Source organism: Lycium barbarum, chromosome 12 (assembly GCF_019175385.1).
Source record: "Lycium barbarum isolate Lr01 chromosome 12, ASM1917538v2, whole genome shotgun sequence".
NCBI lineage: Eukaryota > Viridiplantae > Streptophyta > Magnoliopsida > Solanales > Solanaceae > Lycium > Lycium barbarum.
This window is the reverse complement of record NC_083348.1, coordinates 80,595,027-80,667,115: the sequence shown is the minus strand read 5'-3', so window position 1 is coordinate 80,667,115 and position 72,089 is coordinate 80,595,027. Positions and strand designations below refer to the sequence as shown.

General features: G+C 34.4%; 3 protein-coding genes and 1 long non-coding RNA gene across 4 annotated transcripts in view; 2 read left to right on the top strand and 2 right to left on the bottom strand.

The window, feature by feature from the left end:
- LOC132623678 (uncharacterized) overlaps nt 1-390 on the bottom strand; it is a 1,586-nt gene extending 1,196 nt beyond the window's left edge. Inside the window, exons 1-2 of the long non-coding RNA XR_009576323.1 lie at nt 164-390; nt 1-52 (exon numbers count right to left, since the gene is read on the bottom strand). The exon at nt 1-52 is cut by the window's left edge and continues 90 nt beyond it. This is a non-coding gene — a long non-coding RNA (uncharacterized LOC132623678). The remainder of the gene's footprint in view (nt 53-163) is intronic.
- Nucleotides 391-24,241: 23,851 nt separating this feature from the next.
- On the top strand, nt 24,242-42,396 carry LOC132624503 (uncharacterized). The gene is made up of 9 exons (XM_060339270.1): nt 24,242-24,706; nt 24,846-25,215; nt 39,312-39,487; nt 39,560-39,640; nt 39,999-40,477; nt 41,056-41,428; nt 41,526-41,597; nt 41,695-41,835; nt 42,293-42,396. Exons 1-9 carry the CDS (start codon nt 24,242-24,244, stop codon nt 42,356-42,358), a joined length of 2,223 nt encoding a protein of 740 aa, XP_060195253.1. The 3' UTR covers nt 42,359-42,396.
- A 1,904-nt stretch (nt 42,397-44,300) lies between these two features.
- LOC132625071 (uncharacterized) lies at nt 44,301-45,157 on the top strand. Its single transcript, XM_060339849.1, has 2 exons — nt 44,301-44,709; nt 44,800-45,157. The coding sequence occupies exons 1-2, from the start codon at nt 44,441-44,443 to the stop codon at nt 45,023-45,025; spliced, it is 495 nt and encodes a 164-aa protein (XP_060195832.1). The 5' UTR covers nt 44,301-44,440; the 3' UTR covers nt 45,026-45,157.
- Nucleotides 45,158-45,822: 665 nt separating this feature from the next.
- On the bottom strand, nt 45,823-49,883 carry LOC132624502 (uncharacterized). Its single transcript, XM_060339269.1, has 4 exons — nt 49,225-49,883; nt 48,711-49,021; nt 46,299-46,876; nt 45,823-46,173 (listed from the first exon to the last, which is right to left on the bottom strand). Exons 1-4 carry the CDS (start codon nt 49,806-49,808, stop codon nt 45,823-45,825), a joined length of 1,824 nt encoding a protein of 607 aa, XP_060195252.1. The 5' UTR covers nt 49,809-49,883.
- Nucleotides 49,884-72,089: the final 22,206 nt, after the last annotated feature.

The following is a 72,089-nucleotide window of genomic DNA, read 5'->3' as shown; positions in this document are numbered from 1 at the left end:
GACAAATAGAGAAAACATCAGATGTTGGAGTAACCCAATTTCGTTTGATAATCTAAGAACAAGAAAAGTGAGAAATTTTAAATTAAGATTAAAATTTGCAATAATAAAAAAAAGTAAAGGTTGAAATTGGAGATTGAGACGGAGGAGAAGAAGAAGATGGAACCTTTCTTCTGGGGATATTAGGTTGATTCACATGAGTAATTAATGAGAAATTTTCCTTCTCTATAAATGATTGATTTTGAAAGCTTTAGGCTTGTAGGGTTTCTGATTTTCTAATCTTACTGTTCAATCTAATAGATGAAGAGGGCTATAATTTAGGCACAAAAATTTAGACCCAAATAATTAGGAGGGAATTCCTTTTTTTTCCAAGTCTTGAATTTGTGAATTCATGTTTCCCCCCTAATAATTATAACAATAGAAAGAAGTTTTGGTAAGAAATTTCATAATAAAATACGTTGCTATACATTCCATATATAGTAATTAGATTTTTTCCATTTTATTTTATAACTTATTAATCAACATTACTTAATTTGATATAAATTACGGTATATAGATACCCTTCTATATTAACTATACCAAATTATTAATCCTTAGTTCAACTACTTATAATTTTACGCCAATCATTAAGTAATTGAATTAGTAGTAGGCCATAAAGTTAATTAGATATAGTCATCTATTTATTTAAATTATATTTGAATCTTACGAGTAAGACCCTGCAAAATTGAGTCGAGTCAAATGATGAACACCGCTAGTTACACTAGATTGATAAATATTTTTCTGATAGATTATGTCTGAGTCAAATAACATGAATTCTCGAAACACTTGATCGGGATGAAGTTTGAGTGAGACTTAGTGGAATTTTATTTAAATACGATATATTTAGTTAATCAAAAGTAATTAGATATAATCACCTTTCTATTTAAATTATATTTGAACCTTACAAGTAAGATCATGTAAAATTGAATTGAGTCGAATGATGAACACATCTAATTAAACTAGATCGATAAGGGTATTTTTCCAATAAATCATGTCCGAGTCAAATAATAATTCTCAAAACACTTGATCAGGGTGAAGCTTGAGTTAGACTTATTGCAATTTTGTTTGAATTTGATATGATTAGTTAATCGAAGCTAATATAATCACTTATTTATTTAAGTAATATTGAAACTTACAAGCTATAAAATTGAATTGAATCGAATGATTAACACCTCTAATTACACTAGATCGATAAATGTATTATTCTAGTCGAACAAGTCTAAGTCGGTTACCAATTTTGGAAGCTCTTCATCAAGATGAAGCTTCAGTGGGACTTAGTTAAGTTTTATTTAAGTTCGACATAATTAGTTAATCAAAATTAATTAGATATAATCACCTATTTAGTGAAATCATTTTTAAAACTTACTGTAAAATTAAATCGGGTCGAATGATGAACACCTCTAATTACACTAGATTAATAAATGCACTGTTCTGATAGATCATGTCCGAGTCGAATAACATGAATTCTCGGAACACTTGATCAAGATGAAGCTTGAGTAGACTTAGTGAAATTTTGTTCAAATTCGATATAATTAATTAATCAAAAGTAATTAGATATAGTCACCTCCTTATTGAAATTTTATCTGAAACTTACAAGTAAGATCTTGCATAATTAAATCGAGTCGATTGATGAACACATCTAATTACAGTAGATCGATAAAGGTATTATTCTAATGTCCGAGTTAAATAACACTTTTCGAAACGCTTGATCAGGATGAAGCTTGAGTGAGACTTATTGAAGTTTTGTTAAATTTGATATAGTTAGTTAATTGAAGTTAATATAATAAGTTAATTGAAACTTACAACCTATAAAATTATTGACGCCTCTAATTGCACTAGATCAAAGATATTATTCCGAAAGAAAATATTTGAGTCAAATAACAATTCTGAAAACACTTGATCAAGATGAAGCTCCAGTGACACTTAGTGAAATTTTGTTTAACTTTGATATAATTAGTTAATCGAACTTAAATATATATAATCACCTACTTATTTCAATTATATTTTAAACTTACAAATAACGCCCATTAAAATTGAATCGAATAGGATAATTAGTACTATTTTTATAGTAACTTCAAGTATAAGAAAAAATTTATTTAATGTGGCAAAAACATTAGTATTGCTACACCAAATTTTAAATTGTGGTAAAAAATAATTATTAGCAACGAAAATCTATCAAAATAATAAATTTGCGGCAATATCATTTTGCCATATATAGCTATTAAGCTAACTATTGCCACGACATTTTAGTACTTGATGCAGCAATATTATTTGGTATAACATTTTATTTTAAATAATTTTTTGTCACTAAAATGTTACTATTGCTACAACAAGTTTCAACTCATGACAAATATTAATAATTAGTTACGAAATTTTATTATAGCTAAAAATTTGTGGCTGTATCATTGAACTTTTGCCACAATTTTTATAACTTGAAGCAAAAACATTTATTTAGCTACAATATTTTGCTTCAAATAATTTATCGTGGCCATAAGGTTACTATTGCTGCAGTACGTTTTAACTCGTGGCAAAAATTAATAATTAGCTAAGGAATTTTATTGTAGCAAAAGATCCTTGGCTATATCATTTAACTATTGCCACATTTTTTTATAGTTTGAAGCAAAAATATTTATTTAGCTACAATGTTTTGTTTCAAATAAATTATTGTGGCTAAAAGGTTACTATTGCTACAGTAACTTTATCGCGTGGCAAGAACTTAGGATTAGCTATAAAATTTTATCCTAGCAATAAAGTTGTCGCTATTTATGTAACTATTGCCACAATATTTAGCAATTATAGCAAAAATGAGGAATTAGCTTTGTAAATTTGATTTTCGTGGCTAAGTAATTTAATGAACTTGTAGACAGCTACGAAATTTGTCTTTTTGTGGCTATTACTAAGTAATAGCTACGATTTTTAAATTCATAGCTTAGATTTCGTAGTTATAGATACATTGTGTTGTAGTGCGGGTTAAAGTTGGAGTACAACATATTGGAGATTACTATTTTTTGTTTTGTTTTAAGGAGTCGCCACCTAATTGATTTTAAGGTGAATTAGGGCACCTAATTATTAACTAAGGTAAAGCTAACTAAACCTCCGTTAATGGTCTGCTTAATCAATGTGATTCTAGGTAAGGGTTCTAATTATCCTAAAGGGAAGGGGTTAGGCATCCTCTAGGATCCGTTAACTACGGTTATCCGGCCAAACTTAGGTTAATTAATTAAGAGTAAATAATGCTTAAATTTTAAAATGGTTCACCAATATTGCTAAAGTTTTAAAAGGAAGATAAGGTTAGTGAAAATAAGATTTATAGAAAGCATAATATAAAAGAAAACTTCAAATATCAACTTAAAATAGGACTTATAAATGTTACTAAGACTTTAAATGAAAGTAACAATGATGCTATCCAAAATAATACTTGTAGAAAATATGATGATTTGCATAAAAAAAGATTTTTAATGCTATTTAAAATAAAACTTGAACGTGTTGCTAAAGCCTTGAATGAAAATGTGGTGATGTTATTGAATAAGGACTTGCGAAAATATAACAGCTCGCCTATAAATGATAGCCTTTTAGCAAAATGCGAACTTTAAACAAAATTTATATTATCAATATGGTGATGTAAAAATACTTAGACTCATTTTAAAATGTGATGGAAAGGGTATGAGTTTTCTTCCTTTTATACTAACTATACTTAGCTATATTTGGCTTAATATGGATAATCGGATCAATCTAAAATATTTATAAATATAACTTGGATTAATACTTATATATTAGGGACGTTTGAAAGTTTCAAGATATAAAGTCTAAATCATGATTCCTTTTTAGCTTAAATATATAATTATACTATTTTATAAATCAATTATTCTAAGAAAGATAAATATTATAGGTATTATAATAATTTTAACGTAGAATAAAAAAAGAATGAAATTTGGAGAATTAATTGTTAGTCTTCCTAACTACCCATCACTAAACCTACTAATTTGCTAAGGTTCATTTTATCTAAGGAAACAAATAAACAAATTGAAGTATTAATTGTGCAATACAAAATTAAGGCATAAACAAATAAAATAGAGGGGCGGATGCTGTCAAATGGGCTCAGCCCATTTTCGGACTGGTAGCCATACTGCTGCTGGAATGGTTCAACCCATTTTTTAAAAGGCTGTTGCAAATCTGTTGCTGTTTGTATGGGCCACAGCCCAATATTTGGTTTTCTTTGCTGCGGATATAACTTGGACAGAAAGGGGAAAATGAGGTTTCGTTGGTCCTTGGCCCAGCATTGAATGCGGAAGACGAGTCCCTCGGACTCGTGTGCGAAGGCCATGCATAAAATAAAAGAAAAGAATTAGTATAGGACAAAAACCTATACTTCGAATGAAAGAAAAGAAAAGCAACGGCCGAAACAAAATAAAAGCATCCCGTAAATAATAAATAAAAACAGAACCTTGACAATGCCAAATTAAACTTCTCATTACTTAAATGAAATATTAATGACAACAGAAATTTGCGGGAAAACGAGGCATATGCTCACACAAACTCGAAATAAATTCTATCTTAAATATACTTAGGCCAAACAACACCAACATATTTTCATGCTTAAGGCTACCGTAACTTGTTTTTTTTTTAATAAAAGAAAGGAAGAAAAGGAACTCAAGTAAAAGAAGATAACCCAAACTAAGTTCTAGGAAAGATGAAATGACAGGCTTGAAAGTCACTCGAGGGTGGGGCTCACCTCGGATGGTTCATGCATCAAACGTAGAGGAAGAGTAGAATTAATAAAAGGAACGTATCACAGAGTTTTTAACACTACACTTAGTATTAATCTAGATATAAAAATATTTTGGTTAACACATATTCAATGGCTTGACAAATTTAAAAATGCTTCAGCCTACTCAACAGAAACAAGATGCAACAGACTTTGAGTATATGCAAGTCATCAACAAGCCTAAAAGATTTGACTACAAATTTAAATTAAGGGAACATCTAGTGAAGCAAAGTAAGAATTCGGCAGAGCTAAACACACCAAGATGTCAACAAAAAGGGATCAAACATATATTTCTCATCTTCATAGAAAGCTAAAGCTACAGAACAAACAAAACACGAGAGCCGAACTTTGAAGGCATCATTTATAAGCTGAATCTCAAACAAACAAGCAACTTTTTTTTTTTAATTTGTTAAGGAAGAGAAAGAGTTTCAAGACGAAGCTTTAAGTAAAATCCAATGGTGATAGCTAACTAATCCTAAGCAGCTAAATACTACTTCCAACTTCAAATCAAACAGAACACTATCAAAGTTACTTCATGAATTAAACTAACTCCTCCTGAGAACTTCTATCCAACTGAATACATACAAAGCACATCATATGCTAAACTTGTTCACGTTTATACTATTGAAGTCTAGTACATGACTAATTTATTTATACACACCTAATATGAGTAACACCATCATTAATCAATTCACATAATCAAGTTTATATCCATAAAAGCATCTTAGACCGAATATAACCTCATCATACCCAAAAACAGGACATATACCGAACATATATAAACTAAACAGCGTGATTCCGAGATAAACATATAGACACTGTTAACTACTGAGCACGATTAAGACATAGGCATTTTATTTAATCTATCAGCATACTTCACAAACCAACAACTGAATTAACATAATAGTTGCTAAATCATGAAGACAATAACTAATGCTAACACATAACAACTAAGAAGCTAAAATGCAAAAGATGAAAAATAAACCGAAGGGGATTAACGCACCTTCTTCGGGTGCAGCGAAGTGGGTACGAGGCCTTCGATTCACGCTCGAACACTCTCAAATCCGAGCTTGCGGTGCTCGGATCCAAAGCAGTACCAAGGCAAACGAAACAAAAATTGATTTAGTAATCTTTGACTCGATATTGAAACAATGTTACCGACTGCTAAAGGACTGATCTTTTAGGGAATTTAGGCGACTACAGAACTCGTATTCTATAAAGAAATTTCGGGGCGGTTCCAAAGGCTTGTATTTTTCGGGGTGTTTCTTGCGGCTAAAAAACTTGTCTTTCAATGACTCCCTAACGATTATTTATAGGGATGAATTAGGGTTTCTCTAGGGTTTGAAAACTGGAAAAAACAATTGGGCGGGATCTTTCAAGGTCAACTCTCCGTTCAAAATACCAAAAAACGTGAGAGTACTTTCTGTTGCTGATCAGAGAGCCAGAAGATAGAGACAAAGTTTATTTAAAATATGTGCTCGAAAATCAACGAAACAGACGAAGGAGATGATTTTTAATTCACAAATGGCCAAAACTCATTAAATCGATTTCAGATCCAAAAGAGACAACGGAGGAAGACGACGACTCTTACCTACGGTTGAACACTGATGAAAATTAATTCTTTTCCCCAAATGGCCATGCATGGACTGTAGAATCGAAAGAAGCTCTGCGATTTGCTATATGTGTTGAACGGAAAATGACGGGTCTGTTAGAGTTCGCAAATAGACGAGTTTTACACAGGAAGGGGAAGGGACAATCTTTGTCCATGGCTAAAGGGATGGTGGATTTTAGCCGGAAATGGAAGGAAGGGGAAAGAGAGAGAGGGAGAGAGAGCGGAGGAGAGAGAAGAGGCGAGGGAGGCGGATGAAGGGGATAGAAACCCTAGTGGTTTCTATTCTGTTTTGAGCGAAACGGGTCGGGGCGGGTTGCGGGTATGGATTAGGTATTAAACGTTGGGCTGGGTATTAAAAGTTGGGCTGGGTATTAAAATGGGGCTGATGAATAAAATGTAGGCTGAGTAGTGAATTGAAATGTGGGCTGGTTTCCCGAATTAGGCCTTAGCCTAGATAGTTTTATGATTTAATTATGGACTGAATTAATATGGGCTAAAATATTACCTAATATAAAATATGCAATTATTAGTGCTTAGATAATAAAGTTATATGACATTGTAATGGTCGTGCGAAATATTTTAAAATTCAACAGTAAATAAAGCTATTATTTAATTGTGCGAAAATAAATGCGATGCCTGCGCATAAGATGGCAAGAATGCTGAAATGATAAAAATACGAATTATAATAATACTGGTAACAAAATAATAATAATAATAATAATAATAATAATAATAATAATAACATTAAATATAATAATAAGAATAACATCTAGTAACTGCAATAGAATAGTGAAACACTGGTATTAATAAGAAGCTAATAATTATAGTAGAAATAATTATTTTAAAGTTGCCAAAATATCAGAAGGGTAAATAAATATTTTGGGGGAAAATGGGACAAAATTGGGTGTCAACAACTTGTCCCTCTTTGCCCGGTGATATGATGAAAGAATTTTCGGGCAAAGACGTTGACTCAGTAGCCTATTTTGTCCCGGCTAAGGATTTTGGAGGATTTAAGGGTAAAGAAAATTACGAGGATTATGGCCGAACTCCTGTCTCCGAGTTGCCTACATATCTCGGGCTGCACGAGAATCAGGCCGTGTGTAGTTCTGGAATAACTACGACACCTATGAATAACGAATCCAATTGACACGAATCTTTGCAAAATTGTCCCAGTGTCGAATTATGATGACACTGGGTATTATGACAGAACTCGAGAATTCTGAAAATCGAATGCGCTGGAATGCAAGCGGGATATTTGGAGTTGGAGGCGAGTGTTCGCGGTAGATCTTTGACCCTCGTCGAGAAGTCTGATTATCCTTCCCAACAAATTGCCCCAGTTCGCTGCCGAAGAAAAAGTTCCACGTTGCGTTAGAGCTCCTGCGAAACTTAAACTAGATAAAATAGTCAGTGAAAAATAAAATGTGGAAAGTAAAGCAATGTAAAATAAAACCATAAAAGTTGCGATGATTTAAATAAATGATAGCCTTTGCGGGGCTAATGCAAATGAGGTTCTAGGCCGATGATTCATGAGAATGATGCCTTTCGGCGATGATTAATGTGGCCTTAAACCAGATATGAAATGGGCTATTTAAGCCGAATGATTTATGAGAAATGAGGCTTTCCAAGCCGGTATAATGAGGTTTTCTTCCGAAACTCAATGATTTATGAAAATGAGGTTTTCTTTAAGCCAACATGATTAGTGGTGCAGAGCGTTTGTGCGGTGAATTTAAAGCATTTGTGCGGTGCATGTGCGTTTGTAAGCATTTGTGCGACGCAGATGAAAGCATTTGTGCGATACGTGTGCAGTGCAAAGCCTTTTGAAAGCAGTTATGCAAGGTATATGCAGTGCCTTTGAGAGCATTGATGCAGTGTATGTGCGGTGCGTTTGAAAGCAGTAGTGCATGTGCAGTGCGGGGCATTTGAAAGTAATAATGCAATGCATGCGCGGTGCGTTTGCGAGCATTGATGCAGTGCATGTGCGGTGCGTTTGAAAGCAGTAGTGCATGTGCAGCGCGGGGCATTTGAAAGTAATAATGCAATGCATGCGCGGTGCGTTTGAGAGCATTGATGCAGTGCATGTGCGGTGCGTTTGAAAGCAGTAGTGCATGTGCGGTGCTGGGGCATTTGAAAGCAATAGTGCGTGCGCAGTGTATTTAAAAACATTTATGCGAGGCGTTTGAAAGCAATAGTGCATGTGCAGTGTATTTGAGAGCATTTATGCGAGGTATTTGAAAGCAATAGTGAATATTTATGTATCGACACGTTTGAAAATCATTTGCAGGACTCAAGCAGTAATTTGTTGCGAATTTCGAAAATTATTGACGCTCGAGAGGCATAATTGTTATAAGAAAACTCAAACCGTTCGACGTGCAATCCTTGCAGGGCTGCAAACATTATATATTTGGCTTCCGCAACTTGAAAATCTGCATCCAAAGAAAAATTGTAAGTTTTGGGGGAGGTTGATTCGCGTCGACTTTGAAGATCTGGCTCTTCACGCTTCATGCTCCCAACTTTGTCTGGACTTGTAACCTTTGCCTATTTCTAAGTCTTGGCCAACTAATAAAATCAGCTAATTAAGAAAAAATCATATTACTTTGAAAGAGAATATGAATCGTGAAATAAGTATATAGTGATAAACAATTTCTGCCGAACTTGGAACTGTGACACATTGTGAAACAAAACGAGCGACCTTTCTCCAAAGTCTTCCTTTTGCCTGCTGACTCTGTTGGACGTATACTTTCCATGTCTCTCAATATCTCTTGCGATGACGCCCTTAAAATAATTGTCCCAGTTTCTAGCACAGGAGGACACTTCTTTGCGATGATGCCCTTTAAAATTTGTCCAGTTTCTGGCATGGGAGGATGATGAGCTTTTACAAATGGCACCCTTAAAAATTTGTCCCAGTTTCTGGCATGGGAGGATGCTGAGCTTTTACAAATGATGAGACCGAGCCTGCCATAGGCTGCCTACGTATCCCACTAAGGGAATCAGGTCAAGCGTAGTTCAAATTACAAAGCAAAATAAGATGGAAATTTTCTAATAATGTGACCGAGGCCTGTGTAGGCCGCCTACGTATCCCACCGCGGGAATCAGGTCAGGCGTTGTTCAAATTATAAGCGAAACAAAATTGAGATTTTCTAATAATGTGACCGAGGCCCGTGTAGGCCGCCTACGTATCCCACCGTGGGAATCAGGTCAGGCGTAGTTCATGTTACAAAGCAAATGGAATTTTGGAAATTTTTATCTCAAAAGACTAAACCTGATATAGGTTTCTTACGTATCCCGCCGAGGGAACGTAGCTTCATTACATAGAAAGGCATTACAAAACATTACATACACAATAAATGAAAGCTCTTAGACGTAGTATCTCTTGACGGCGTCTGCGTTGATAGCTTTCGGCCAAATTTCGCCATCCATTTCTGCTAGGATTAACGCTCCACCAGTCAGTACTCGATGAACCATGTAAGGTCCTTGCCAATTAGGTGCAAATTTTCCTTTAGCTTCATCTTGGCATGGGAATATGCACTTTAATACCAATTGCCCCGGTTTGAACTGCCTTGGTCTTACCTTCTTGTTGAAAGCTTTGGCCATTCAGTTCTGATAAAGCTGCCCATGACAAACCGCATTAATCCTCTTTTCATCGATGAGCATTAATTGTTCATATCGGTTCTGTATCCACTTAGCATCACGCAACTCAGCTTCTTGGATAATTCTCAAAGATGGTATTTCTACCTCCGCAGGTAACACAACCTCTGTCCCGTAGACCAAAAGATAAGGCGTTGCCCCAGTTGAAGTCCTTACGGTGGTGCGATAACTAAGAAGGGCCAATGGCAATTTTTCGTGCCAATGCCTGTAATTATCAATCATTTTCCGCAATATTCTGTTGATATTTTTGTTTGCTGCTTCAACTGCTCCATTCATTTGAGGTCGATAAGGAGTGGAATTGCGGTGAGTAATCTTAAATGTTTCGCAAATCTCCCGCATCAGATCACTGTTAAGATTAGCTCCATTATCTGTTATAATCGACTCTGGAACTCCGAATCGACAAATGATGTTGTTGCGAACAAAATCTGCCACAACTTTCTTTGTCACTGACTTGTACGAAGATTCTTCTACCCACTTTGTGAAGTAGTCGATGGTTACCAAAATGAACCTATGCCCATTTTATGCGGCTGGCTCGATAGGGCCAATGACGTCCATGCCCCAAGCTGCGAATGGCCACGGAGAACTCGTCACATTTAATTCATTCGGCGGGACTCGAATCAAATCGCCATGAATCTGACATCGATGACACTTTTGCACAAAACGAATGCAATCTGATTCCATTGTCATCCAAAAATAGCCAGCTCGTAGAATTTTCTTAGCCATATTAAAACCATTCATATGAGGCCCACATGTACCGCCATGCACTTCTTCGATCAACTTGGCCACTTCTTTGGCATCAACACACCTTAGCAGTCCTAAATCTGGAGTCTTCTTATACAGGATTTCTCCACTTAGGAAAAAATGGTTTGCTAATCTCCGAAGTGTTTTCTTCTGAACGCTGGTTATGCCTTTTGGATAGTCTCCTGCCTTAAGATACTTCTTAACGTCATAGTACCAAGGTTCTCCATCAGGTTCTTCATCCACATAGAAACAATAAGCTTGCTGATCATGCATATTCACCTTAATAGGATCTATGTAATTCTTGTCCGGGTGCTGAATCATGGAGGACAGGGTCGCCAAAGCATCAGCGAACTCATTTTGAGTCCTTGGAACATGTTTGAATTCCACCTTGATAAATCTTTTACACAAATCTTGCACGCAATGCAGGTATGGAAGTATCTTCACATTCTTAGTGGTCCACTCGCCTTGCACTTAATGAACCAATAAGTTAGAATCACCTATAACCAAAAGTTCTTGTATGTTCATATCAACGGCCATTCTGAGTCCAAGAATACAAGCTTCATATTCTGCCATATTGTTGGTGCACGGAAACCTGAGCTTTGCTGAAATTGGATAATGTTGGCCTGACTCTGAAATTAAGACTGCTCCAACGCCGACTCCTTTGGAGTTTGCTGCCCCATCGAAGAACATTCTCCATCCTGGATACTCTTCTACAATATCTTCCCCGACAAATATCACTTCCTCATCAGGGAAATAAGTTTTAAGGGGCATGTATTCCTCATCCACAGGATTTTCAGCAAGATGATCGGCTATCGCCTGCCCTTTGACAACCTTTTGAGTAACATATATAATATCAAACTCGCTTAGCAAAATCTGCCATTTGGCCAGTTTCCCGGTAGGCATAGGCTTCTGGAAGATATACTTGAGGGGATCCATCCTCGAAATGAGATAAGTAGTATATGCAGACAGATAATGTCTCAACTTTTGTGCAACCCAAGTCAAGGCACAACAGGTGCGCTCCAATAAAGTATATCGCGCCTCGTAAGGCGTGAACTTCTTGCTCAAATAGTATGTTGCTTGTTCTTTCCTTCCCGTTTCATCATGTTGTCCCAACACGCATCCAAACGCATTTGCTGACATGGACAAATACAATAACAAAGGTCTCCCAGCTTCTGGAGGCACCAAAACAGGTGGATTAGATAAATACTCTTTGATTCTGTCGAAAGTTTTTTGGAAATCTTCTGTCCATTTGGTAGCAGCATCTTTCCTCAACAGCTTGATTATTGGCTCACATATCACCGTCGATTGTGCTATGAATCGGCTAATGTAGTTGAGACGACCAAGGAAACTCATCACATCCTTTCGACTCTTTGGGACAGGCAATTCTTGAATGGCCTTTATCTTCGAAGGGTCCAACTCTATACCCCTCCTGCTCACGATAAAACCCAACAACTTCCCTGTAGGAACACCAAATGCACATTTTGCGGGGTTTAACTTCAGATTGTATCGCCTCAACCTGTCGAAGAACTTCTTCAAATCCGTCAGGTGATCTGAACTCTTCCGTGACTTGATGATGATATCATCCACATAGACTTCAATCTTCTTGTGGATCATGTCATGAAAAATAGTAGTCATGGCCTTCATGTAGGTAGCACCTGCGTTCTTGAGCCCAAAAGGCATCACCCGATAATAGTATACTCCCCAAGGTGTGATGAATGCTGTTTTCTCAGCATCTTCTTCATCCATCAGAATCTGGTGATATCCAGTGTAGCAATCAACGAACGACTGCAACTCATGCTTTGCACAATTATCAATAAGCATGTGAATATTCGGGAGGGGAAAGTCATCTTTCGGACTAGCCTTATTGAGATCTCGATAATCTACGCACACTCTGACTTTGCCATCCTTCTTTGGTACTGGCACGACATTGGCTAGCCAAGTGGGGTACCTTGTGGCTCGAATGATCTTTGCATCAAATTGCTTGGAGATCTCTTCCTTGATTTTTAAACTCAAATCCGATTTAAAATTTCTCCTCTTTTGTTTTACCGGAGGACAAGATGGATCGATAGGCAACTTATGCGAAACAATATCAGTACTTAAACCCGGCATATCATCGTAAGACCAAGCGAACACATCTATATATTCTTTCAAAAGGTTGATCAATTCTTCCCTTTGTGACGGAGTCAAATGGACGTTGATTCTTATTTCCAACACGATTTTTGCATTTCCCAAATTTATAGTTTTTGTTTCATCCAAATTTAGGTTTGTCTTATTCTCAAAATATTCAAAATCCTTAGTTAACTTTTCGGGTTGCGTATCCTCTTCATATTCTTCAGAGTCTTGCTCGGCATTTACTATGGGCTCGCTTGTTTCATTACGTGTCACATTCACATATCGACAGGTTTATTAATTTGATTGCTGAAAAATAAAAGAAAAAATTAATTAAATAAAGACGGAATAATAGATAAAAGCATAGCTTGAATTTTTGCATTTAAGCTTTCAAAAGTTTGGAGGCAAAATAACAAAAGCATAAACATGACTCAGTTTTGAATCGTGTTGTTTCATCAGATATTTAATACAAATTGTCTACCAAGACTCCCGGAGAACCGGGGGCGGGGTACAAGTCCAATTGTTCAAAGTATATCCAGGCTCAGCATCCCAGATAGTTGGGTCTTCGGAGCGTTCGTCCGAAACCATGTTGCATTCAGCTTCCCTCTCGGCAATGAATAAATTCTTAAAACTTTCCACGAGGCTGTCTTCAGGTTCTTCCTCTGATGCTTGGGTGGCGGATGCTTTGAGAAATGACTGACTCAGGAGAGGAACAGGCTTTGGCAAGGGAATGTCACTACTTCTTTTGAGACTAGCTAGTGCAATCTCTTCAGGAGTGGGCTCGTATCTAAGACCGAACGTATCCTTCTGCCCGGGTAACTGAATCGGTTCCACGATGCCATCCAAGTTTAAACCAAGGCCTCGACCAGGTTGGAAACCATTCTTCAACATCTCCCATGCCACCATCATAAGCACCTATGGTAATTTTACCCTTCCTGCTTGGGCTACACACATAGTTTCCTTGACATGGAAGACACACCCATCCAACCTTTCTACAGTTTCAATAACAGGGACTGAGCTTTCAGGATAGATTGAATTGCTTCCTTCTCCGTGGATCACAACTTCTTGATGGTTCCAGACAAACTTCAAACTTTGATGCAAGGTAGAGGGAACCGCACCAGCCATGTGGATCCATGGCCTTCCTATCAGCAGATTGTAGCTAGCAGATATATCCATTACTTGGAATTCCACCAGGAACTCCACAGGTCTGATTTCCAAAGCTAAGTCAATCTCTCCCACGACACATCTCTGGGCTCCATCAAAGCCTTTGACTCTCACATGGCTGTCGCGAAGCTTCCCAATATCAATGCCTAAAGCTCGGAGAGTGGTGACGGGACATATATTCACAGCTGAACCCCCATCAACCAACACTTTAGAAATGAACTTGTCTCTGCATTTGACTGTGGTGTTCAGTGCCTTGTTGTGCCCCAAACCCTCAGGTGGCAATTCGTCATTATAAAAAGAAACTCTGTGGGCTTCAAGGATTTCTCCAACCATGGCTGAAAACTTCTCGCTGGAAGTCTCACGCGGAACATAGGCTTCATTCAAGATCTTTGCTAAAGCGTTCCTATGAGCTTCAGAACTCATCAACAGTGCCAATAAAGAAATCTGGGCTGGTGTTTTCTTTAGTTGTTCGACAACAGAATATTCTTTGGTTGGCATCTTCTTCCAAAATTCTTCAACCTCAGCCTCAGTCACAACTTTCTTTTGACCATTTTATTTGCTCGGCGCTCCTCGTGCTACCTCCTCGGGGGCATAACACAGCCCAGATCTAGTCATTCCGGCCGCAACAGTTTCCACAACCAATCTTCCCTTTGCTTTATCCTTTTCATCGGACTGATAATTCCAGGGAACTGCTTAGGTGTTGCAAAAAGGTGCTTGAGCAACTAAGGCCGTGATTCTAGGCCTTGGAGTGAGCACTTCCACTTCCAATGGGGCCCTCATTTGGACCGTGATCACTGGAGCAACAAAGGCTGATGATTCAACCTTCTCCTCTTTCTTAATCGGCACGATAGTCCCTTCCAAATTACAATCTTCGTCAATGGTAATCATGTGCACATTCGCATCGCCATGATTGGGTAACGGATTGTTGTTTATGTTCAGGGGAGCTCCTTTGAGCTGGATGACCCCTTCTTTGATCAATGCTTCAATCTTGTCCTTGAGAGTAAGGCAATTCTCGGTATCATGTCCAGCAACTCCTGAGTGATATGCACAACTTTTAGTCCCGTCATACCATCTAGGAAGGGGATTAGGGACTCTTCCCTGAATTGGCTGGAGTATCCTCGCGGTTCTCAATCTTTCGTACAACTGGGCTAAGGGTTCGGCTAATGGTGTGTAGGTTTTGGTTGGCTTTCTTTCGAAGTTTGGGCGAGGTCCAGGTGCATTTTGTAGGCGGTTTGGTATTTGGTGTTGGGGTTGAGATGAGTAGGTTGGCTGGTATTGTGGTAGGTTTTGATGGGCGGGTGCTCGAGGTGAGTGATATGCTGGTTGGGTATGGTAAACAGGAAGAGGAGTGGGTGGGGGTTGGTAATAAGGCTGAGGGGCTTGGGAGTATTGGCTGTAGTATGAAGGCTGAGATGGAGGGTATTGGTAGGTTAACATTTGATTTGGTCTTCGTTCTTGAATGGTCATAACCGCGGACACTCCGTCCCTCTTCCTCTTAGCTGCATCTGATTGAATTGCCTTATTTGTTGCTTGCAAGGCCGCAAGATTTGTGACTCTTCCTGTTTTAATGCCTTCTTCTATGAAGTCTCCCATTATGATGACCTCAGAGAACTTTTGTCCGATGACACCTAACAATCTCTCATAGTATGTGGCATCTTTTAATGACTGTATAAAAAGTGTAGTCATCTCACTCTCCGCCATTGGGGGCTGGACTTTCGCAGCCTCTGCTCTCCAGCGCATGTCATACTCTCGGAAATTTTCCGTCGACTTCCTCTCTAGCTTCATCAAGTAAAATCTATCTGGGACAGTCTCAGTGTTAAACCTGAATCTGTCCATGAATTCTTGGGCCATTTCTCCCCAACTGTGCCATTTTTGCGGGTCTTGGCTTGTATACCAATCGAGCGCTTCTCCCATCAAACTCTTTATGAACAATTTCATCCTTATAGCTTGATCTTTTCCCACTCCGACAAGCTTATCGCAGTATGACCTCAAGTGAGCCCGAGGATTTCCCTTCCCATCAAACATATTAAATTTTAGGATTTTATATCCGGCGGGCAACTCGATATCAGGATGGATGCACAGATCCTCATACTCAAGTCCTTCACATCATCTGTTGTTTTGGATATTTCTAACGGCTTCTCTCAGACTACGAAGCTCTTTTTCTACATTCTCGTCCGCTCTTGCCCTGGCTGCCCTTTCTATCTCTTCATAAGGGTCAAGCTATGGATGTTGCACAGCCTGCAACTGGGTAGTGAATGGTTGAGCTTCTGCTACATATACCGGCGGCACATACTGCGTGTTATGGCTAGCGGAGTGTGCCAATGGTACGTGTTGAGTTGCTTGGTAGTTTTGGGTAGGTGGGGTAGTTTGGGTAATTTCAGGTTGAGGAATGTAGGGAGTGGTGAAGGGTGGCAGATTGGTTTGTTGGAAGTTAATTTGTTGGGGGTTGGCTTGTTGCGGGTCATTTGGTTGCGGGATGGTTTGTTGTATGTTGGTTTGTTGCGGGGCGGTTTGTGGCAGTGTGGTTTGTTGCGGGTGGATTGGTGGTGGAAAGGCTTGTTGCAGATTTGATTGTTGTGAGATGGTTTGTTGCTGGCTAGTTTGTTGTGAATCGGTAGTATTTGTATGGCCTGAGTAAAGCGGAGGGTTTGCGGGAGAGGGTTGAGGAGCGGGCGAGTCTACTGGTGAAAAGGATGGTGGAATTGTCGCATTTGTTCTTTGCTCGTGGTGAGGAGTATTGAGGGTGATGGATAGATTGGTAAGATTTCGCAGTCGCTCGATTTCAGTTTGCATATTGGCTATTTGCTGCACCAGTTGAGCGATGAGTTCGTCATTCCCTCCTCCCGAAGCTTCAGGTTCGTCTCTTGGAAGGGTGACAAGTCCCAAGCCAGTCTGTTCGGATGCCCCTGAATCATTCATATCGCTGGATGCTCGTGTTTTTGATCTTGTAAAGTACGGGTGGTCTGCCAGCTTTCAGTCAACACGAATCAACCGTTGGGGAAAATAATCAGAATAAAAAGAAAAACCATCAAAAATGAACAAAACTGTGTTAGTATAGTGAGAATGATTGCTGCTTGAAATAATGCGAACATTGAGCAAACAACGTTGAAAGAAATAAATATTGCATAGTAAACCAAAACACATATTGCATGGCAAACAAAAGGGAGATATAGCAAACACAGAGAGACCTATTATGCAATGGACCTCTTTTGTGCCAGAGGTAAGCCAAACGCCAAACATTCGGGATTATGATAGAGTGATCCAAGCCATTTAATTGCGACATTTGAGTTTGAAAATAAAGAGGCCAAATTCCATTGAACGAAAGCAAAAGCAAGTATGTCAAATGAAGCAAAATACATCAAAGATAATATAAAGACAATCCTAAACTTGGCCTAAAATTTGCATTTGATGATGCTGGCGGCTGAGCTGAAGACGATGCTCCATCATTGCTAGGCCCTGCTCCGGTATTTCCCAAATATTGCATTATGTACGCCATTTGATCCCACATCTCTGGAGTGACAACCATGGCCCCCAAGCGAGCATGTTTTATCCAAATTGCCTTCACTTTGTCTTCAAAACCTGATTCACCTGCTGGGCTAGGCTCTATGTCACCATAATCTTCTTGCAGCCATGCGTGATATTCTGGAGTGCCGCCCGCCGGTCCGGCCCTAATGTTTATTGGATCGATGTTGAACCATTCATCGAGAATTACGCCAGCTCTAGGAACTCTGAAGCCCGGCCCAAAAAGGATTTCAGAACCGCTCATGTCAGTTTGGAGAGGGATCACTTGATCTATACCGAACTACCGAAGTACGCGTTCCGAGGCATATGGCTGGAGGCCCTTTAGCCCAATAAGCTCAATGTAGTAAAGCTTCCTTCCTCTTATATAAGCCATGGTACGTGGTAGCAACGGATACTTCCATTGGACTTGATCGCCAGTTCGGGAAGCCAAAAACTCATACCAATCGTGGGTACCGACTGGAGATATGAACGGTTTCGTCCTTTCATAAAAACTACCGATTTTGTTTGACTCACTAAAGCATATATCTGCCATATTCGGGCGTTGATAGAAATGCTCCATTTCCCACATCTGGAGGAGAAGATTGCAACCTTCAAAGAAACTTGTTTCTCCTCGTTTACATTTTCCTAAAGCCCGGAGTATTTCCGCCAAAATCATCGGAACCAATGTGAGTTGTGAGCCATCAACCCCTTCAAAAAGTGCTCGAGCCACAGAACATATGCATGTGCTGATCTTGCCGTACTCACGTGGGAATACTAAAATCCCAAGTAAGGCGACAGCGAATACGATGGGTCGTCTGGCTTGCCAATGAGCGGGCGTGCACGAAAATTCCTTCTTGAACAATTTGTACCCATCTTGACGCCCGTACCTCTCATATAAATAGTCCAAAGATACCCAATTATTTTTGAAGCACCGAAGTTCCTTCGTATTTTTCAAACCTAAATAGCGGAGAAATTTCTTTCCCGATTGACTGTGCGGGATAATCTGACCCCTCCCTTGATATTTCAAATTCGTGAAATAGCTGATTTCCTCCAACGTGGGTGCGAGCTCAAAGTCCTTAAATTTGAAAACCACTCGATCGGGGTCCCAAAATTGAAGTAAAGCTCTAACTATGTGCTTGTCCGGGGTGATTTGAAACAACGAAGGGAGGAACTTCAACATCCTGGTGACTGCCAGCCTACTACCCAGGTCTAGATCTTCCCACCATACCCTCAATTTGCTTGGAACGCCACTGACCATCTTAGTTTTAGGAATCTGCGGGACGAAATCCATCCTACAAAAAAAAAAAGTGATTTTCCAAACTCGACGTGTCATGATTAGGCTTGGATCCTTCTATCACTATCACGTTACACATAATATGCTTGCTGGTCGTTGGGTCATGAAAACCCGTCGACAATTTGGTAGGCTTCCTAATTGTGGAGTCGATACCTAGGACCGACCCACCTAAAGTTTATGTGTGCATGACTTAATAAAAATTGGTGGCAAAGATCTAATCTTAAGGTTTTCTAAGATTTGGCTCACTAGACACAAGGTTCCCGAGTGGACTACCCGAGTGAGAAGGCTACGCGGTCACCGGAATTCGGACCCCCCGCGCATACTCCAACTCTCCTAACATTTGGATTTTTTGAAGAAATTTGCGGGTGCGCAAAACACACCTTGCGTGTTCGTGTGATAGTGTGAGTTTCCAGAAGTGGAGAAATATGAACGGAATGCCAGTTTAAGGAAACACAAACATATATATTACATAGCAAAGGCAAATAAGGCATAAAACAATAACAAATACAATTAAAAGCATATAAAGCAAAATAAAGAAAACAAACAAACAAAATACCCAACAAAATATTAATTAACCTAAGTTGTTATGGTTAGAACCTAAATCCCCAGCGGAGTCGCCAAGCTGTTATACCCCATTTAAACCGGGTTAAAGTTGGAGTACAACATATTGGAGATTCCTATTTTTTGCTTTGTTTTAAGGAGTCGCCACCTAATTGATTTTAAGGTGAATTAGGGCACCTAATTATTAACTAAGGTAAAGCTAACTAAACCTCCGTTAATGGTCTGCTTAATCAATGTGATTCTAGGTAAGGGTTCTAATTATCCTAAAGGGAAGGGGTTAGGCATCCTCTAGGATCCGTTAACTACGGTTATGCGGCCAAACTTAGATTAATTAATTAAGAGTAAATATAATACTTAAATTTTAAAATGGTTCACCAATATTGCTAAAGTTTTAAAAGGAAGATAAGGTTAGTGAAAATAAGATTTATAGAAAGCATAATATAAAAGAAAACTTCAAATATCAACTTAAAATAGGACTTATAAATGTTACTAAGACTTTAAATGAAAGTAACAACGATGCTATTCAAAATAATACTTGTAGAAAATATGATGATTTGCATAAAAGAAGATTTTTAATGCTATTTAAAATAAAACTTGAACGTGTTGCTAAAACCTTGAATGAAAATGTGGTGATGTTATTGAAATAAGGACTTGCGAAAATATAACAGCTCGCCTATAAATGATCGCCTTTTAGCAAAATGCGAACTTTAAACAAAATTTATATTATCAATATGGTGATGTAAAAATACTTAGACTCATTTTAAAATGTGATGGAAAGGGTATGAGTTTTCTTCCTTTTATACTAACTATACTTAGCTATATTTGGCTTAATGTGGATAATCGGATCAATCTAAAATATTTATAAATATAACTTGGATTAATACTTATATATTAGGGACGTTTGAAAGTTTCAAGATATAAAGTCTAAATCATGATTCCTTTTTAGCTTAAATATATAATTATACTATTTTATAAATCAATTATTCTAAGAAAGATAAATATTATAGGTATTATAATAATTTTAACGTAGAATAAAAAAAGAATGAAATTTGGAGAATTAATTGTTAGTCTTCCTAACTACCCATCACTAAACCTACTAATTTGCTAAGGTTCATTTTATCTAAGGAAACAAATAAACAAATTGAAGTATTAATTGTGCAATACAAAATTAAGGCATAAACAAATAAAATAGAGGGGCGGATGCTGTCAAATGGGCTCAGCCCATTTTCGGACAGGTAGCCATACTGCTGCTGGAATGGTTCAACCCATTTTTTAAAAGGCTGTTGCAAATCTGTTGCAGTTTGTATGGGCCACAACCCAATATTTGGTTTTCTTTGCTGCGGATATAACTTGGACAGAAAGGGGAAAATGAGGTTTCGTTGGGCCTTGGCCCAACATCGAATGCGGAAGACGAGTCCCTCGGACTCGTGTGCGAAGGCCATGCATAAAATAAAAGAAAAGAATTAGTATACGACAAAAACCTATACTTCGAATGAAAGAAAAGAAAAGCAACGACCGAAACAAAATAAAAGCATCCCGTAAATAATAAATAAAAACAGAACATTGACAATGCCAAATTAAACTTCTCATTACTTAAATGAAATATTAATGACAACAGAAATTTGCGGGAAAACGAGGCATATGCTCACACAAACTCGAAATAAATTCTATCTTAAATATACTTAGGCCAAACAACACCAACATATTTGCATGCTTAAGGCTACCGTAACTTGTTTTTTTTTTTTAATAAAAGAAAGGAAGAAAAGGAACTCAAGTAAAAGAAGATAACCCAAACTAAGTTCTAGGAAAGATGAAATGACAGGCTTGAAAGTCACTCGAGGGTGGGGCTCACCTCGGATGGTTCATGCATCAAACGTAAAGGAAGAGTAGAATTAATAAAAGGAACGTATCACAGAGTTTTTAACACTACACTTAGTATTAATCTAGATATAAAAATATTTTGGTTAACACATATTCAATGGCTTGACAAATTTAAAAATGCTTCAGCCTACTCAACAGAAACAAGATGCAACAGACTTTGAGTATATGCAAGTCATCAACAAGCCTAAAAGATTTGACTACAAATTTAAATTAAGGGAACATCTAGTGAAGCAAAGTAAGAATTCGGCAGAGCTAAACACACCAAGATGTCAACAAAAAGGGATCAAACCTATATTTCTCATCTTCATAGAAAGCTAAAGCTACAGAACAAACAAAACACGAGAGCCGAACTTTGAAGGCATCATTTATAAGCTGAATCTCAAACAAACAAGCAACTTTTTTTTTTTAATTTGTTAAGGAAGAGAAAGAGTTTCAAGACGAAGCTTTAAGTAAAATCCAATGGTGATAGCTAACTAATCCTAAGCAGCTAAATACTACTTCCAACTTCAAATCAAACAGAACACTATCAAAATTACTTCATGAATTAAACTAACTCCTCCTGAGAACTTCTATCCAACTGAATACATACAGAGCACATCATATGCTAAACTTGTTCACGTTTATACTATTGAAGTCTAGTACATGACTAATTTATTTATACACACCTAATATGAGTAACACCATCATTAATCAAGTTTATATCCATAAAAGCATCTTAGACCGAATATAACCTCATCATACCCAAAAACAGGACATATACCGAACATATATAAACTAAACAGCGTGATTCCGAGATAAACATATAGACACTGTTAACTACTGAGCACGATTAAGACAGGCATTTTATTTAATCTATCAGCATACTTCACAAACCAACAACTGAATTAACATAATAGTTGCTAAATCATGAAGACAATAACTAATGCTAACACATAACAACTAAGAAGCTAAAATGCAAAAGATGAAAAATAAACCGAAGGGGATTAACGCACCTTCTTCGGGTGCAGCGAAGTGGGTACGAGGCCTTCGATTCACGCTCGAACACTCTCAAATCCGAGCTTGCGGTGCTCGGATCCAAAGCAGTACCAAGGCAAACGAAACAAAAATTGATTTAGTAATCTTTGACTCGATATTGAAACAATGTTACCGAATGCTAAAGGACTGATCTTTTAGGGAATTTAGGCGACTACAGAACTCGTATTCTATAAGGAAATTTCGGGGCGGTTCCAAAGGCTTGTATTTTTCGGGGTGTTTCTTGCGGCTCAAAAACTTGTCTTTCAATGACTCCCTAACGATTATTTATAGGGATGAATTAGGGTTTCTCTAGGGTTTGAAAACTGGAAAAAACAATTGGGCGGGATCTTTCAAGGTCAACTCTCCGTTCAAAATACCAAAAAACGTGAGAGTACTTTTTGTTGCTGATCAGAGAGCCAGAAGAAAGAGACAGTTTATTTAAAATCTGTACTCGAAAATCAACGAAACAGACGAAGGAGATGATTTTTAATTCACAAATGGCCAAAACTCATTAAATCGATTTCAGATCCAAAAGAGACAACGGAGGAAGACGACGACTCTTACCTACGGTTGAACACTGATGAAAATTAATTCTTTTCCCCAAATGGCCATGCATGGACTGTAGAATCGAAAGAAGCTCTGCGATTTGCTATATGTGTTGAACGGAAAATGACGGGTCTGTTAGAGTTCGCAAATAGACGAGTTTTACACGGGAAGGGGAAGGGACAATATTTGTCCATGGCTAAAGGGATGGTGGATTTTAGCCGGAAATGGAAGGAAGGGGAAAGAGAGAGGGAGAGAGAGCGGAGGAGAGAGAGGAGGCGAGGGAGGCAGATGAAGGGGATAGAAACCCTAGTGGTTTCTATTCTGTTTTGAGCGAAACGGGTCGGGGCGGGTTGCGGGTATGGATTAGGTATTAAACGTTGGGCTGGGTATTAAAAGTTGGGCTGGGTATTAAAATGGGGCTGATGAATAAAATGTAGGCTGAGTAGTGAATTGAAATGTGGGCTGGTTTTCCGAATTAGGCCTTAGCCTAGATAGTTTTATGATTTAATTATGGACTGAATTAATATGGACTAAAATATTACCTAATATAAAATATGCAATTATTAGTGCTCAGATAATAAAGTTATATGACATTGTAATGGTCGTGCGAAATATTTTAAAATTCAACAGTAAATAAAGCTATTATTTAATTGTGCGAAAATAAATGCGATGCCTGCGCATAAGATGGCAAGAATGCTGAAATGATAAAAATACGAATTATAATAATACTCGTAACAAAATAATAATAATAATAATAATAATAATAATAATAATAATAATAATAATAATAATAATAACTAGTAACTGCAATAGAATAGTGAAACACTGGTATTAATAAGAAGCTAATAATTATAGTAGAAATAATTATTTTAAAGTTGCCAAAATATCAGAAGCGTAAATAAATATTTTGGGGGAAAACGGGACAAAATTGGGTGTCAACAAGTATCTTAGCCCCATTACTAGCCAACTACAAATCATAAATTCATATTTCATTATGGTCTACTTGACTGATTTTCATATTATTACACCCCCACAATTGATAAACACATAATTACTATTTAAAGGCTATTAATGGAAGGATCTAGATTTTATGGAAAGCAGCTGATATTCAAGTTACTGTTGAGGAAACTCATGATCAATTTATATTGTGTCATGTACAGGATAGGAGGACTGATTTCCAAAGTCATATTGCAGTGGTATATGGAAAGAATACTATTGAAGAAAGGAAGAGTCTATGGGCAGAATTGGACAGAATAGGCAGTCTGATTACCACTCCTTGGTGTATTTATGGTGATTTTAACACTCCCCTTTCAATTGAAGATAGAGTGGGGGTCAGCAAGTGACACAATATGAGACCAATGACTTTCAGCAAATGGTTGATACATTGAACTTGACTGACATGAAGGCCACAGGCAGAATGTTGACATGGACAAACGGTCATGTGTGGAGTAAAATTGATAGAGCCTTGTGTAATACAGCCTGGAACTTGACGTATGGAAGGATCACAACTGACTTCAAGGAAAATAATTTCTCTGACCATTCTCCCATTCTCTTGGCATTCTCATTAGATGAAGCTAGAAAGAGGAGACCATTCAGATTCCTGAATGTATTAACTGCTGATGAGAGATTCTTAGGTATAATTGATGAAGTATGGAAACAACCCACACAAGGATCATTCATGTTTCAAGTGTGGCAGAAGCTGACTAAGTGTAAAGAACCTCTCAAGGTACTTATGCAAGCTGAGATGGGGAATCTTGAACATAAAATCCAGGAGGCCCGGGATAGGGTACAAGCAATACAAATCCAATTGACAAACCACATTGATGAAACATTATTGGTACGAGAAAAAGATGCTATGTAGGATTTGAAGAAATGGCAAGACATCCAGGAAAAAGTATTTAAGCAAAAGTCAAAAGCTCACTGGATTAATGTCGGGGATGGCAATAGCAAGTATTTTTTTTTTTGCTTGTATAAAGGCTAGAGCAAATGCAAACAATATATCCACTTTGAGGAATGTTCAGGGGAGAACACTGTTGAAACATAGTGACATTGAGGAGGAAATCCTTACTTTTTATAAAGGACTGTTAGGTACTGCTGCACCTACCCACCTTTGTGTTGATATCACCATCATGAGACACAGACCTTGCTTGAATGTGCAACAACAAAAGGAAATGATTGCTGCTATATCTCAAACAGAAATTCAAGAGGCTTTATTTGCCATTGATGACAACAAAGCCCCATGCATAGATGGATTTAATGCTCACTTCTTTAAAAAAACATGGGGAATTATTAAAGGAGATGTCACTTTAGCTATCCGAGTTCTTTTTAGAGAGTACAGTGCTGAAGGTAATTAACAACACAGTGGTAACACGTATACCAAAATCTTCCCATCCTGGAACCATTAGGGACTTTAGACCTATAGCATGTTGTTCCGCATTGTATAAGATCATCTCCAAAGTTATCTCAACTAGAATCAAGGGAGTGATAGATGGCCTAGTAGGAAGTTTCCAGTCTGCATTTATCCCAGGGAGGGTAATCTCAGACAATATTTTGTTAAGTCATGAGTTGGTTAAAGATTACACAAGAAAACAGCTCGCACCTAGATGTATGATAAAAGTGGATCTTTAAAAAGCCTACGATTCTGTAGAATGGAGTTTTATTCAAAAAGTATTACAAGAGCTTGGTCTTCCCAATAAGATGATAGTATGGATTATATGTTGCATCTCAACAGTGAGCTACACCTTTCTAGTTAATGGAGGATTAACACACACTATGCAAGCAAGGAAGGGACTTAGATAAGGGGACCCCATGTCTCCTTATATCTTTATGCTGATTATGGAATACTTGAATAGGTGCCTAGGGACTCTGCAGTAAATACCTAATTTTAATTTCCATCCAAGGTGTGAAAGGCTGAGAATCACTCATTTATGCTTTGCTGATGATCTCCTCTTGTAACAAGAGGAGATACTGGGTCTGTCATGCTCTTAAAGGAGAAATTTGACCTCTTCTTAGCAGCTTCAGGATTGAAGGCAAATCTGTCTAAGAGCTAGGTGTATTTTGGTGGGGTGTCTAACGGAGTCAAAAAGGAGATTTTACAAGTCTCGGGGTACGATATAGGGGAACCTGTTAAATATCTGGGGGTTCCTTTATCAACTAGAAGACTCAATATAACCCAATGTATGCCACTGGTGGCTAAGATGACTGCTCGGATAACATCTTGGATGGCCAAGGGGCTCTCCTATACCGGGGGAGTTCAAATGATCAGATCTGTTTTGTTTGGGATCCAATCTTACTGGTCCCAATTGTTCCTACTTCGACAAAAGATCATTAAGCTTATTGAAGTAACATGTAGAAGCTACTTGTGGGCAGGGCAAGCAACGGTGTCAAGAAGAGCATTGGTGGCCTGGGAAAGAGTGTGTTTGCCTCAGGCTGCAGGGGGTCTAAATATACTCAACATGAAACTATGGAATCAAGCGGCAATTAGTAAAATTTTATGGGCATTGAGCCAACATAAGGAGAAGCTTTGGATTACTTGGGTGCACACTTATTATATAAAAAATCAGAATATTTTCACAATGGCAATACCAAAACATGCATCATGGACGGTGAGGAAGATCCTAAATATGAGGAAATATTGGCACACAATCATAGCTAGCCCTACTTTGGTTAAAAAAGAGAAATTTCACATACAAGCAACTTATATAGCTTTGAGGGGACCTGTAACTGAGGTAACTTGGGGTAGTCTGATTTGTCACTCTATTGCAAGTCCCAGGACAGTTCATTCTCTGGTTGGCTTTGCTTGGCAGGCTTAGAACACAAGATTTACTGATCAAATGGGGCATTGATGTCAATGGAACATGTGTGCTATGCAAAAATGGTCTGGAAACACAAGAACATCTGCTGTTCCATTGCTGCTTCTCTAAGAAAGTATGGCTGGAGATGTTAAGCTGGCTAGGGTGGAGCATAAATGTGGGAAACTAGGAACAAGAGTATACCTGGGTGCAACGGGCTGCTAAAGGAAGAAGGCCACAACATGTGCTACTGAAGGCTTGCTTTGCTACTACTGTTTATGGAATCTGGATTGAACGTAATACCCGGCTATATCAGAATAAAAACACAACCAGTGAGAAGTTAATTCATGAAACAAAAACTTCTATCTGTATTAGTGTTCGAAATAATAAGAAGTTGTTTGAATATATTAGTAAGTTGTAAATAGATTATGGAGAGGAATAGGAATCTTGAATTGAGGGCAGTCTAGGTAGAGAGTATCAGGGGTAATGTGTTTATCAGGTAGGGAAGAGACAAGGTTGGTTTGGTTTTGTTCAGAAGGTTGGCTGGTTAGCTAACAATTGCTTTGTATAGACACACTTGGTGATTAATAAAATATCTCTTTAATTGCCAAAAAAGAAAACACATAATTACTAATGGATTTTGAGATTCACTTAGCATTATTGTACCCTCTAATACAACAAATATTAATTCATCATAACACTTTATCATGAGTTACTTCTCTCCAAAATAATACACCAAGAGAAGAAATAACACCATAATATATTCTAGGATCATTATCAACAAGATAAGTATAAAAAATTTCACCAAAATATTTTTCTATCCTTGTACTTTTTCTTTTCTCCACAAATTCTCATTTTCAAATCATTTTGAACAACAAGACCACGTAAAATATTCTCTCAACATAAATTTAGTAAGAGGGCCTAACCCCCACATTTTTAAAAATTGTAAGATAGGAAAATAATATTTTATAAATCATAAGACTTATTACTAATTTCTCATAAGACATTTCATCTTATAAATAACAAACTAATATAACTTCACCCAAAATAGTTATATAATAATTACTCACACTATGTCATCATCAACAAATATTTTAAGAAAGCAGTAATTATCCATACTAATATTTTCGTCATTTATTTAAAAAAATAGCAGACACAAATAAACTATGATTACAATATTCATTGCTCACAAAAATAGTATTTTTGGTTGAAACAACCTTATCATACTCAAATAAGACCATCACTCCATTTTTTCTTTCCAAATGTGAATATAAGAACAACTTTTTCTTTTCAAGGACTACTCAAGTTCTTAAATCACCAAGATAAATAAATCATTCTTCTTCTTCAACTAGGGTCTAAACCGCAAAATTATTTGTTGGCACAAAGATACTTACTATCACCAAAATTGTCTAATGCTCAATGTCTCACATTAATCACAAGATTCATTTGAGAAATGACCACAACAATTATATCATCCGCTTACTCAAATTTAGCGGGTTAGCATTTCTCTGAATCTTCTCTTTATTTTGAGAGCATTGATGACTTAATTTGCCACACACAAAATAATAATATTTTTATCAAAATCTAAAATTTCGTGAGTACCGGTCTTTATCGTCCACACTAATTCTCATATTTTCACATATATATGTATTTAAAGAAATCTGTCATAAATCAAAATTTATATACCCAAATGACCAAGCAAGATAATTTTCAGAGCCTAACGTGAATTTATCAAAGTACATCATACTTTTGATCTTTCAATATAAATTTCGCCACAAAAGAAATCTCAATTTTGTAAGGCTCTTCAATATTGACATTTAAAGAAAGCTATTTTCCTCACTTCTAATATTTACGAACATCATGAATTTTCCGCTAGGCAAGGGCGCACAAAAGCAATATACATACATGAGTTCTTTTAGAAATATGTATAATAACCTTTTTGGTAAAGTCAGATTTAGAATCACTCAAATGGTCACTCATGATCTCAAGCAACATTAATAAACTGTAAACTAATTAATATGCATTAAGAAATTAAGCTATACCACGGTCAAAACCAATAACTTATTGCCTCTTTAAAATGTTAAGAGAGAAAATTTAAAACACTCAAGGTAAAGAGAACTACAAAAGCATCTCTTATAAGACTAAAGAGATGAGTCTCTTTCACAAAATAAAATGCACATATATAATGACACGCTACCACATTAGTAAATTATGTACAACCCCAAACACTACTAAAATTATCGTCTTAAGGTTAAAGTTTTATCCACCTATTATATTCTCACGATAATAAACATGAAAGAACAAATATTGAGGAGGTATTAGTTCAATTACGTGTATCTGACAGTCTGACATTTAGATGTAATGTTACACAAAAACATATCAAGTAGAAGAGGTTGCCGTCCATCTTTAAGGTCCATCAGAATTATATTTCATAAGTAGTATTCTCCATAAGAACAAAGTAAGAAATATTCTTAAGATTGTTGGAAATTTTACGGAAAATACTTGAACGCGAGCAATGTATGAAATTCTTGAACAATCTCATAGCTTGAGGCATGTCAATTAAGACATTGTCTTTAAGGATATTTCACCGGGCATGAGTATATCCCTCAGGACTCAACAAGCTCTTCTAGTACAAAACTAGGAGTAGAATCTAACAAAGATTCAAATGTAGTGTAAAACCCAGCACATTAGTAGAATATGGAAAGAACTTTTTGTCATCTCATCACCAAAATGAAAGGCCCTTAATATAGAATTACAATATATAGAGACCATTTCATCCGAATTTAATCATAGGCTAGCTCCATTAGAATATATATAAATAGGTAAACAAACATCTCATCAGAATGGTGAAGATACCCCAACGTATTAAGAAGATAATAGCCATAAAGAGAATCAAATTTAATGGCTAAATATGATGAATAAAGGAGCTGTTACAATTGACATTAAAGATAATTTGTTTGACCAAATTAAAAGGTAGACATTAAGGTAATTAATGAATGATTATTATTCTTTTTGAGATATATTATTTTTTCAACATTGTGTTGGGATGGAACTGATCTGAACCTCTCATCAATTCGATGATGAATGAATTGATCACCAGCTTCAACAATATTGTTATCATTACCCTTATGAATAAGGCCATCTGTTTTTGTAATAGTCATCTTCCTTGCCTTGAGGGATATTGCTTCATAACAAAACAATGTAAGAAAAATGAGCAAAAGAGAGGTTTTTCACAGTGAATTTTTCTCCCTATTTCAAAGATTGAAAAAACTTTGACTACGATTGTTGAGAATGGGGAGATTGATTTGGGATTCATGCCTTTTATAAACTAAGAACACACATGGGAGTGATTTCATAATTAAGTATATTGATATATATATATATATAATTATATATGACGTGTTATGGTAAGTTCTTTCTCCTAAGCATTTCCAAAAACTAGGCATCAAGAGGCAGTAGTATCAGATTAATAGATTTACTACCAGAAAGTAGAAAAGATTCAACTAGATTGATATCTGGATTTCATTCATCGAGAAATAAAAAGGAAACTCTGATTTTGGTTGCATTGTAACTGAGTTGACTTCGGGAAGTTTGCTTACGGTTCTTTTGAGTGTTCATGCAAGTACAATTTATGCTTCCATGCTTAATAATACAGTTAAAAAGTTTTTCAAAGAAATGTGTTTCTTCTCTATCTTGTATTTTCAGCTTAAGAGTTGATTTAGAAAGTCAATATGGTATATTTTGCATGACAGAGTTTTAAAAAAAAGTGAATGAAATATATGAAAACTATAAATCTGTCATTTTATTTTATGTTGAACCATAATATTTTTTGAACATGATACAAAATAGAGAACTCTCTAGTGATGACTTTTTTTCAATTGGAGAACTAATTGGACCAACATCCCAAGTAAATTAAAGGGATAACTACATGGCATAACTAACTCTAATACATATTTAGATTTAGTAGTTATAGTTTAGATTAATTACATCCTATAACTAAAAGTAATATGTTAAATACAATTAATACCCATCATTACATTATTTACTGTCAAGCCAATCCTTCCATATCTCTCTCTCCCCTCTTCCCCCACCCCCGGCTCCGGTGAACCGGAGCAGCCACACGACCGCCACTGCCAGCCCCTTCACCACATCAACCACTCCATCTTCTCTTCCTTCTCTTTCTCTAACTGTAATGGTATAAATTAAGCAACAGTAACAGAGCACTAAAACATTTCAATTTTTCAGCAATCAAAACTCTATTGCTTACCCAAACCTAAAACTAAAGTAGTACCTTTCAGTTACTAACATTTCAAAACAAGAAACCATTTCAAACACAGCAAAACAACTTTATAATGAGCCGTTGTAGCGAGCAGTAGCATGAGCTTTATGATGGTTGGAGAGAGGAGATGCGGTGGCTGTTTTGGGGTTGTTTCTGGTAGTTTATTTAGTGTTTTCAGTGGTTTTCATGGTCGGTTTTTTGTTGTATTTCCGCTGGTCTCTGTTGGAGCAGTAATGGAGGTTTTTTTACGGTTCTTTCATGGAGTTGTTGGTGTACAGATCTGACCGGTGTTAATAATTGTTGTATCTGATGCGAGCAACAGACATTCCGGTCAGATCTGGACGGAAAGTCAGATTTGGACGGAAGTGGCTTTTTATTTTTGAATACAATCCAGTGTTGATGACGACGACGGTGACAACAGTCAGATTTGGATGGAAACAACTAGATTTGGCTGGAATCTGACTGGAATTTTATTTCTTGTATTCAGTTTTAAGTGTATTCGTTAATTTTATTTCTTGTATACAAATGAATACAGTGAATTTTGAAGTGTATACAAATGAATAGAGTGAAATTTATTTCTTGTATTCAGTTTTTGACTGTATTCATTAATTTTTAGTGCAAAAATGTGTTTGGGGTGTATTTTTGTTTCTTGTATTTTGAAGGATATTTTTTTGTATACAATCAATTTTAAATATAATAAAGTGAATACAGTGTAAAAGTAGCTACAATTGAATACGGTTGAATTGAATACATTTGATTTGAATACAACTTATTGAATACATCGAAATTTGATTTGAATACAGTGAAATTTAACTTGAGTACACCAAAATCTGACATAGTCGAATTTTGAATACAATTCGAATTTTGAATATAATCTACTGTAGCGTGCGAATACAATCTACTGTAGCACGCGTTTACTGTAACTACGAAATGTAATTAGCTAAAGTGTAGCTATGCTTAAAAAATAACCCCAAAATATAGTCATTTATGTAAGTTTCCCTAAATTAAATGGCAAAGTGCGAAAATACATTTAAAGAGGTAGTAAGGTTCGGTTTATATCCATATCGATATTTAAATATCTAATCATATGACCTAAAAAAGTGCTAATAATGGCTATTAGGATCGACAAAAGTTCGGACTTTCTATTAAAAATCTCAAGTGCTTTTGTTTGCTTCACTTCTTATTTTATTGTGTTTTATTTTGTCTTCTATTGAAGCAAGGAACAATTTGAGGAAAGAGAAAATGAAGATATCTTCCCTCCAAAGGTAATGATATTCCATCATTGACCCTTAGTTCAAACTCTGGGTCTGAAGGAGGCCATAAACGTGCAAAACACATTTTGGAATTAGGCCCATGCCCTCGTGGGCTGGGCCACAAATATCCTTGATGATTTTATTTTTGTGAAAACTACGTATATATACATGTTAATGAGAAATATTTACGAAACGTGACGATAGTTTTTCTTATTTATAAAATATAACGATATTTTACAAAACATGACGGATTTTCATATATTTTTGGTTTTTATTTTTATTTTCAGAAAATAAATGTTTTTAAGTTTTAATATTTTTTGACGATAGTTTTCCTTATTTACAAAATATAACGATATTTTACAAAACATGACGGATTTTCATATATTTTTCTTTTTTTATTTATTTTCAGAAAATAAGTATTTTTAAGTTTTAAAAAAAACAATTTTATATTTTAAAAAAAAATATTTTTTTTTAAAAAAGAAAATTTTGCTCAAAGTCTTAAAAAAATTACCTCAAATTTTTGTGTATGAAAGCTGTATGAAAAATGTATGAAATGTGTATGTGTAAGCGAAATTTTTAATATAGTTTTTCATATAAAAATGTGAATGAAATTCTAAGTCTTGAGCTAGATAAACACATTTCATACCATTCTCGTACATAAAATTTTGAGCGTAATGTTTATGCCTTGATTGAGATATACACATTTCATACATTTTCATACACAAAATTTGAGCGAATTTTAAGCTTTGAGCAAGATATACACATTTATACACAAAAATTTAAGCAATTATTTTAAGTAATGAATGTTGTATCAAAGTTGTATACAATGTTGTTGTAGTTGTATTAATTTCAGAGAAATCTAACATGAACTTTATACACGAAAATATGAGCGAAATTCTAAGCCTTGAGCGAGATACAAATTTCATACATACAATTTTGAGCGGATTTTTTAAGCCTTGAACGAGATATACACATTTCATACGGTTTTCATATCGTTTTCATACACTAAATTTTGAGCGAACTTTTTAAGCCTTGAGCGAGATATACACATTTCATACATAAACTTTTGAGCGGAAAAAAAATAAAAAATAAAAATTTAAAAATATTTTAAAAAAAATATTTTTTTAAAAAAGCATGTTTGTTATAGGGTTTGTAATGTTATGTTTTATAAATAGAAAACTATCATCACGTTTCGTAAATATTTCTCCTTAATATGTATATATACGTAGTTTACCCTTTATTTTTTCAGAGACATTTCGAAATGTAAATGAATAAAGGAAACGTAATAGTTCGTTACATAGAAATTAAAGGAGGTAATGTATTATGCCCTCCTCCTGCAAATATTTGTGTATTCAAATAAATAAATAAACATTTATTTATTTATTTAAGAAGCTGTTGGTTCTTCCGACCAAAAATAAATAAATGAATATGCATGAGACTCCTAAGTGAAACTATAATGAATTTATGAAATTCTTTGTAGTGTAAAAATAATTATAGTTCAATGAAAAAACAAGTATTTTCTAAGGTGCTTTTTTGTGTTCTTTTATGATCTTTATTTGTTTTCCTCTTGGATTTAATTGAAAATATGGTTGGTGCAAGACTTTAGAACGATTAAGTGACGAATGTAGATTCTTGCCATTCATTTGCTTCTAAGAATTGTACTAATCTTTCAGACTTTGATAGTATCTAAATATTATTTCTGCCATTGTTACTTGGTCTCGGACGTGCATACATGATTAGTCCCTACTGATGTTGTGGTGGTACGTTGCATCTGACAATGGCCAATGTGATTTTGGATCAAAACTAACAAATATGCATGAATGTGGGAGATAAAGAAAGACCCAAAATTTCAACCTGAGGTACTTATAGGAAAAGTAGAAAGCTTTATGCCTAAATTTGTAGCAAATGGGAGGGAGGAGAACAGTTGTGGAAGTCAATAGAACAGAGTCCTCCCTTAAGGGCTTCAAGGTAGGTTATCCGCATTGTAGCTCGACTATATCCGGATTGTGTCGCATAGGGCCCATTTCTGGGGAAGCGCTTCTTACCAAGGATTTTTTCATACCTAGAGCTCAAACCTGAAACCTCTAGTTAAGAGAGGAGCAGCCTTATCCGCTGCACCACATCCTTTGGTGGTGGACTTACTTCCTCATTTTGGATAGGAAATTACTCACATTGACCTTGAAAATAGGTGATCTTGGACTTTTGACACCCGCTTGCCCCACAAACCTTCAAAGTCAATAGTCAAAGGTTTTGCCTATGACCAAAACTTGTTAAACTTAAAATTTTTCGTATGGGCAAGTGAGATCAAATGTTCAAGACCGCCAACTTCCAAGGCTATTTTTGTAAATCACTCCACTTTGGATGTCCCACATAGATGGGCATCGACTCGCAAATTTGGGTGATTTGCTAGATTAATCGTCATAAGGGGTCATTTTGATTTTTTGACACACTTGAAAAAATAATCTTCGTTTAAGAAAATTTGCTAGATAAAATTTTATGTTACCCATTATGCCTAAGTTGTAGGCACAAATTAGTTTTGCCTATATATAAAGCTTTGGGATGTTTCAATATCTATTCTAATGGCAACAAGTTTGCCTTATTGGAAAAAATTGCATTTGTTGCTCAATTGTTAGAAGTTATGATGGGCGGGCAAGACTTGGCACTATTCAGTCTATATATCCTGTTAAATTGGCCACAAGTTAATGTTAAACAGTTCAACAGTATGATATATACTTGATATACATGACGATATACACGCAATACAATAGAAAATACACACACTGAGTCATCTTTAACCTCGGGTTTCAATTTGAAATTTGGCTCAAATCCGCCTCAAATCATCTCCAAAATTGATATTCAAGCTCTTTAGGAGGATACCAACAAATCTCAATATCACCCAACCAAGATAAATTACAATACTAGATCAAAAGAATTCAAACCAAATTTCAATGATCTTTGGTGTTGTCCATTCCTTGTCTTCAACATATTGATGGCAAGAATTGTGGATGTCAAATAATTGAACTTTTATTGAATATCACATATTGATACTGAGATAATGATAGTGAGAATTGTGGATATGGATCGAGAGATTTGCGAAAATGAATTGAGAGATTTAGGGATATGATTTGAGAGAGTGGAAAATTTAAGAGTGAGTTCCAAATTTTTGAACCTATTATTAAAGAACACTTTACTGATTATGTGAGTACTAAAACTAATACCCTAGAACATGGGAAATGCCTATTGGTGCCAATTTTTCATACTAATGCTATTTATGACTCAGATGTTGATGCAAATTTTTCAATACGAATTACAAAGCCAATATGTTTGAATTTATTATTTTCAAAATAACTTATTTTTAAACTTTTTGTTGTGGTCAACTGTTAGCATATTCTATGCATGACACGTTCTTACTATATGTTGGTCATGTTAATGCATATGGCTTTATTAATGCTTTTGTTGCATTTTCCTGGTCATTTTACTGCAAGAATACTTTATTTGAGCGATTGGGGTGGGAATAAGGAACTATTAAGACAATTGATATGAATACTTAATGTTCATTTTTGTAAAAATAAGAAGTTCAACTTATAGGTTCAAATCTGAACAATCTAAATTGATTAATCTGAAATCAAAATTAAAAAGTCCAATCCAATATGAACTTATTTGCATTGGATCCGAATTGCGTTTTGAGAAATCCAAAAATAAAAATACACAACAACTATTCCCGAATTTGATCCAATCCGACCCATACACAATTGTACATCTACTGCATTTCTAGTGAACCTTTCAATGTACTCTAATCATTTTATTACGGGTTGATCAATATAGGTTAAATTAAACTTATATTATTCATATTTTAAATGGACGGTTGGATATGATTTTAACACGGGTGGGTTAAGCGGTTCAACAAATAGGGGTAAAAATTAGAGTAAACTACACCATAAGTCACGCTTCTAGATTTAGGCATGTAATTAGCACAATTCTTAAAGTACATAAAAAAATAACAGATTTTATTAATTACTCTTTTTCCATGTTAAAGAAAAGTGTGCAGTTAATAATCCTACTAATTTAGGGATTCAATTTTATCCTCTTACTCTTTATTATCATTTGTATCTCTTCTTTAATTAATACACCTGCAACATTTGTTACTTACGGTAAAGAAAGGACCACTAATTAAGGAATTAATCTGTATCCTAATTAATACATTTGCTTTCTCTTTCATCATAATTTTCTTCACTAATTAAGGAATTCGTTTACTATTAATGATTCTTATTTTCATATTGGTTATATATGTTATACCATGTATATCTTTATTATACCATATATATACATATATATATATATATATATATATATATATATATATATATATATATAATTTTTGTGAAAATACCATGTATATTAATGGTATAAATGTATTTTTTGTGAATATACCATGTATATTTATGGTATAACTATATTTTTTGTGAAAATATCATGTATATTTGCGGTATAAACATATTTTTGTAAGAATACAATGTATATTTTTGGTATAAATATATTTTTGTGAAAATACCAAGTATATTTCTGTGGTGTGTGTTACATATACAAATACATATGTTTTATGTGTATAATTAGATATATTTTATTATTTCTGAAAAATATATCTTCGAAAAGAAAAGGGTGAATAATTTGAATGATTGTTTTAGTTACGAAAGATAAATATATTGTCCAAAAGAATAGGAAGACTTTCGTTTGGGATTGATCCTCGTTGAGCTTAATTCTAGGGATTGGTTTCGAAAGTTGTTGATATTTACTTGCTATGAAATGAAAACTAACTAATGCTTCTACGATCTTGGAATTATTTTTTAAACTATTGCCTACTTATGTTTTTTAGAGTAAATTACATCATAAGTCACGCTTCTAGATTTAGGCACGTAATTAGCACAATTCTTAAAGTACATAAAAAATAAAAGATCTTATTACTCTTTTGCCATATTAAAAAAAATAACAGATTTTAACTATTGCCACAGTCAACATTTTGTATAAATTTTGGAAGGTGATTAAAAATATTTCCAAGCTGGTAATGACAATTCATGTAAGAAATTGAGGATCTTTAACTTACCTAAAATCACCTAAAGTAACACTGCTAAAAGCAAACTATATATATAAGTGTAAACCATGCATATTGTTCCAACAAAATAAAAAGTTTTTAAAGCACTTTGCAAGCTTTCTTCACAATTCTACAAAGGGGTGCTCATGAAGAAAAACATTCAAAATGACTCACTCTCAAGTGATTTTACTTGCTTCAGTTCTTGTGTTGTTTTGTTTTGGTTTCTCTTCCACTGAAGCAAGGAACCATTTGAGCAATTCTCTTAAGGCTAGCTTGGAACAACATATGTTAGCTAAGGGTGATATTCCATCATTTATCATTCACAAAGATTCAAGTTCAAGCCCTGAGATTAGAGAAAGTCACAGACCCAAGCCCCCGCGGGAAAGGACATGGAAGTCCTTGTTGTAGTCATAGCTTTCGTAATGCAGAGGAATGAATTTAGCATAGTTCCTTGTATAGAATTAAAGGAGGTAGGATACTATGCCCCATATATTTGTGTGTTCGAAAAAACACACATGTATGAGGCTCCTAGGTAAAATTATAATGAATTAGTTGATCAATGAAGTATGATCGTTTTGTTGCGTTAAAAATAATTGAAATTTAATGGAAAAGCATTGTTATCTAAGGTTTTTTTTTCTTGATCTTTATTATTTTTCCGCCTACATTAACTAGATTGAAAATCTAAATAAGAAAAAAAAAATTATGATCCTCATGAGTGATTTTGAAATTTTGACCATAAATTGTAGGCACAAAATAATTTGCCTATAAGGCAAGAGTTCAGGACATTCCAATACCTACTCAATTAGCAACAAGTCTGCCTCATTAAAAAGAAATTGCATGTGATGCTCAAATTGTTCACAAGTGATGACGACGGACGAGACTTGGTACTATTCGTTCTACCTATTCTGTTAAATTGGCCACAAGTTAACATGAGGCTATGAGCAGTTGCACAATATAATATACACTGATATACATGGAGATATATACGCTACGCAATAGGGATACACTGGCAGAATCATCTTCAACCTCGAGTTTCAATATGAAAATTTGCTAAAATTCACCTCAAATCATCTCCAAAATTGATATTCAAACTCTTTAAAATGATTCCAACAAATATCAATATCACTCCATTGAAACAAATCACAAATATGTAGATAAAAAAAAAAAAAAATCATACCAATTTTCGATGGTCTTGAATGATATTTTCAAGTCCTTGTCTTCAATACATTAATGGCGAGAATTGTGGATAATGAGATACTGTCAACGAATCAAACTTATTGAATATCACATATTGATATTGAGCTAGTGATGGTGAGAATTGTGGATATGGTTTGAGAGATTATAACATGAGAGAGGCAGATGATTTGAGAGAGTGGGAAATTTTCGGAAGAGAGAGCGAGTTCAAAATATTTGAACCTATTTTTAAGAAACACTTTACAGGTTATGCAATACTAAAGCTAATATAGCCTAAAACATGGGAAATGTCTATTCGGTGCTAATTTTTATACTGATGCTATTTTATTTCATTTATGACTCGGTATTGATACCCTGTGCCAATTTTTTCAAGTAAAATTTACTTGGCATAGGTTCCATTATTATCTATTTATGGAACATAACTAAACTTTTCAATAATTATATTTAGTAGCTAAAATATATCATATTTACTTCACATAGCTACCATGTTTTTACCACTCATCTGATAACTTCCCACTCCCCTAAATTTAAGCAAAAAAAAACGTGTCTCTCTCCTACCTCCTAAATACACGCCATTATTCACCATATCCATTACTTTCCTCCAATTTCAAATCAGTTTTTCAATTATTCAACTTCCTTTTTTATCTCTAATTAACTATTCATTGATTTCTCTCACGTTTCAAATCTAATTCCCAAAATAAAGTAAGATTCTATACAGATTTTTATTTTTTACCGTGTATTTAACCTATATTTTGGGTGTTTTTTTTTCGTTTGAATCAGGAATGCAAGTCTAAGTAATTAACTATCAATGTTTGTTCTTGGTTGTTTTTTCTTAGATTCAATTGGAATGACTAAGAAAGCTGCTACTCCGATGAGAAATACAGGTATAGAACCCGAATGTGCGATTCCTAATTTTTCTTTGGGAATTTCTCAACATGAAACTGCCATTGCAGGCTCTTATGCTGAGAATCGTTCAAAAAGAATTAACGATCCTAGGTGTTCTAAGGAATATGTTGATTCGAAGAGTAAACAACAAGAAAAATTGAAAAATGTTTCTCAAATGGAGAAACAAAAGAAGAGAAAGGCTGGTGACAATGTTGTTAATGTTAGGGGCAAAAAAATTGCTAAAGCCAAACGTAATGTGGATGAGGATGATGATGAAGAGGTATGTTTTTGTTGTATTTTCAGTATATTTAGTTCTTTGTTTTTAGTTCAGTTATTACAGATCTGTGAATTAACCAGATCTATATTATATGTGCATTTTAAGTATATTTCTGTGTTTTTTTTATACATGTTTCTTCAGTTATTTTGTGTGTATTTTTCTTCACCATAACTGTGATTTTTAAGATTTTTAAGTACATTCAGTTATTTTTGTGTATATTTTGTTGACAGTTATTACAGTGATTTTTAAGATTTTTAAGTACATTCAGTTATTATTTTGTTGACAGTTATTTTGTGTATATTTTTAAGTACATTCAGTCGATATATGTCAATCATACGTGTTTTTTGGCATTTTGTTTCAGGTATCTAAATTTTTGGTTACCAAGCACCCTGCTGTGGCACCATCTATGTGTAGATACACGAATGTTAATGTAATGCAAGATATTAGAGGCAAACTAACAGATCCACAGATGGATATGTTTAGGAATTCTTGTTTTGGTAAATATCTTAGAATGCAGCAATTGGATGTACAAGCACAGATTTTTCGGTGCTTTATGGTCAAAGAACTTAGGGGCAGTACATATAGGTGCTTTACATTTGAAATAAATGGTAAAGTTCTGCGTTTTGGCCTTAGAGAATTTGCACTGATCACTGGGCTAGATTGTGTATCTGATGAAAATGATTTTGTTTATGATAACTCAAAACCGAATAGGCTTATGGTTGAGTATTTTGGTAGAAATCAGGAGAACCAATTGCCAGTTAAAAGACACGAGCTTATTGAGTGTTTCAACAAGACTGTCTGGGATGATAAAGGGGATGACGCAGTCAAGATGACAATATTGTATTTCATAAATACGTGGGTACATTGTGGTGAGCCGAACTCAACAAACATACCAAGGATCCATTTTGATATTGTAGAGGACGGGAGATATAATGAGTATCCTTGGGGTAAAGATTCGTTTAGAGAGTTGGTTGTAAGCATCGGGCAGAAATATGCTGGTTTTAAGAAATATTATAGGATTCATGGTTTGCCGCTTGCTATGTAAGTATGGTTGTATGAATGTTGCTCAAAAGTCCCGTCCACCATTGCAGTTAAGACGGGCAATTTAATTCCTAGAATTTTGAACTGGCGGACTACGGAAGGAAAATCAGAATTCAAGAGATTGATGGATGGCATGTTCAGAGACGATAAAAATCCGGTAAAACAGTCTTTTAACAGTTTTGTGTCTTTTACCATTTAACTGTTTTAATATGTTTGTTTTACATGCTATATTTTGATTATATTTTGTCTATATTTATGAAATAAGTCATTTGTGATCAATATATTTTGACTATATTTTCCTCATATTTTTAGTATGTTACCAATGTAGATATATACGGTAATATAGTTTCTATATGTTGTTGTTCATAGTCCTGTAGATTTGAGGAAGTTGTGCCAACACCCCATGAGTTGGAAACTCTTAAATTGCCTCCTGTTGCACATGACATACCAGACGTCAAACATGGAGTTGATGGTGTACATGGTACTGATTTGGTAGACGATGATTACGATAATTTTAGTACCACACCACCGCATCTGTCCAGTGGCAAACAGCAACAAAGGAGTGCCAATTCTGATTCCCCGCGAGGCAAGAAACGGACGCAGTTTCCAGTTTCTGTTCCTCCTTCCAGGAAACAACCATCACGGAAGGAATCTGGGATAAAAGGGACAAGGAAACCAGATGCACCTACAGCACCCCGAACAGATGAGTTTAAACTGATAAGGGAAGAGATTCGGATTTTCAAGAAAGAAGTAGGCGTTTTGTTTTCAATATGTTTTTTTTACTTCATATTGCTTGTGTCAAGTAATTAACAATTCTAATTCTATTTTTTATCTTTCAAAACTGTAGGTGTTTGACTACATGGATAACAACTTCAAAAAGTTGTTAGATGCAATAAAGGGCAATCAAACACCAGATAAGGTAAAAATCAACACTAAAAATGGAAATTATTTACTTTTTAAGTTATTTTGATATATTTATTGGAAGACTTTATATTTTCTTTTGGAAAATTTTAAAGGTCGGCGACACAATGTTAAAAGCTGACTTACATAGTGATGGTGGGATTTCTCAAGGCAATCAAAGTGGCGGTGCAGTAAAGCTTTCAACCAAAGAGAATCAAGGTGGTGGTGCCACTTCCGCGCAGAGGAGTCATCCAGTGGTACTCATTTTTTCTTTCACTTTTCTATATTTGCAGTATATTATTCAAAGTGAAAATATTGGATTTTTAGCTGTGTTTTTGTATTACCTATAGTGTATTTACATATATAGTTTTCACATGGTGATTTGTTAGTAGTGTTCTTTTTGATGTATCTATTTGTGCTATTTTTGTTATGATTGTGTTTATATATACTAGCAGTGCTATATTTGTTTTGGATTGATATTTTAATATTAGTTTTTCATATATGTTGTGGCTGTATTTTAATTGTATTTTGATTATTATGTTCAATGTTACTTATTCTGATTTCTGTTTACTATATTTCAGGCATATTTACCATATATTTTCTCTATATTTAACTGAAACTTTTAACTTTTAAAGCACTATTATATATGTGTATATGTGTATCTGTTTTGCTGATGCCTTTAAATTCATTTGAACCATGTTTTTATTGTTTTAGGTTGAGGGAGTTGGGTTGCCAATTAATGATCCGGTTTCTGTTGTTGATGTGGATAAAGAAACCTGAGTTAAAAGTGATGCACAAACAAATGGAGTGCCCATAACACCAATCCATTTAAATTTTGATGTAAGTACTGAAATGTGGGCTTTTAAGTACTGAAATGTCATTTTGATAAGCAATAATTGACAAACACCAGTCGTTTTTTTCTTGTTTTTTATTTCAGGAATCTCAGCAAATCGGCGATATGGAGAATGCTAATGCTGAATTTACCGCATCAGAGGAAATGGTAGCGGACTTGCTAATCAACTGCCCTTTAGCATGTGTTATTCCTCTCGGTCCTCCTCCAGTACCACGCGATGATCAAATCGATTTGTCAAGTTTAAGGACTCCTCAGAATGTGGACAATAACCCGGTAACCATCTCTTAGTGGATGATTCCTGATTCTCAGATACCAATCCAACTTGGAGTACAACCAACAACCGGACAAAGTTCAACTAATGAAACTGAACAGCAAGTTGGAGTACAACCGATAGTTGGCCACAGTTCAAGCGATGAAACTGGACAACAAGTTCCCGTACAACCAAATGCGGGCCAAAGCTCAAGTGGTGAGACTGCACAGTTTTCAAACTCTGAAAAACAGATCATTGTCCATCCAGGTGCTGCCCGAGAAAGGAAACCAAGCAAATATAACATGTCCCCTTATTGTCCCAATTTCAGCTCAGCGGGTTCTTCTGCCAAAAATATCGGTCCTTGCATTTATCAGAAAAAACACCCATTTGTTGACCACCCTATAAATGCCCCGTTAGATACTTCGTTTCTTCAAGAATATCAAAAGTGGCTTGGGAAGGATCTGTTGAAATCACATGACAAAAGGTACTTATTGTCACAACTTGTTTTTTTAGTTTTCCAGAATTCAATTATCAAAAACTTAACGTATGTTCTTTCCATTGTTGATATACAGGAAGCCAAATGAAAATCATTACAGAAAGAACAAGGAAGGACTCGATCCTGCGGATGCCGAACTTCGGTTGCATTTAGGCGTTACAGCCGTAGCCGACAAAAACTGGTTCTACTTGTTATCTATGGATGGGCAACTTTGGACTGATGAGGTTTTGATATCTTTCTGCTTGTTATCTAATTTTTTTATGTTTTATAATAGAATTACAATGTGATGTATCTAGAGTATATGTTTTACTATATTTGACATATATAGTAAAAAATATATTTCAGGCATATTTACCATATAGTTTCTCTATATTTAACTGAATCTTTTAACTTTTAAAGCAGTACTATATATGTGTATATGTGTATCTGTTTTGCTGATGCCTTTAAATTCATTTAAACCATGTTTTTATTGTTTTAGGTTGAGGGAGTTGGGTTGCCAATTAATGATCCGGTTTCTGTTGTTGAAAATATATTTCAGGCATATTTACCATATATTTTCTCTATATTTAACTGAAACTTTTAACTTTTAAAGCAGTACTATATATGTGTATATGTGTATCTGTTTTGCTGATGCCTTTAAATTCATTTGAACCATGTTTTTATTGTTTTAGGTTGATGGAGTAGGTTTAGGTACTTATTGTCACAACTTGTATTTTTAGAATATTTTCATCATTATACTTGCACTATATTTAATATACAGACATTAATTTACTAGTTGAGCACAGTACTGTCCAGGTATACAGAATTGTATTTTTACTATGTTTAAGAGTATATTTCACTATATTTACTATATATACAACAATATTTTTTTTGAACATAGTGTTGATTATAGTCACTGAATTGATGTTTTTACAGCATATTGATGTTATTTTCTACTACCTACGCAAGAAGGGGAAGTATCACAATAACAATAACTATAGATTCACCACTGCCAGCTGTATTTTTCACACTTTAGTTGCTGAAATTTACAAATCTTGGGAAAACCCTGATTCATCCACATTTGTCGCCAGCAAGGAAGATGAACTGTGTGAGTACATTAACGGGCACAGGTTGTTGGCTAATGTACCATGGTATACTGTTGACAACGTACTAATTCCTGTCAACATAAAAGAGGAAAATCACTGGATTTTGGTTGTGATATCATTCACTGACAGGTCTGCTCTCATCCAATGAAAAGATCATTCATTTTTCTACAAATTTTATATGTTTGTTTTTTTCTTATATTTTCTTTTTACAAACAGGTCCATCTACGTATACAACTCATACCGAGCTGCAGGGCATGATGCTGTCGTTAGAGTCAGAGTGAAAATGTTGGCTACTCTAGTGACACATAGTCTACAAATGACTGATTTCTATGAGAAGAAGGCGGATATAGATTTTGTCACACATCCTTCTTACAGAAATAGAGAGCAGACCGACAACTTTGACATTGTGAATGTAGACAATCTCCCGCAACAAGCTCCCTCTAGCATGTAAGAATCTATTCCAATAAAAAACACAATAAATACATCTTTTTTTTCGTGGGTTTTGATAAGTAAATTGTTTGATCATTTTTGTTCCAGGGATTGTGGTGTGTATGTGGCAGCCTTCGCTGAATACTTGAGCTCAAGTGCAGTCATCCCAACCGAATTCGATGCAAAGTTACTCCGTATGAGATATGGTGCCCTTTTATGCGACTATGCATGGGATAAGTCAAACAACAATGCATCAAGTGATAACGAGCAGCCTCCAAGACCAATTAGACCGGCAGTTGATTACGATGCAGTTGATAAAGAGGATCTTGATTAGGCCACCAATTCATTTGTGTTTTTGATTTTCATGTTGAACAATAGCATAGTTGGTTGCGACTTTTGTTGCTGTTTTTTCATTTTGGATATATTGTTTCATGTGTAGTAATCTTTTTTAGGATGATTAATATTGAACACCACCTTATGGTTTTTATATTGTTGTTTCTTTCAAGTATGTTATTTTTTCAATGCATAAATTCCATTTTTCATTATCTGTGAAATGTATTCATTTAACAAAGTAGTATATATAACCATTTAAATACAGTCGATATATACAGAAAATATAACTCAGATATATTCCATAAGTCCATTTTTGAAATTACAGTTTGTTACAAAATTTAAAATTTCATCTAAATACACTTCAAATATATGTAAAATATATATCAAATATAGTTAACAGTAAACCAGAATAAGTATTATCTACCAGATCAGACAAAATGCAACTAAAATATAGCCAAAATATATATGAAATACAACTATTAAATCATAAATCAAAAACAAAAGGTCAAATCAGTTAACATAGAGTAGACTTTCCAAATACCATTTAACCACCAATATAGCATTACATTGAAAAACATCGGATGTTCAATCATATGAAATACAATCATACTAGAATAATATGAATTCAAGATGAATTCATTTTTTATTTTTAACTGAAATTTAAAGTAGAATTGTCTTAACAAATAAAATCAAAATGGACTTATTTATTCTTCTTATTGAGCGGCGGATTATCACACGAACGCCTATTATGACCAAGACGTCCACATTTACAGCAGGAATTTCTGCGTTTACCAATCATCAACTCCTGTAATGGCTTGTCCCTCTTTTTTTTGGCCTCCCAGGGGGTCTCTTATAGATCGGTGGCATAACAACTTCATCTAATATACTTTTAGGAACATTCCACTCGGTCTCATCGGGAAGAGGATCAACTGGCACATCATATGTGTTCACAACTGTTTCCGGCTTGAATAAATCCGAACAATATACATCAGCAGTCAAATTTTTATTCTTCAATACTGCCCATGCATGAGAACACGGTATCTCGTCCAGTTGGAACATCCTGCAGCTGCAAGTTTTCTTCTTCAAATCTATTATGAAACGCCTCGGTCCATCATTCACTGTGTAAACATATTCAGTTGACGCTTCAACCTGAGAACCATTTAACAAATAAACAAGCATTACCTGAGCAGTTTTACCATATTGGGAATATATATAAATATACATTACATATAGTAAAAATATAGATTAAATTTTTGTGTTGCAAACAAAGATACCCTCATTCGTATTGATTTGTACTCGTTGATCGACAACATCTCTTGATACCGCCTCATCAGTGTTGTGAATGTGTAGGTACCATTTTTTCTATTTGTCCAATTCCATCTACCAAACATCTTCCTCACTTCTTCAAGGAAATCAAAAATATGTAACTCTCTTGCAGCAACCAGTTTTACATTAATACATTCGGCTATATTCGAAGTCATTGTCCATCCTCTATTAACAGGTGAATAAAGCCTAGACCATTTATCTCTTCCAGCATCTTCTAGGTATCGTTTTACCCGAATATCAACATTCCCAATCTTATCCATCAATTTATCGAACTCATCCTGGCTGTATGCTTTCGCTAGTGAATAAAATATAGGACTCAACACCTCACTGTTTGTTGTGTATTGCTTTGTCACATTTTTCCACAAATGCCATATACAAGCCAAATGAGGAACAGTAGGATACACCTTAGAAACTGCGTGTATTATGCTTTCATGTCTGTCGGACACGACACACATATTTTGCCTAACACCATAAGCTTTCTTGAACAGTTCAAAGAACCACGTCCACGACTTATTATTCTCAGAATCTATCACACCATACGCTAGTGGTAGGATATTACCTACAAAAATCAGTATATATTTATAATATATTCAACACATATTTCAACTGAATTTGATCTCACACTGTATTTTTAGCACCATCATTTATAAAACAATAATATATATTTCCAATATATTTACCTCATATTTACAGTGTATTTCAACATATAATATTCACAAATTTACACCAGCAATACATCCAGAGTATGTTTTTAGCAACTTTATTTGCAAATCAATAAACATAATGTTGTATTTATAAAAAAAAACATTCATAGAATAGAATTACACATACTTGCTCCATCCAAAGTACTTGCCGACACAAATGTACCATTATACGTTGATTTAAGATGTGCACCATTGATAACGTCCAAATCCACCCTATTAATTAGAATGGGCACGGTCGTATGCAAATATAATTTACCCAACTATGAGTCGGGGTCGAATCCCACAGAGAACAATATGTAGGTGATTTAAGCAGATTAGGAATTATCACTAACAATAGCTATGCCCGAACGCATCAATGGTGGTTTTTTTATAAGGTTTTGATAAAATACGGAAATATAAATTCTAATCTAGAAAGCAAGTAAATTGATCAATGGCAACAAGAATGGAAGGAGGGAAACTACTTCTCAAGTAACGATCCAATCTATTTCACGAATTGTAAATAATAGCAAGTTTATGTTATTTAGCCTCGGATAATGACTCTAAATTAACTTCTTCCGAAGATTAACTAGACTACCCAATTGAAGATCCCTCAAGCAATTAGGAGCATTAAGAACACCCGAATATGGCTACAAGTGGTATTGCCTATTCCTAGGTCAACTTCCATTAGATGAGGGTTAACGCCCCAAATTTATGTTAATTATCCTATCCCAACTCCGTTTTTCCTCTTCCGAGTTTCAAACAAAGTAAATGGGCGAGTTCAAAGGTTAGCTAATCCCTTGAAAACATTCATGAACAAGAATAATTAAAATAGCAAAAACTTACTTGATTAAGAACAATGCAAATGAATAAATAAGCACTACAAGAGTATCAATCTTAATTGTCCCCAAGAGATTTCCATCAACAAGGATTAAAAAGAAGAGAGAACATTTTGTAGAAACCCTAGCCTCCAACTTGTGGGAGCTGCCAAAGATACCTGATGTTTTGCCCTAATTTTCTATTTATATGAACTGGAATGGAAGAAATCGTCAAATCTCAAGTTCTGGTCGAAAATTGCCGAAAATCCTTCAACGCGATCGCGCCATGTGTCTGCGCGATCGCGTGGATGACGTCAGCTCCACTTGGTTCCTTCAGCGCGATCGCGTGCAACTTCAGCGCGAACGCGTGGATTTAATATCGCGCGTGTGCGCGATCGCATGGACTAGCAGCGCGAACGCGTATAGTAAATAGCGCGCGTAGGCGCGATCGAGTGGGATACCTGCGCGATCGCGCAGAGTATTTTTCCACGAATTTTTCCAGAACTTCCAGTTAATTCCAGTTTTGCAACTTTTTTGCTTGTTTTCCACACTTAGGCTCTAGGGACCTCGTATTACCTGAAACATGACAAAAACTACGTAAAATGACATAGACTTGCTTAAAAACAAGTAAAACTTATAGTTAAAAAGCATCGATTGTAGTGTAAAATCACGCCACATCAACCATCCACTACAACTATTGGTCTACAACACTCGAATCCCTTTATGAATGCTTTGAGTGCTACAAACAAATACATAAACTCATTTTCTGGTGATTTATGCATTTTAACGAGCGATCCAGGATACGTTTTATCAAGTATGTATATATATGCCGACAACTTCTTGTATGAATGAGCTGGATCACCTCTGAAATCTTTTATAGCCTTCTCTCTAGCTCTCCATGCCATCATATAAGAAACATCTACACCGAATTCATTCTTAACATCATCTATTATATCCCCAGGTGTGACCTTCCTTTTATGGTTAGTTATTTTCGCCTTCACAACCGCTTCTCCAATAAACCAACTTGTTGCCTGCCTTTGTGAATACACCTTGTCCTTCAACGGACATGTATGTTCGTCATCGAAAGCTCTAACTCTGAACATTTCAGAATCCCCAATTCTCGACGCTCTGAATTTCCATTTACATTCCGGCGACCAACATGCCAGAGTGTAGCTACATAATACAATGCAAATAGTACATATTGAATCAATTAAATACAGTATAAATATACAAAAAATATATCAGAATATATTGCATCAAACATTTTTAAAATTAACAGTGTGCTAAATAAGTTAACAAATCATCTCAATACAGTACAAATATAACAAAAATACATTTGCACTTTCTGTTACCAGAATACATTTAGAAAATCATACCTTATAGCATTCGATCTCTCTGTTTTGAAATTGAATCTTTCACGAATTGCGTATTTCGTCATCACAATTTTCAAAGTTTCCTTATCCTGGTAAATTTGATCGACAAAAACTCCTTTCGCTTCCGGTTTCGAAATTACCAAATTGTTATCATTCCCAAACAAAACAACAGCGTTTACAGTAGAATCACAAACTTTCATACCATCCCGATTCTCGCTATATCCAATTTGCAGCACATCATCTCCAATAATACGATTACCAGTTACACCATCCTCAACATCCAAATCATGAATACTAACGCACATTGGATACATCCCCAAAACTCTGTTTTCTCTCTTAAGCTCAACGTACACACGAACTCCCATATCGTTGTGTATTTCAATTGGTTGAAAATCGCCTTCAACAATATATTTTATTGAAATCGTTTTCCTAACAGTATCCACGCCTAATTGATTTGTAATCGTACAAACTAACTCATCGTAATTGCAATTATCAATGAATACAACAACATCAATTTTGTAATTCACAAAACAGTTCTGATCGTTCCAAAAACCAGAATGACGGATCAACGCAGTTACGCTTGTCATTATCCTGTTGTTTTCGAATACAGCAATGTGTTATATTCAATTTAGCTGAAACAATTTCAGAAAAGACGAACAAAAAAAAAAAGTTTGCAGTGAAAAAATCGTTACCTCAATTATGAACTCAACTTGATGAAATCAAATATATATTCGTCGTGATAATCAAGCTATGTTCACTGGTTTGATATTGTTATTTTTCAAAGGTTTTTCAACCTTTTTATATTTGGTTAAAAATATGATTGTAAGGTTTGAATTCAATTTTTTTTGAATTTGTTAGCTGTTTGAATGAGATATGGAATCAGATATGGAATGGGAGGATATTTGCGTGAATCAGGGAACAATATAACTGATTCTAATTAAAATTGGAACAGATTTTGTTTCCATAAATATAACACTGTCAGTTAAACTCGCGTCTGTATTTCCGCTATATTTATGCTATATTTTGGTATACCCGACTACTAGATAAATATAGGGTCATCTAGTTACGAATTGTAAATATAGCATATGTAGTTATAGGTTGTTAGAAAGAGTTAAAAGGTAGCTATTTGTGAAAATTTTACTTTTTTTCAATACGAATAATAAAGTTCAATATGTTTGAATTTGTTATTTTCAAGATAACTTCTTTTAACTTTTTGTTGTGGTCACTGTTAGCATATTCTATGCATGATATCGTCTTACTACATGTTGGTCCTGTTAATGCATCGGGCCTTACTAATGTTCTTATTGCATTTCCTGTATAATAATTTTATTGCTCGCATGAATACACGTACTTTATTAGAGTGATTGTGTTGGGAAATAAGGAACTATCAAGTAATTTGATATGAATACTTTAATTGGATGTTCATTTTTATAAGAATAAGAAGTTTAATTTATAGGTTTAAATTGATTAATCTAAATTAAACTTAAAAAGTCCAATCCAATCTGAACATATTCGCATTGGATTAAAACTGCATTTTATTAAATCAAAAAGTGAAAATATAGAATTATTTCCGAATTCAATCCAATCCGACCCATACAAAATTGTACATCTAGAGCATTTTAGTGAGCCTTCACTACAAGAAAGTATAGAAATGACAACAAAAAATTTAATATTTGGCAACAACTTAGTTTTATTGTTGGCAAATGAACTTTTTTATTGCTAAAGAATTTAATTTTGTTGTCATAGTATTGATTATTGTTGCAAAAAGTAATTTTGGCAACAACAAAAAAAGTTGTTGCGTTGTTGCAATAACAGGCGTTGGGAAAAGTCTATGCAACAAAAAACAAATTGTTGCCAAAAGTACTTTTTGCAACAATAATCAATCTATGACAACAACAAAAAAATTGTTGCCAATTTTTTTTTTCTTGTAGTGCTTTCAATGTATTCAACTCACTTTATCACGGGTTGGTAAATATAGATTAAATTGGGGAACTTACACAAATATTAGTAAATATACAACTATTTATAGAACCTACAACTATTTTTTAATTTACAGAATCTACAAAATCCATATATGATAAAAGGAAAAATCTTTAGATATGATCACATTACATATAAATATGGTAATAAATTTATACATGTTATATGTTTTTCCTTAATTTGTCCTACCTATAATTAAGGAAACATTATCCCAAACCCTATAATATTATACCATAAATCAAGAATGTTGCTATTAATAAAAGGAGAAATTTAAGGAATTTCAAGATAATGATAACGAAATTAAATACATATCAAAACACATTAAATACTTTTCTAAAAATCTCCAACACGATCAACTAGCATTCTAATCAATAAACAAGTATATTATTATTCAAATGATATATATTATGTTACAATTTTTTGAACAAGTATATATTATTGTACTTATATATTACGTATATTGAACTATTATATACTATCTAGATAATATGATTTGTTATATACCTTGTACATTTTTGGTATATTTTCATGTACTTTTCTTATACTAGATACCATATACCATATCTTTTCATGTACTTTTCTTAATATTAATAAACTCAAATAATTTATTTTGGTCACAAGAAAACAATTACATCAGTCATCAAGTGAAAATAAAAAAAGATGAATAAAGAGGAGGAAACAAACGAAGAGAAAAAAATCTTTTTAAAATGGTAGATGGAATATGGGATGTGAAGCTGATTTTGTTTTATTTATTTCAAAAATTTCATTCTCTCATGCCCTTTTCATAGATTTTTTTTTTTTGAGCTGGGGGGGGGGGGGGGGGGGGGGGAGATGGGATGATGATTTTGAAAGAAAAAGAAAGTAAAATAGATATTTTAGGAATGTAAAAATTGTATTTTTGTAATTAAAAAGTTAAAATTTTGAATAAGGTGTATTTATGTAATTTTTAGAAATTAGTTGTAATCTTTTTAATTACCATTTTAAAAAGTTGTATTTGTGTGATTTTTCCTAAATTAAACTTTTATTATTCATATTTTAAATGGACGATTCCTATGGGCTGGTTAAATCGTTCAACAATTATGAGTAAAAATTACCAACACAAGATGCAAATAATAAATATATATTACGAAGTATATAAGTATATATTCTAACATTTTAATAAAAATTATTAAATTAAAGCGCGCTAGTATAATTAAATTCATTATAAATACTTAATATTTTATCACAAGTTACGCCGTATAATAGCAAAATGGTTTAGTACTTTGATAATTTATGCTTCTTAGTCATAGGTAGAGTCAAAGTGTCCTTTGACAATTTAATATCTCTGAATCTACATTTTAAATATCAGTCAACATTTTGTACAAATATTGGAAGGTGGTTAAAACTATTTCCATACTAGTAATGACATGAATTAATGTAAGGAATTGAAGATTTTGACTTACCTAAAATCAGATGAATAGATTCAGCAAGCAACCATGCTAACAACAAACTATATATACGTGTAAAGCATGCGTGTTCTTCCAACAAAACAAGGAGTCTGGAGCCTAAAGGGTATAAAAATGCACGGTATAAACCAAAAGGGACAACCTTTTAGTTAGATATCAAAACGGGTATAACGTGGAGCAGTCCATGTTATACCCCAAATTTGTTTTCCATTGTCAGATAATCACAGAAAAAATAAAAAAAATAAAAATTAAAAGGTATAACGTGGACTGATCCACGTTATACAAATAATTTTGTATAACGTGGATCAGTCCACGTTATACCATTAATATATATTTTTCTCCCCAACGTTTTACAAAATAGGAGTCCGGAACCAAAATGTCCCCAAAAAAATCATTTTGAACCAAAATACCCCAACAAAAAAAATGTTACAAAAATACCTTTAGCGCAGTAAAATACTGAGCTAAAGCAGTTCACGGAGACGGAGCCGTTAAGTGCTTTAGCGCGGTATTTTATTGCGCTAAAGTTTTTTTTTTTTTTTTTTTTGCATAGCGCAATATTTACTGCGCTATATATAGCGAGCACTAAAAAAATAATTTTGGTAAACTTTTTTTTTTTGCAACACTTAGTGTGTTTTTTCATACTTTGACCAATGATTAATCATGTGTCAAGACTCCGAAACGACAATATTTTATATAGAACCTGATATTTTTTTCTGCGTACAATAATGTAGGCTCAATACATCAAGGATACGTAGATGTTTGGATCGTCATTTTAGGGGTTGAAAAGGTGCCCGAAGTAAGTTTTGGTTAAAAAAATTTAGTGTTTTTTCCATACTTTGACCAATGATTAGTCGAGTGTCAAGACTCCGAAATGTCAATATTTTATATAGAATTTGATATTTTTTTCTGCGTACAATAAAGTAGGCTCAATACATCAAGGATACGTAGATGCTCGGATAGTCATTTTAGGGGTTGAAAAGGTACCCGAAGTAAGTTTTGTTTAAGGTTTAAGCGTGTTATTTTTTGAATATAAATATAATTCTAAAAAATATAGGGAGAAAAACTAGTTGTAAAGTGGGCAAACTTTAGATGGTCATAACTTTGCGTCGGATGTCCGATTTACGCGATTTATTTTTTATTTTGGGTATTTTTCCGAGGTCTATGCGGACAAACTACCGCAAGGCGGTTTGGCCGAGCCGATTTTTAAAAAAAAAACACCTTTTATCCCATTCAATTTCAATTTTCCCCCAAATTAGTATGAAATTTTCAGTTTTATTTACTGATAATATGATGATACACAATAGATTTCAACGTAAAAATCCCGGGGTAATGTAGCTGTGAATGTCAATTTCACTTCTGTGGTTTCAATTTTTGAAAATAAAGCTGACTAATTTTCTCGACATATAAAGTTGACTAAAATAACCTTACAGTCAAACACAAAGTTTTTTCAAACAAAACTTACTTCGGGCTCAGGAGGGCGGACTACAACTAGAAGGAGGAATGAAATGGATATAGCTCCTGCTCGCATGGCTAGAAAGTGTAGTACGTGCAAGCAAACAGGTCATAACAAGAATCGTTGCCCCGACAGAAATCAGTAGTTGTTGTTGCTTGTTGGTTTTTATGTTTTTTCTTAAGTTGTACGATTGTTGTTTCCTTATGTAATCTTCCAAGAATATATAACATGTCTTGTGCCATTTAATAGTTAGTATGTAATTTAACATTTACTACTCAATTAATGTGTGACGTTTATTTAACTTATATTTTATTTTTTATTTATGTTCGCATATATAACACATATTTAATTATTGCATGTGTTAAAATATTTATTTCAGTTAATCACTGAAATTAACTATATGCTTAAAATTTTTTAAAAATAAATATTTTTTTTTTATTAAAAACACAGCCGAATATGATTTAAATAGAGGCAACGTCTTACAAACTATTTTGTAAAACGTTGGGGAGAAAAATATTTATTAATGGTATAACGTGGATCTTTTAATTTTTTTTATTTTTTTATTTTTTCTGTGATCATCTGACAGTGGAAAAAAAAATTGGGGTATAACGTGGTTTGCTCCACGTTATACCCGTTTTGGTATGTAACTAAAAAGGCTACCCCTTTTGATTTATACCGTATATTTTTGTACCCTTTAAGCTCCGGACTCCAAAACAAGCCCCTCTCCATTCCTATGTTTTTAAAGCACCTCTCAAGCTTTCTTCACAATTCTATAAAAGGTTCATAAAAAAAGTTCAAAATGAGTCACTCTCAGGTGCTTTTCCTTCCTTCAGTTCTTGTGTTGTTTTGTTTTGATTTCTCTTCCGTTGAAGTAAGGAACCACTTGAGCAAGTCTCTAAAGGCTAGATTAGAACAACATATGTTATCTAAGGGCATTATTTCATCATTTATCATTCAAAAAGAATCAAGTTCAAGCCCTGAGATTGGAGAAAGTCATAAACGAGCAAATTGCATTTTGGAGTCAGGCCCTAGGCCCGGGACAGGTCACGGAAGTCCTTGCTGTAGTCATAGCTTTAATAATTTGAAGGAATGAACATAACATATCAGTTCCTTATATAGAATTAAAGGATATAGGATACTACGTTCCAGATATTTGTTTGCTCGAATAAACACACATGTATGAGACTCTTAGGTAAAATTATAATGAATTAGTTGATCAATGAATTTATGATCTTTTTGTTGCGTTAAAAATAATTGGAATTTAATGGACAAACATTGTTATCTAAGGTGTTTTTGTTTTTCGTGATCTTTATTATTTTTCCACCTAGATTAATTATTAGACTGAAAGTCTGAATAAGAAAAAATATTGAGAAGTAAGATACAAAGCTTAAACATTGAGAAAGAGCACACTTTTTCTATTATGTCTCAAACATGTCTCCTGATCATGTATGGACCTGTTTTTTTAATAGTCAGTTAAACACTTGGATCATTTTTTTTTTTTTGTGTGACAGTTAAATTTGAACCCAAAACCTAAAAACTTAAACGGTTAGAGAAAACTCACGTATTATATGATATCTCAACATTAGCTAAAATATAAGATTCATGGAACAATTTGATGTAGGGTTGCTACACACGATAAAGAAGGAATCGATACCATGCAGAGGGGGTAAAAAACAGAAGAAGGAAAGAACATCAATGTCTACTACACCCAAAATAATTACCCTTCCTTGCCCTCCTTACTTTCATACACGGAAAACTATTTATCCTTTCTATCTATTGTAGCTTTTGTAGGTAATTGTCTCTTTTTCCTTCTTTTCTTTTTTATTTCTCTACTTTTTTATTTCATTCTTCTTCTTTTTTTTTTCTCTTCTTTTTTGTTCATTTATTTTTTCACAAATCATTTTTTTTACCATAATCTGATTTCATATGTAATTCTAGCTCCTTTCTTTTCGCTTTGTCTATTTTTTATTTCTCTATTTATTGTTATTTTTTTAATTTTATTTATTTCTTTTCTTTTTTCTTTTTTATCGACATGATCTAATTTCATTCACCTTGTTTGCTATTTTTATTTATTCTTCTTTTTTAATTTCTGATGATTTTCATTTACTTTTGTCTCCTCTTCTAATTTCATGTTTTTAATTTTTTTTCTTTATTTTCTTTTTTTCATAATCTAATTCTACAAATATTTTCGCTCCTTTATTTTTGTTTTTTTTCCTTCTTATATCAATAAAAAGGATAACTGATATATTATCTTTTTTATTATTTCTATATCTCAAAAAATAATTTATTCTAACATATAGTATATCAAATCAGTAGCAGTTGAAGTATACTGTTGCAGTATACTAGAATACCCACATGTTATATATCATATACTGGCAAGGTATCATACATGACTAGCGGTTCATTCCTTCAAGAAAAACACGCAGTCCTCTATGATGCTAATCTGGTATATTTCATATTCTGACAGAATATCATAGAGGATTGATTCATCCCTTTAAGAAAAACACAAACTCAATCCTCTATGACACCCATATGGTATTTATCATATATTGATAGGGTATCATAGAAGATTGATTCATTTCTTCAAAAAGTACTACTTAGTCCTGTATGATACCCACATGGTATATTATTTACTGACAGGGTATTATAGAGGATTGACTGTTTATTTCTTCAAGAAAAACACTCAGACTTCTATGATACCAAGATATATATTATATATTGATATGGTATCATAGATGATAGATTCATTCCAACACTACCCAGTCCTCTATGAGTTATGGTTCATTTCTTCAAGACAAACACACCTTAGTCCTTTATGATGCCCTCATGATATATATTTATACTGACAGGGTATCATAGATGACTGATTCATTTTTCAAGAAAAACACTCCTCAGTCCTCTATGATACCCCTATGGTATATCTTATATACTTAAAGAGTATTATAGAAGACTGGTTCATTCCTTCAAGAAAAGGACAACTCAATCCTCTATGATATCAACATAGTATATCTCATATACTAACTAGGTATCATGGATGAATGACCTACATGATATATCATATACTGACAAGATGTCATACAGGACATACTCATTCTTCAAAAAAAGAGCTTAATCGTCTATAATACTCACATGGTATATATCATATACTGATAGGGTATCACCTAGATTGGTTCATTCATTCCAGAAAAATACAACTCAATCCTCTATGTTACCAACATGGTATATATCATATATTGATCGGATATCACAAAAATTGGTACATTCCTTCAAGAAAAACACAACTCAATTCTCTATGATAATACATATCATATACTAATAGGGTATCATAGAGACTAATTCAATTCTTGCCAAGCAAAAAAAAAAAAAAAAATCTCAGTCCTTTATGATATTCAGATGGTATATATCATATACTGACAACTATCATAAATGACTGATTCATTCCTTCAAAAACTCTTCATCCTTTATGATACTCACATGGCATACATCATATACCGACAGTTTATCACAAAGGTAGTAACTCCTAAAATTAAGTTTATCACAAAGGTAGTAACTCCTAAAATTAAGTATTATAGATATTTTAGGAATAAAAGTTGTATTTTTGTAATTAAAAAGTTAAAATTTTGAATCCGGTGTATTTATGTAATTTTTAGAAATTAGTTGTAATCTTTTTAATTACCATTTTAAAATGTTGTATTTGTGTGATCTTTCCTAAATTAAACTTTTATTATTCATATTTTAAATGGACGGTTACTATGGGCTGGTTAAGTCGGTCAACAATTATGAGTAAAAATTAGAAAAAGCTACACAAACTACCCATAAACACCAAAGTAATTACCGGTATCTATCCCTTCTAAAACTAATAATTACATTCCTTGTGTGATTTGCAGGCTATTACACAGTAGGGGGTTTACCCAGTGCGCACATCGAAGGGTGTAGCGGTTGCGGGTTTTCCTCGTGTCCTAAAAAAAAAAAAACTAATAATTACACGAATGCCAATTCGGCACTAAATTATTACCCATATTTCCATGCACAGTTTTGATTATCATCATGAGCTTTGTCTTTATGCAGACTGGACAATTAATGAGGTAAGGATTGAAGCCACAATTTTTTCTTTATCCTTAAGCTTTTACTTTTTTTTTTTCTCATTATTTTCTCTTTAGTCTTTCTTCTTTTGTTTTTTTACATATATAAATATTAGCTAATTATTTTTAGATTATAAAATATAGAAAAACAGAATAAGTAGACTACAACAAGAAGGAATTAAGAAAAGACTAAAGTCAATAATTTATTTATTAAAATCTTAACTAATAGAAAATATATTTTTATGAAAGTAATTCTTTTACAACTGAAAACAAAACTTATATTTAAATATGACTAGTGCTGTGCGTTCGGTTGGTTCGGTGCTGTTTCACAAATTCGATTCAGTTTGTAAAAAATGGGAACCGAACTGAAATAACTTTGGTTCAGTTCGATTTTTGCAATTTCGGTTCGATTTATTCAGTTCGGTTTCTTCGTTTTAGATATGAAAACTTTCTCACAGCCACAAGTAGGAGTTTGGACAATTTCTAGCAATTTTTAACAAACATAAGCTAAAACTAAAGCAATGTCTGCTAAGCTCACAGGAAACAGGAAACAGTACTAGACTACTAGTACATTTGATAGGGTCAAAGAAATCATAGGCCAAATAGAGAAAGCAACCAACAACAACAACAACCCAAAGAAAGCAACCACCCTCCAAGAATTCCCTTTTCTACTCTCTGTTAGCCTCATTTGTCATATATTATGTGTATATGTAATATGTGAAGTGAACCCAATATATTATGTATATATGTAATGTTTCATGAAAAATATGGCTTGCAAAAATTCAATTTTTTTTAAATAACTGAATTAGAATTTGTATAAACCTAAAACCGAATCGAATTGTAAAAATTTCATAAATTAAAACTGAACCAGACCGAACAAACCGAAAAATCGAAACCAAAATTAAAAAAAGTTAGGTTCGGTCGGTTTTTTCGGTTTGAACAGAAATATGCCTAGCCCTAAATATGACCGACCTTTTTTAGTTTTTCTCAAAATTAAAGTTTGCTAAAAATGATATAAAACTAACATACTAAGATTTTTTTTTTTGTATTTTTCTTTTATAATTTCTTTTTGAACGAATGAACTTTTCATCTATGATACCATGTCAGTCTATGATATATACCATGTTAGTATCATAGAGAATTGATGAGTTTCTTGAAGGAATGAATTAGTCCATTGTGATATCCTATAAGTAAATGATATATACAACGTGAGTATCATAGAGGACTGAGAAATATTTATTTTTTTACTTTTAAGAAATGTGTTATATTTTTCTAGAAGGAATGAACCAGTCCTCTATCATACTCTGTCAGTATATGAAATATGTAATGTGAAAATCATAGAGTATTGAGGAATGTTTTCTTTTAAAGGAATGAATGAGTCATTTGTGATACTTTGTCAGTACATGAGATATACTATATGAGTATCATAAAGGATTGAGGAGGTTTTTTTAGAGGAATGACCAGTTGCTACTCTGTTAGATATATATACCATGTGGGTATCAGAGGACTGAGAAATGTTTTTTTTTTTTTTTTTTTTTTAATTTTGAAGAAATGACTTGTGTTTTTCTTGAAGAAATAAACCCACCTTCTATGATACTCTGTCAGTATACGAATATACCATGTGAGTATCATAGAGGACTGATGAATATTTTTTTTTTTGAAGGAATGAACAAGTCATTTATGATACCCTGTCAGCATATGATATACTATGTGAGTATTGTAAAGGTGCGAACAGCTTTGTTTGAAGAAATGAACCAGTCTTTTATTAAACCTTATCAATATATAATATATACCATGTGGGTATTATAGAGGACCGAGAAATATCTTTTTTTTTTTTTTAATTTTTAGAAAATGAGTTGTGTCTTTCTTGAAGGAATGAATCAATCCTTTATGATACTCGATCAGTATATGAAATATACCATTTTAGTATCACAGAGGACCGAGAAGTGTTTTCTTTTGAAGGAATGAACAAGCCATTTATGATATATATATATATATATATATATATATATATATATATATATATATATATATATATATATATATATATATATATATATCATGTTGATGTCATAGAGGACTGAGTATTTTTCTTGAAAGAATGACCTGTCAGTCCTCTATGATACCCTATGAGTATATGATATATGCTAGGTTGGTATCATAGAGGACTGATCAGTGTTTTTCTTGATGGAATGAACTGCTAGTCCTCTATGATACCCTCTCAGTATATGATTTACCATGTTGGTATCATAGCCCGACATACCCCGCGGTAAAACCCCTTCCTTCTTGATACCATTGCAGTATATTTGTATATCATGATGGTATCATGGAGGACTAAGGGAAGGACTGAAATAGTCCTTCACGATACTATGTCATGACCCAATATGACAAAAGTCGTATGGGTACTTACCTTCTCCACCTCGGTAAGCTAACCCTCAACCCAACGATAAGTAAAAACATGAATAAATAATCGAGCAAGCGGAAACGGATAAATACGTAAGTCTCACAATATTATATAATAGAAATAGTGCGAAATAAGGAAAATACCCCCAGGGTCTAGTCTAAGTCATACAAGAGCATCCAATAAAATGTACAAGTCTGAAGTAATAATACATAAATCTGTCTATGTCTCTGAATAGGAATAGTAAGACAAAGAATAGGAAGAGACCTCAAGGCAGCGAATGCTCATGCTCACCTTGGAAACTCGCAGTAATACTGACGACGACAATCAGCCACGCGAGATAGAAGCAGACCCAACCTGATACTCTGTATTCATAAAAGAATGCAGCAAGTACAGGTCAGTACAATACAATGATAGTGGTAGGCATCATCGGCCGACTAAGCATAGCTAACATAATTCAGATAATAAAACAAGATAGGCAAATAACCAAGAAGTCTAAGTCAAACATAATCGAAGCCACGTACACGTCATCTCCTAAGTAGAGCATTTAATCTCAAATGTGCCAAGTCTCAAATATATCAAGTCCGAAACCAACATCACAAGTACAACACCAAAATATGTCAATGTAAGCTATGATGCAATGCAATGCCATAATGTATGGATGCAATGCAATGCCATGCAAATGTTGTGTACACATGTACTCCAGACGAAAATATTGACACCTCGGTAGCACAACCCAAGGTGACTCGCTGTAACACCTCGTACCTTTAACCTAAGCTTTGACCATGATCCTAGACTTAGAAAACCAGATAAAGAATGTGGGAATTTGAAATTTCCTCTTCAGTTGTAAGATGGTGGTTTACGCCCATGAACAGTGACTAAATTTCAGTATACGACCCGTATTTAAAGTTGTAAACTTGTACCAAAGATTTCTGAGCATTTTGGAATTTGACACTTAGAGGTTACATCGTTAAATACGGACCGTATTTCAAAATACGGCCCGTATTTCAAAATGTATTTGAAATTTTGGAAAACTTCCTTGATGAAAATTGTAGACCTTTGAAATACCTTTCCAACGATATATTATGGGATCAAACGGACATCCGTGCAAAAAGTTATGGTCATTTTACTGAAAAGACGCAGTGCAGTCTATACGGAATACGGACCGTATTTCAAAATACGGCCTGTATTTCAAAATACCGCCAGTATTTAACTGAGTGTAATATTTAATTTTCCAGAACAGTATATATTCATCCATATCAGTTCAAATCATTATTTTTCATTCCTTCAAGCCCTAGAACGACCTCCTACCCTCCTCCGTCATCAAGAACACCAAGGTAAGCCTACTCTAATTATTCCAACTCAATTCTAACATATACTCTAATAATCTAAGCAAGAAATCATTCTTCCTAATCTAGGGTTTTCAAGAAAACCCATCAAGGTTCAAGAATCAAGATTTAGGAAATCTTCTCCAAAATTCAAGTCTTTAATTCACGTTTTGGAGCAATTAAGGTATGTAGAACTTCCATCCATATGTGGGAATCTCTAAGTTCTTCCCCATGCTCCGTTTCTTGATATCCATGAAGTTCAAATCCTAGGGCATTAAACCCAACATATTGGTAGCCCGTATTTATGTATTTATGTACATGAATTTTGTATCTATATTAGTTATTGTATTCCTAATCTTCCATTACGGTTATTAGGAACCCTAGCTTAATCCATGAATCATGAATTCTTCCTCACATGTTCTCATTATGTTTATATGAAACTTTATGATTTTATCTAGCAAGTTACAAGCATGTTTTCAAGTCAATTATATATATATATCTATATATATATATATATATATATGAACTATTGTTATTACTCATGAATCAAGACATGTTTGCAAGACTATGACAAGTTATCTTATGAAACCTTATTACAAGATATTTCATGAAACCATGTTACAAGTTATTTCGTGAAATCACGATTACAAGTTATTTACAAGTTATTTCACGAAAATCATGAGCTTCGTAGCCAACTATATCATGTTCATGTTTTTGGGATTTGCTTAGTTAACCGAGAAGGCTCAGATAACCTGAAACTACGTAGCCACCGTAGGATAAGGGTTGTCAGCAAGGAGGCAACACCTTCATTATGCAGTTAGGATCCTTACATGCTTATTATTACTTAAATCTCATATCCCTGGCAAGGTGTGAGTGTTCTCATGGTAGGATGCAAGTACCAGATCATGTTGTCGGTTATACTATAGCATTCCCCACGTTACAAGCAGTTTTACATACATGTATTTCAGGAGCATACACCTGTGCAGCAGGATCACCTCAGTTATCAGCTTATTGGTGAGCCCCACTCCTCTCGGGGTTCAACATGGAGTTTGCATTAGTATTCAGTTATGGTAGTCCAGGGCCATGTCCTGGTAGTTAGTATTCAGATATGTTTTAGAGGTTTCATAGACAGATGTTAGTTCACAGAGTCAGTTATGTTTTCATGCTTACAGACTATTACGTTTTCATGATTTTTCATACTATGAGATAATTACAAGACTTTATTCCGCAAATTACATATTCATGATTCATTTAAATTGCATCATATAAAGTATATTGTTTTGATTCCCATGTTGAGAAGAAAGCCATGAGGTTCGCTCGGACACATGTAAGTAAGGACCGAGTGCCGTGTTACGCCCAGGCCATGGTTCGGGGCGTGACACTCGCGAAGTCTAAGTGCCACTTATCCAGGATCTTTGCCTAACAGACTGACGAGACCCCTGATCTTTGCCTACTGGGGGTTCTCACCGGCACCACCCTAGAGGACCCGCGGAGTCCATGCACTCACTCAATCCACGATTCCGGAACTAACATCGGATATCGGACTCTCATGTCACTCTCATTTTAAAAATCGAGCCCAACTCATCACAATGTTTCATCAAGTACCAATAGTGTCGCAACAGTATATCATGAAGAATACGAGTGCGTGCAATGCATGTATCAACATCAATAATCATGCTCAATATCATAAACACCAATAGTGGGTACGCCAACAATATATCAGTATCACAAGTACCAATAGTGGGTACACCAACAATATCATAATCAAGATGGAACAACAGATTCCAATATCTGCTAACAACACGTGGGATCAAGCCCACGCAATAGAATAATCAAATCACAACACAACGGGGTGGCTAGCCCCAATCACGCAACAGGACCCAACCTAAGACGATATCCAACACAACTTCATACTCGAAGGTTTACATGCTTTCTCTGATAATATAATGTAAATATATGCTTCGCTATATGAAGTCTCACAAATGGTAAGCCATAACCTACCTGGATGGCCGAACAGCAAACACCGACATCTCACTCTTTTGCCTTGGCTTTCCGCGGAGCCTCAGTATCAAAGAAGTCTAGGCATATTCGAAATCTAGATTAGAAATCATGAAGAACGATACTAATATTGCTATCATTCAATTTAGGTCAAATCCAACCCTAGAATTTGGGGAAACGGGGCCCATAAGATCAAAACGTGAAATTCGGGAGTAAAATATCAAATTAAGCACTAGGTGATCATAACCCAACAACTAATTACTAATTTAACACACGGAATCCCCTACTTTCGAAATTGAAGCAAAACCCCAATTTTGGGTATAAACCCTAACTCTTTGATTCAAGAATTCGATACTAATAATGGAAGATAAATGATTAATAACCTTAGATTCATCAAAATCTAGCATAAACCCCATCAATTTCATCATTAATTAGCCTAGATAGAACATTCATCAAAATCCATTTTTATTCTTCCATAACTAAAGAATTGATCAGGGAAGAGGAATTGTAAGATGATGAGGATTAATGAAATAGCAAAAGGATTAAGAGAACTTACCACCAAGAATCTTCACTATTAATCTCCAAGAACAGATCCCAAGAGCTCTATTTTCGTAATGGTATTGAATGAGGGACTAAAGGCTTTTAACACTTCATTAACTATACTCACTGCCCGTCACCCGCTTTGGCGACGCTGGGACCGCTGGAGCGGTCCCTTGACCGCTTCAGCGGTCAACCCCAACTGGCTTGGACCACTCCAGCGGCAGGGTGACCGCTCCAGCGGTACCGCTGCCGTGGTGCTGGTGCTGATATCAGAAATCCACCCAAGTTTCACAATTCAATCCGATTTTTCGACTAATGTTTTAGGCCATCTGCTCACATACCAAACCCATAGACACACATAAAAACATGCTACGAACGCGCTGGTGGCCTCGAAATTTCCAGTGGAGGTTTCGTTGACCGATTCAACCCCCGATATCTTAATTCCAATTTCCCAACCCAAGTCCCAAAATATCCAAGTGAATTTTGGAAAAAGGTCCGTTTACCCAAAAGTCAACTTTGGGTGAACTCTTTTTCACTTCAAGTCCATATTTCACAAAAAATTACCCGAATCTAATCTAGACACCTCGAAAAGCGTGCCAACTGTTCCCTCGGGTCAAAAGTGAGCTAACCAAGCTTGAAAAAAGGGCGAAAATGCCGGAAAGACTATAACGACTGACCAAACGGGTCGTTACATACCATCTCAGTATATTTATATATCATGATGATACCATGGTCCTGAGGAGTGTCTCATTGAAGGATTGAAGCAATTATTCATTATACCATCACGATATATGTACATAAGACGATGGTATCATAGAGGTTTTTTGTCGAGAAAAGTGTGTCTTTTTGGATAAATGAACACGATCTTCCATAAAACCATCTCAATATATTTATATACCATGATGGTACATGGAGGACAAAGAGAAAGACTGAACCATCTTCCATGATACCATCTCAGTATATTTATATACCATAATGGTATCATTGAGGACTAAGATAAAGACTGAAACATCTTCCATGATACCATCTCAGTATATTTATCTGCTATGTTGGTATCATACCCTATTAGTATATGATATAAACTATGTGAGTATCATAGTATATAGCAAAAGTATACTTCAACTGCTACTGCTTTGATATACTTTATGCTAGAATAAGTTTTTTTTTTATAATTGATATAGACAAAAAAAATGTACTATATCAGTTATCTTTTTATTGATATAGAAAGGAAAAAATAAAAATAGATTTTAGATATAAAGTTATTTTTATTTGCAAAAATATAGAAAAATTATAAAAATATTTCTTTATTAATTTAGGTTCTTAATAAATAAGATAGTGATTTTAGTATTTTTCTTAATTACTTCTAGTTTTTTTTGTGTTTTATTAATCTAAAAATAGTTACATATTATATTTATTTTGATATTTTTAAAATTTTTAAAACAGAAAAGTAATGAGACAAAAAGAAAAAGAACAAGACAAAAAATGGAAAAGGGTCAAATATACCCCTCTACTTTAATTTATTGGCTAACTTGCCTTCGTTAGCCAGAGTAGTCAAATATATGATACGCCTAAATTACACCTTTAATATTAGGAGTAAGCGGTATTTGTCAAATATAGAATCCAACAAGGTTGGGTCGAATCGCACAGAGAATACAATGAAGAAATATACTTGTTAAGTGTAACGCTCGACCATTAGTCTATATTTCGAGAGAGAGGGGAAGATAATAATGATTGGTTTGAAGTTTGATCATTAATGTCTAAGAGTTGTTGTTATAAAATGTAAACTATTGGTAAAGGGACTAAGGTTGCGGTTCCAATGGAAAGTAATGCAAAAGGGTATCAATTCAACTTCTTTAAATGTCTAAATGCGATTAAACATGGGCTACGTAATCCTATCAAAAGTCTCTCAACCAAATTGATAAATATCATTACTAAGCTTTCTCAAGCCTTAGAATATGGAAAATGTGAACACCCACTATGTTTCAAGTTAGCTTTCCTCTCTCTAGCTCAAGTTATTAGATAGATTTAATAACTCAAATCCATGCTATCTAACTCTTTTCCTAACTTTCATTTTCTTTCTTAAGCAAAGTAAAAGTACTTAGGCACAAATAATGTTTGCAACCATTAAGAGACATTAAGACATGAAGGGTTGATAGAATGCATCATTAACATATAAATGAGGTTTAAATATGAAACTCAATCACATAACTAACACTTGGTCCCACAACCTTAGCTAATGGGTTTAGCTACACATTTCCATTAAATAAAAGACAAAAGTAGATACAATATTCATGAATGCTTACAAAGTTATGGAAGAAGACAACAAACTAAAGTGGAAGATTTCCTTTAAAGCTTCAACAACCAATAATAAATGTAGCCTCCACCACAACACAACAAAAAGTGTAGAATAACTTTTGCAAAACCCTAGGAGAGTATTTATAACAACTAAAAACGTGCATCAACTTTAGACAAAAATACCCCTGCAGACGCCACATGCGTCTCGCATGTTGTATCACAGGACCAACATGCGAGATGCAAACCATGCTCAGCAGCTGCATGTTATGCTCTTGACTTTAGACGTTCCAATTTTCGGATAAGGTTTGCGTTTGCACTGTTGTCTCTCAAGTTTAACATGCGACTCGCATGTTGAGCTCGCAAGTTGTGCAACCTTTCACCTCCATTCCTCAGTGGCCTGTCATTCTATGTGGTCAACTTGTAGCCTCGCAGGTCCGACATGTGGCTCGCATGTTGAGCTCGCACTTTCACCTCTATTCTTCAGTGGCCTCTCATGCTATGCGGTCGACTTGTGGCTTCGCAGGCACGACATGCAGCTCGCATGTTATGCAAGGTGTGTCCTTGGCCTATTTTGTTCATTTTACTCCAATTTGCTCTGTTTTATTCTCTGAACATCTTATCCTATAAAATGACGTAAACACAAGAAAATTAATAACAAAAGTACTTGAAAAGTTACAAAAAATCCAAGGAATTTGCATCAAATATGCCGTAATTTCACGGCACATCAATATACCCCTCCCGTTACAAGTTAGGGCCAAATATACCCCTACCGTCAGCAAAGTTTCAAAAATACCCCTCATTTCTAACATATTCTCACATAAGCAAGTTTAGTCATTTGAATTGTGTGATATGGACGCCATATGACATTTAACTTATTCTATGCGGTGCCTACGTGACAGTTTTTTTTTTAAAAAAACAATCTAGAAAATTGATTTTTTAAACCAATCTGGAAAAAAAATTGACTTTTATTAAAAATCTGAAACTTTTTTGTTTTAATAAAACCCTTTTTAAAAAAAAAATATTCTCGAAAATAGGATAATTTAATTAAAAAATCTAGAAAATGATTTTTTTTTAAAATCAGTTTTTCAGATTTTTTAAAATTAATCCAGATTTAAAACAAATTAGGAATTTTTTTTAAAAATAAATAAATAAATATAATTTATAGTTTTCCAGATTTAAAAAAAAAATCATTTTCCAGAATTTTAACTAAAATATCCAATTTTCGAGAATATATTTGAGAAAAACTGGTTTTATTAAAACAAAAAAGTTTCAGAATTTTAATAAAAGCCTTTTTTTTAAGATTTATTTTAAAGTAATCAATTTGCTAGATTGTTTTTTTAAAAATGTCACGTAGGCACCACATAGAATAAGTTTAATGCCATGTGGCATCCATGTCACCCAATTCTAATGACTAGACTTGCTTATATGGGAATATATTAGAAATGAGGGGTATTTTTAAACTTTGCTAACGGTAGGGGTATATTTCGCTCCAACTTGTAACGGGAAGGATATATTTGACTATTTTGACTAACGGAGGACAAAATTAGTCAATAAACTAAAGTAGAGGGGTATATTTGACCCTTTTCCCCCAAAAAAAGGTGAAATTAAAGCAAGCACAGATGCATTTCCAAATTAAAACAAAAAAAGGACAAAACACAACAAGCCAAAAAAAGGTGAAACGCGCACACTGACGTCATGATGACGTCTTACGTCAGCCCGAAAAATCAAATGGGGTATTTTTCATAATTAATTTAGGTGGCATCAAAGTAATGGGGGTATGTAAGTGTAAAGAGTTTGTCTTTAGTGGGCACTCACGTTCTTTCCCCTAAAAATTACCATTACAAGATGCAAATAATAAATTCATATTACGCAGTATATAAGTAATATTCTAACATTTTAATTAAAATTATTAAATTAAAGCGCGCTAGTATAATTAAATTCATTGTAAATACTTAATATTTTATCACAAGTTACATCGTATAATAGCAAAATGGATTTAGTACTTTGATAATTTATACTTCTTAGTCATAGGTATAGTCAAAGCGCCCTTTGGCAATTTAATATCTGTGAATCTAAATATCGGTCAACATTTTGTATAAATTTTGGAAGGTGATTAAAAATATTTCCATACTGGTAATGTCATGAATTAATGTAAGGAATTGAGGATTTTGACTTACCCAAAATTCAGATGAATAGATTCTGCACGCAACCATGCTAAGAACAAACTATATATAAGTGTAAAGCATGCGTGTTCTTCCAACAAAACAAGCCCCTCTCCATTCCTAAGTTTTAAAGCACCTCTCAAGCTTTCTTCACAATTCTATAAAAGGTTGTTTATAAAAAAAGTTCAAAATGAGTCACTCTCAGGTGCTTTTTCTTGCTTCAGTTCTTGTTTTGTTTTGTTTTGGTTTCTCTTCCATTGAAGCAAGGAACCATTTGAACAAGTCTCTAAAGGCTAGCTTAGAACAATACATGTTATCTAAGGGTGATATTCCATCATTTATCATTCGCAAAGAATCAAGTTCAGGATCTGAGATTAGAGAAAGTCATAAACGTGCAAATCGCATTTTGGAGTCAGTCCCAAGCCCCGGGGCAGGTCACGGAAGTCCTTGTTGTAGTCATAGCTTTAATAATTTGAAGGAATGAATGTAACATATCAGTTCCTTATATAGAATTAAAGGAGATAGGACACTATGTCCCAGATATATGTGTGTTCGAATAAACACACATGTACGAGACTACTAGGTAAAATTATAATGAATTTGTTGATCAATAAATTTATGATATTTTTGTTGCGTTAAAAATAATTGAAATTTAATGGATAAGAGTAGTTATCTAAGGTGTTTTTTATTTTTGTGATCTTTATTATTTTCCACTTGGATTAATTACTAGATTGTAAATCTGAATAAGAAAAAATATTGAGAAGTAAGATATAAAGCTTAAACACATTTGACGAAATGAGATCTCTTATGTGTAAAAAATAAGATCTCTTGTGAAAGGGTTATAAAACTAAAAAAAATATGTAAAGGGCCAAAAAAACATTTCTCCCTAAACATTTAGAAAGAGCATGCTTCTTATATTAGGGAAAAGGGTTCAAAACATACTTCAACTTAGGCCGAAATTGCTACAACACGCTTCAACTTTGCGGGGGTCTATGACCTCCCTGAACAATTTTAAAGTGGAATTATTACCTCCTTAAAAAGTCGAAACCAAATTTATGTCCAAGGGTGGAATACACGCGCTTGACACTGTATTTACCATTAAAAAAAAATTCTTCAGAATTTTCCCTCCTTCGTATTTATTTCTCTACTCTTTATATACCTTCTTCCACCATTAACACCCAACCTCTCAATTTAGACCTTCACTACGTAGAGGATCCCACATAAAAATCTAACAAAAACATCTCAAGAACTTCCTTTTAGACTATATTAGCAGAAACTTCATTGAGAAATTCAAATAAATAGAAAACCCAAATCATCTGAAAAAGCAAATTCACATTTCCGGCCATCATCCCGATTGATCTGAAGATTCAGGATTCCGAATTTTATTTGATTTTATCTTTTGGGTTTTGAGGGACAAAGAGGAGATGAAATCAAAGAAACAAAGGGGTCGTCGGAGTTGAAGAAGAGATGGCGGTGCTCGGCAGATTTTCGATTATCCAATAGCGATGGTTGAGTTCCTTGAAAGGAAACTTGTTGAAGAGCATCAATGCTTCATTTGTTAATAGTGGTTGAGAAACCCAACAAAGGGGATGAAGAGAAACCTATGAAAAGAAAAATGAAAAAAGAAAAATAGATATTTCTAAAAATTGCTTATAAAATAAATTTTAAACATTTTCATTTCTCTCTCACTCTCTAAGAGAGAGTGACATACAATCTCTTTGCCACTTCAGCATCTAGGGAGCTAATAATTCCACTTTAAAGTAGTTTAAGGGGGGGGGGGGGGGGGGGGGGTCATAGGACCCATGCAAAGTTGGAGTGTGTTATAGCAATTTCGGCCAAAGTAGAAGTATGTTTTGAACCCTTTTCCCTTTATATTATGTCTCAAACATGTCTCCTGCATGTTTTTTTAATAGTCAGTTAAACACTTGGAACATTTTTTTTTTGGTGACTGTTAGATTTGAACCTAGAACCTAAAACTTAAATTGTTAGAGAAAACACGCGTTTTATACTCTATCTCAACATTAGCTAAAATAGAAGATTCATGATATTTAACTGGAACAATTTGATACACATGATAAAGAAGGAATCGATACCATGCAAAAGGGGAGAAATAAAAAGGGAAAAGGACATTAATGCCCACTACATCCAACATAATTACCTTCCCTGCTCTCCTTCCTCTTACTTTCATACCCCCAAAACTATTTACCCTTTCTACCAATTGTAGCTTTTGTAGGTGATTGTCTCATTTTCCTTCTTTTTTCCTTCTTTTCTTTTTTATTTCTCTACTTTTTATTTTCTTTTCTTCTCTTCTTTTTTCTCCTTTTTTGTTCATTTATTTTTCCACAAATCATGGTATTGTTTTTTTTTTTTACCATAATATGATTTCATATGTAATTCTAGCTCCTTTCATTTCGTTTTTTCTATTTCTTTATTTCTTTTCTTTTTTAACTTTATTTATTTATTTATTTCTTCTTCTTCTTCTTCTTCTTCTTCTTTTTTTGCCTTTTTTTATCGACATAATCTAATTTCATTCACCTTTTTTGCTATTTTTATTTTTTGTTCTTTTTAAATTTTTGATGATTTTCATTTACTTTTTTTCTCCTTTTCTAATTCTATGTTTTTCATTTTTTTTCTTTATTTCCTGTTTATTAAAGATGCCTTTTTTTTATACTGGAACTAATTCGTAAGAGACGATCATAATAGTCACATATCAATTCCTCATACAAGCAAGCAACGCCACCTATGACAATACCAGGGCTCTTGAACCCTCAAACTATTGACTAGTGACTAATTCATTGAAAAAATTATGTAAATGACAATTTTCCTCCATTATCATGGGAGAATCGAACAACAAAATAGAATTACCTCGCCTTCCCCAACTTCGACATTCTCTTCGTGTCTAGAAGTAGATTCATCGTCATTCTCTTCGTGTCGAGCAGTAGATTCATTGTCATTCTCTTCGTGTCGAGTAGTAGCTTCATCGACAGTCTCTTCGTGAGCAGCAGATTCATCCTTCTCTGACTCATCCCCATCAATTTCTTCTATTGTTTTCTCCTTCTCAATTGCCTGCTCTTCGTCTCCTTCCTACTCAATTGTTTCCTCAAAAACTTCTTTTGATTCATCGTCATTCTCTTCGTGTGCAACAGATTCATCCTTCTCTGACTCATCTCTATCACTTTCTTCT

Excerpts from the sequence above, each read along its gene's own strand:
- LOC132625071 (XM_060339849.1), top strand. The coding sequence starts at position 44,441 with ATGTTTGTTTTTTTCTTATATTTTCTTTTTACAAACAGGTCCATCTAC. Across the intron at positions 44,710-44,799 it reads CAACAAGCTCCCTCTAGCAT|GGATTGTGGTGTGTATGTGG; the intron begins GTAAGAATCTAT and ends TTTTTGTTCCAG.
- LOC132624503 (XM_060339270.1), top strand. The coding sequence starts at position 24,242 with ATGGTTGATACATTGAACTTGACTGACATGAAGGCCACAGGCAGAATG. Across the intron at positions 39,641-39,998 it reads ATGAGGATGATGATGAAGAG|GTATCTAAATTTTTGGTTAC; the intron begins GTATGTTTTTGT and ends ATTTTGTTTCAG. Across the intron at positions 41,836-42,292 it reads CGCAGAGGAGTCATCCAGTG|GTTGAGGGAGTTGGGTTGCC; the intron begins GTACTCATTTTT and ends TTATTGTTTTAG.
- LOC132624502 (XM_060339269.1), bottom strand. The coding sequence starts at position 49,808 with ATGACAAGCGTAACTGCGTTGATCCGTCATTCTGGTTTTTGGAACGAT. Across the intron at positions 49,022-49,224 it reads GAGAGATCGAATGCTATAAG|CTACACTCTGGCATGTTGGT; the intron begins GTATGATTTTCT and ends TGTATTATGTAG. Across the intron at positions 46,877-48,710 it reads GGCTATAAAAGATTTCAGAG|ATTCTGAGAATAATAAGTCG; the intron begins GTGATCCAGCTC and ends ATGGTGTGATAG.